This window comes from Elaeis guineensis, chromosome 5, assembly GCF_000442705.2.
Source record: "Elaeis guineensis isolate ETL-2024a chromosome 5, EG11, whole genome shotgun sequence".
In the NCBI taxonomy this organism is placed as follows: domain Eukaryota; kingdom Viridiplantae; phylum Streptophyta; class Magnoliopsida; order Arecales; family Arecaceae; genus Elaeis; species Elaeis guineensis.
The window spans coordinates 86,408,037-86,480,125 of NC_025997.2; positions in this window are offsets into that span (position 1 = coordinate 86,408,037).

The window sequence follows — 72,089 nt, forward strand, 5'->3', positions numbered from 1 at the left end:
CATCTATCCTTTAATAAAGTCCTTAAAAATTATTAGGTCCCTAAAAATGATTAAGTTATATTGATAACTAAGTCATAGCCTCCCATTAAGTGAGTGATAATGAGTCCATTAGTTTAATAATCATTGGAGGCCCAAAGGCCTGGTGCTTATTGACTAATGGAATTATCATTCATAATATGATAATTTGGTTTGAGTCTTTCTGATGGTGGTCAGGTTGGCCAGCCAAAGTCGGGCCTGATCATTTATTGATCCGATTCACCAAATCAAATCATGTTAATGGTTGGACCTAACCAGATCTTTTCAGTGGAGGCCAAAGCCTACTGATTAGGTTCTGGGGCAAAATCAATTACTAGAAGTTGTTTAGAGAAACAACTAGTTATGAACCTACCCATAGATGCACATGGGTTGACCAACCAAAGTTGGGCTCGTGTGTAGTCTGTGTGGATTCTAGTACCCACTAAGGAATTAAAGTAATTCCTCGAATTGGAGGTTGAGGCTACCAATTCGTAAAAATATTAGGAGAAACTTTAGACTAAAGTCCAAGTTTTTAGTATTTATAATTTATGTACTAATAGAGGTCTGGTTTTTCTTTATGCAGCTATGGCCACTACCCTATCCCTTCAGTCATTATTAGATAATGACAAGCTCATGGGACCTAATTTCGATAGCTGGTATCGAAAATTAAAAATCATCCTTGAGCATGAGCGGATCCTTTATGTAGTAACGGATCCAGCACCTGAGGAGCCAGCCCCGAACGTTAGAGGGATGGTCTGAGACACTTATCAGAAGTAGCTCAACGATCGTACCATCATTCGGTGCATTATGCTGGCAGCAATGAATGATGAGTTCAGCTGCAGGTTCTAGAACGCCCAGCCGTAAGAGATGCTTCAAATGTTGAACGACTCTTTTGGCACATCTGACGATATTGAAAGGCATAAAACTAGTTATGCCATTTTCAATGCTCGGATGAGAAATGGAGCCTCAGTCACTGATCATGTACTGTACATGATCGAAATGATTGAGCACCTAACTAAACTGGGCTTTCCCCTGCACGAGCAGCTCGATAAGGATGCGATCCTTAATTCATTGCCCAAGTCCTTCCTCCCCTTCCTTACTCATTTTCGGATGACAAAGCCTGCAGTGAACTACCACGGTTTGTTGGGGTTGCTACAAAACTTTGAGAAGGATCACCAGCTCCATAAGGAGTCGGTGAATGTTGTGGGAGGGTCTTCTTCTGGTCGTCGACCCTTTAAGAAAGAGAAGAAGAAGAACAAGAAGAAGAAGATAAGAAGGTGCAGCTGCATGTTGGGACGTCTACACAAGGTCAAACCAAGAAGCGCAAGCCTGACCAGAGCCAAGCGGAGTGCTTCTTTTGCAAGAAGCAGGGGCACTGGAAGAGGAACTATCCTCTATACATTGCTTTCCTGGACCCGAACAGGCCAAAGAAGAAGCAAGGTACTTATATGATAACACCTTGCAACTTTTTCAATTTTGATACTACTGCCTGGGTATTAGATACCGGAAGCCCTTATCATATTTACAATTCGATGCAGGGTCTGCAGGTCAGTAGGAGATTTGATGAAGGCGAGAGATTCCTGAACGTTGGAGATGGAAGCAAAGTTTCAGTTCTAGCATTAGGAATCATGAATCTTGTAATCAATTCTCGAAACGTAATTCTGAGTGAATGTCACTATTGTCCAAGCTTTTTATTAAATATTATTTTTGTAGGCCTTTTGGCCATGAACGGTTATCAATTTTTAATAAAAAGAAACGTTTGCAATATCATTTTGAATGGTGTTACAATGTTTGTTGGACAACTTAATAATGGAATTTACTTTCTATCACAACCTGTTAATGTGGTTCAAACCTCCGGTAAATGCCCTAAAATAGATAATGTGTCAGAAGTCTACCTTTGGCACTGTAGGCTAGGTCATATCAATAAGAACAGGATAAACAGGTTGGCTCAAGAAGGAATTCTTGAAGTAGATGATTGTGAATCACTTCCAACCTGTGAGTCCTATCTTCTTGGTAAAATGACCAAATCACCTTTTACTAGAAAAGGTGAGCGAGCCAGTGAACTCTTGGGTTTGGTACATTCTGATGTATGTGGACCCATGAGCTTAAGTGCAAGAGGTGGATATTTCTACTTCATAACCTTCATAGACAACCTATCGAGGTATGGGTATGTCTATTTAATGAAGCATAAATCGGAGTCATTTGAAATATTCAAATTATTCTGAAATGAGGTAGAAAAATAAACTGAAAAGTGTATTAAAACTCTTCGATCTGATCGACGAGGTGAATACCTTTCCAATGATTTTCTAACATATCTTGGGGAGAATGGGATTCTCTCTCAGTGGACTCCTCCTGGAACACCACAACATAATGGTGTATCTGAAAGGAGGAATCGAACCTTGTTGGACATGGTTCGATCCATGATGGGGTTTGTTGGTCTGTCGATCTTCCTCTAGGGATATGCGCTCGAATCGGCTTGTTATCTTCTAAATAGAGTTTCGAGTAAGTCAGTAACCAAAATGCCATATGAGATATGGATAGCACGTAAGCCAGTACTCTCGCACCTTAGGGTTTGGGGGTGTCCGGCTTATGTTAAACGTTTAATTACGGACAAGCTTGGACCTAGGTCTAACAAGTGTAATTTTATAGGGTACCCAAAAGAGACCAAAGGGTATTACTTCTACCTAGCTGATGAGCAAAAAGTGTTTGTCAGCCTTAAGATAATCTTTTTGGAAAAGGAGTTCCTTAGTGAAGGGACTGTTGCCTCTAAGGTCGAACTTGATGAAGTTCGACAGGTGGAAAAACCGACACAAGTTACTGAACTGGATTTGGTTAGATCAGATCCGGAGCCCATTGTTCAAGCACCCTTAAGGCGATCTGGTAGAGTACCACGTCAACCGGACAGATACTATAGTTTCTTGGTCCGGGATGGTGATCCTATCGAACATGATGAAAACGATGAGGATCCGATCACCTACATGGATGCAATGTAGAGACCTGACTCTGAGAAATGGCTGGAGGCCATGAAATCCAAAATGGAGTCCATGAAGGTCAACGATGTGTGGACATTGGTTGACCCACCCGAAGGAGTAAAACCCATAGGGTGTAAGTGGGTCTTCAAGAGGAAGAGAGGCACAGACGGAAAGGTGGAAACCTATAAAGCCCATCTGGTTGCCAAGGGATATCATCAACGTTATGGTATAGACTATGACGAGATGTTTTCTCCTATGGCAATGCTCAAATCCATTCGGATTATGCTTACGATAGCTGCCCATCTGGACTATGAAATCTGACAGATGGATGTGAAGACAGCTTTCCTAAACGGAGAGCTGGATGAAGAGATGTATATGATACAACCTGAAGGATTCACATCTACAGATGAGTCTAAGGTGTGCAGGCTACAGAGGTCCATTTATGGACTTAAGCAGGCATCACGGAGTTGAAACATATGTTTTGATAACACGATCAAGACGTATGGCTTCGTTAAGAATGAAGAAGAGCCATGCATTTATAAGTGGGCTAATGGTCCAGTAGTAGTATTTCTTGTATTGTATGTGGATGACATTCTCTTAATCGAGAATGATGTCCCTGCATTACAGTGAATAAAGATTCGACTGTCGTCACAGTTCTCCATGAAGGATCTGGGAGAAGCTTCCTACATCCTAGGGATGAGGATCTATAGGAATAGATCTAAAAGGTTGCTTGGTTTATCTCAGTCCACATACATTGATACTATGCTGAAGAGGTTCAGCATGGAGAATTCCAAGAAAGGCTATCTTCTGATAGGCCATGGAATTTCTCTCTCGAAGAGGGATTGTCCGACAACACCTCAAGAGAGAGAGCGTATGGGTAGGATTTCATATGCTTCAGCAGTGGGATCTATCATGTACGCCATGACATGTACACAACCAGATGTGGCATATTCACTAGGGGTAATGAGTAGATACAAATCTGATCCAGGGGAGAATCACTGAAAGGTTGTTAAAACCATCCTGAAGTATTTAAGAAATACTAAGGACCAGTGGCTTGTTTATGGTGAATCGGACTTGAGACTTATAGGGTTTACAAACTCTAGTTTCCAGTCTGATTATGATGACAGCAAAAGTGTGTCGGGATTTATTTTTACCCTTAATGGTGAGGCTATCTGCTGGAAAAGTTCCAAGCAGGACACAGTGGCTGATTCAGTTTGCGAGGCGGAGTATATCGCTGCATCAGATGCTGCCAAAGAAGCGGTGTGGCTGAGGAAATTCATCACGGAGCTCGGAGTAGCACCCTCTCTTATTGGTCCAGTTTTGCTCTACTGTGACAGCTCTGGAGCCATTGCTCAGGCGAAGGAACCAAAGGCACACCAGCGGACGAAGCATATTCTGTGTCGCTACCATCTCATCCAAAAAATTATGGATTGAGGTGACGTCGATCTTCAGAAGATCGACGGGAAGGAGAATCTGGCTGATCCATTCACTAAAGCCATTGCGGTGAAGAAGTTCGACAACTACAAGTTGAAGATGGGTATTAGATACTAAACTGATTGGCTTTAGGCCAAGTGGGAGATTGTTGGGAATAGTGTCCCAAAGCCAATCGTCAGCCTGTTGACGGTTGTGCTCATTTTTATATTTGTACATGAATTATGAATTAATAAAAATTATTTTGGTATTTTTCATCATAAAATATTTCATCTTCTAATGAACTCCTATGTTGTGGTGAAGTCCTTAGGACTATTTAGACTCGACAAAGGAGGATTTGTCGTTTAGTCCTTAAATCTGTTCGCGACCAAATGATACGTTGTTACCAACGATGACAACATTTATCAAGCATAGGTCGTTGTGTGCCATATAGGTTGGTTGTCCTCTTAACCAATGAGTGTGGAGACACTGGTATGGCATACAGGTGAGATGTAAGGGTACATCTGCACTGAACGTGACCGACTCTGAAGCTATTTCTGCTGTCAAAATTTGCTCTGATGGAGTATGGGTATAAATATCCCTCCGACCTGAGACCGCCACGGTGACTTGCAAGTAACTCACTGCACTTAGCCACTGGACTACCTGAATTTTTAATTCAGTGACGGAAGGCTGCTGGGTGTAGTCAAGTACTTGACTTGTTGGTGCGTGTGTCAAGATGGGATTGACCACTCCAGTTTAGGAGCTATGTACAGTCGTGTTTCAATTTAGCAAAATCTTGGCCAGGGTAGTCTTTGTGAGGAGTCACAGGACTGTTTGAGTTGAGCACGATTCGGATGATCTGATCAGGGTTGACAGTTTAACCCTGAGTCATCCTAAACACAGAGGTCAAAAGGATGAATTATACAGTAACCATATTCATGTAGGTTCTGAGTGTTGCGATTGCGACTCTTCGACCTATCCGGACGTCGGGTACCATTGCTAGATGGTCACTTCGATTAGTACAGAAATTGGTTCCTGTGCTACCGGCTTAGGTTCGAACCTGCGGGATCACACACATTAGAGGTTCCTATCTAATTTGATGGCTGATGTAGAATCCTACATGTTTCAAACTCAGTGATCGAGAATCAGGATTCTCTGATCATGAGTTCCATACATTATGGGTATCGGGGTCAAGAGTCCCACTGGTTGGGACTTTTCGATCAGGGTTACATATTGATGAATTCTGATGCCCGATTGCCCATCAAATTTAGACTCAGTATTTATGAGAGATTTAATTAGTGATTTGATCGCTAATTAACTCAATTTGATTGAGTAATTATTTTTGGATCAAGTCCAATTGAATTGGATTCAGTTGGGTTTGATCCGATTAGGTTAAGAGTTGACCTAATCGTGGAGATGGTTTGGTTCCTGATTTGAACAGTGGTTGGGCTTAGTCAATTTCTGATTTGATTAGGATTTTATTGAGCCTAATTAAGCCTAATTAAGTTGGGTTAAAATTAGTCTAATTAGACCTAACTTATTTGGTTTAATTAGGTTGGTTTAAATAATTAAACCACCTTGACCCAATCTCCATGCGCCACCTCACTTCTGTTGCACCCATTTGAATTCATGAGAAAGAACTTCTCATAAATTTTTTTCTCACGCCAAGCCCTATCCATGCCCCACTTTAATGTGCCAAATGAATGGATAAGGATGATTGGTTGGCCATTCAAATTCAAAATAAAGTTTGAATTTGAATGGGCAATCAATCTTTGCACCTTATCCTTTTTTTACGCCCTATTTATTACATGAGAAAAGGTTTCTCATGAAATCACTCCATGTATAATTTAAGCCACGCCTCATGCCTTTAGTGGATAAGGGATGAGTTGGTGTCCATTTGAATTCAAAATTTGATTTGAATTCAAATGTGCAATTACTCATCTTTATCCTTTCTTTTGGATAAGACGTTTGACGTTGTTATAAAAGGAGGAGAAGAGTGGGGCGTGCAAGAAGAAGATTTTTGAAGAAAAATTCTGGGGGTGAGAAGTCTTGTGCATGAGAAAGAAGTCCATATCCTTCCAAGAGAAAAAGAAAAAAAAGAAAGAAAAGTGGGTGCAAGATTTTCGGTGAGTTCCCTAGAGTTTTAGCCTGGGGTTCGAAAAGTGAGAAAGTGAGCTACGAGTGTCATGAGCCCATAAAATCTCAGAGAGATCTTCAACATCCTCTCAAATATGTCTGTTGATGATCCAGAGTATCCAAAAAATCGACAGACATCGATCGAAGGAGTTCGATCAACATCCACCGTCAAAAGGGCTCTACAACGAGCTAGCACTCGTGAGGAGTCGATCAGATCGGAAGCTTCATGTGGATGATCCGCAGAGGTCAGATGTGCTGTGTGGCTATGTCGTGGTGATCAGACTCTCTCGACAGTGATCAGATTGCGGCGATCTACTATCCGCACAAAGGTATTGTGTTCTAAACACATTACAGTAAAGTGTTTACTGTTCGAATTTGAATTTTAAATTTAAATGAATGTATTTTATATATCATATTTAGATCCTAGTATAGGATAAATTCATGTTAATTAATTAAATTAATAAATATTTTTCTGCTGTAAAATCATAATTTTGAAAAAAATTAAAATTACCATTTTACCCCTACACTGAATTTTTCCCACACTGTAGGTTGTCCTGCTGTAAGGTTTACCCCTTACAGTGCAAAGGTTGTCCTAGTTCATGTAGATCTATCTTTAATTAAAAATTTGTTAGATGTGATCTAGATTAAATTTATAATTTGTTGGATTTAAAAGGTATTTAAATCTAAAATAAAATCTCTTTGTTAATAATTTCCGCACAAAGAACCATCATATATTTATCTGAAAAATTTACACAGTTTAAAGTTAAAATTATTTCAATTACATAAACTTGTTTAGATTAGATCTAAAGCAGTTTCATACTTTTTTTTTACTTGTATTTTGATTATAAATCAAACATGCAACTGGGTTGGTAGAACCATATTGTAAAAATATTTTACAAACATGAAAATTATTTTTGAAAAGCCGAACCCCAACCCTCAGCCCAAAACTTAATTGAGAATTAAGAAGTTGTTTGATTAGGTTCTAGGATTGTGAATTGAAGAACCTAAGATACAAACCATAACACATTAGGTTAATGGGTTAGTGAGAATTAGATCCATTAATTGGGTTAGACCTAAGGTTAGATTAAAGATGGACTTAATTAGAGAATTGACTAAACCTAATCAATTATTGTCTTAGATTAGGTCAAGGATTCTCTAGATTAATTACAATAGTTGTAGTTGGTCAAGTCCATGTCTTTAGCGAGAACCAAATGGACTTGATTCTTGGCTAAGCAGTCTAGCATGAACTGTTAGGTTGATCTAATCGAAACTAATTAAACCAGTTGGTGTCTAAGGTAAACCAGGCTTGTAATTTTTAATTGGTAGCCTGCTTACCTAGCTATTTCTGATGGTGTCTAAGGCAAGCTTTGGCAGATCCTCTTATCGAACGAACTTACCTGGCCTCTTGGTGAAATTATATTTTGATCGGATCATTTGACTATTCGAGCTGACCCATGTCAGCTAGGTAAATTAATATGATTGATTTAGGTGCTCCTAGACCAGCCCTTTTAATGGTCTCCCTTAAGCTGACTTGGTGAAGCCAGTGGGAGGATCATGATAAGCTGGTTCATCTGACCTCATCCTCTAAATCAATTAAATCTTCTAAAATTATTAGGTCCTTAAAATAAAATAGTTATAGTGATAACTAGATCATAGCCTCCCATTAAATGGATGATAATGGGTCCATCAGTTGGATAATCATTGGAGGCCCAAAGGCCTGGTGCTCATCGGCTGATGGAATTGTCATTCATAATATGATTTTTTGACTGCATCTTTTTAAATGGTGGTTAGGTTGGCCAACCAAAGTTGGACCTAATCATTCATTGGCTAGATGGGCCAAGTATGGTCATGTTAATGGTTGGACCTAACCAAATCTTTTTAGTCGAGGCCAAAACCTACTGATTAGAGACTGGGGCAAAATTAAAATTAGTAAAAATTATTTAAAAAAATAATTGATTATGAACCAACCCTTAGATGTATATGAGTTGGCCAACCAAAGTTGGGCTTGTGTGCAGTCTAAGTAGATTCTAGTACCCACTAAGGAATTAGGGTAATTCCTCGAATTGGAGGTAGAGGCTACCAATTTGAATAAAATAATCAAAGAAACCTTTTGATTAAAGTCCAAATTTTTAGGTTTAATGAATCAATTACTAATTAGGTTATGATGTTTCTTTGTGGAGATATGGCCACTTCCCTATCGCTTTGATCATTGTTGGACAATGATAAGTTGGTGGGACCCAACTTCGGTAGTTGGTACCAAAAGTTGAAGATAGTCCTAGAGCATTAACGAATCCTATATGTGATAACAGATCCTGCACCTGAGGAGCCAGCTGCCAATGCATGTGGAACAGTCAGAGACACTTACCAGAAGTAGCTCAGTGACCGGACCATGGTGCACTGCATCATGCTGGCTGCCATAAGCAACGAGTTCAGTCGCAAATTTGAGATGGCTCAGCCAAAGGACATGCTTCAAGTGTTAGAGGATGCCTTTGGCACACTCGATGACGTGGAGAGGCACAAGACTAGTTGTGCCATCTTCAACACCAAAATATGGGATGGTGCCTCTGTCACTGATCATGTATTGTACATGATCGAGCTGACGGAGAGTTTGAGCAACCTCGGTTTTCTCTTGCATGAGCAGCTTGGGAAAGATGCAATACTAAACTCGCTGTCCAAGTCTTATCTCCCATTCCTCATTCATTATAGAATGTCAAAGCCTGAAGTAAACTATCACGGCTTACTGGGGTTGCTTCAGAACTTTGAGAAGGATCACCAACTCCACAAGGAGTCGGTGAACTTAGTGGGAGGTTCGTCTTTTGGTTTTCAACCCTTTAAGAAAGGAAAGAGGAACAAGAAGAAGAAAGTGAAGAAGGTGTAAGTTCAGGCTGGGACATCTGTGCAGGACCAGACCAGAAAGATCAAGCCCGATAAGAGTCAAGCTGAATGCTTCTTTTGCAAGAAGCGGGGGCACTGGAAGAGGAACTGCCCTCAGTACATTACTTCCCTAAATCCAAACAGGCAGAGAAAGAAGCAAGCCGTTGCTGGGCAAGGTATTTATATGATAACTCCTTGCAATTTTTTTATTTGTGATATAACTGACTAGGTATTGGATACCGGTAGCCTTTACCATATTTGCAATTCGTTGCAGGGGTTATAGGTTAGTAGGAGATTCGAGCAAGGTAAGAGGTTCCTGAATGTTGGAGATGGAAGAGCAGTTCTAGTTGTAGCATTAGGAATCTTGAAACTTATATTTGAGTCTCATACCATTGTTCTTAATGATTATCATTTCTGTCTCAGTTTCTTTTTAAACGTTATTTCTGTAGGCCTTCTGACAAAAAATGATTATAAAATTTCAATAAAGAAATAAGTTTGTAATATCATTATGAATGGTGTTACTATATTTTGTGGACATTTGAACAATGGTGTGTATATATTATCACAACCTGTTAACATAGTCTATTCTATTGGCAAGCACCCTAGATTAGATAGCGTATCAGATATCTACTTATGGCACTGTAGGCTAGGTCATATAAACAAGAACAGGATAAACAGGTTGACTCAAGAGGAAATCTTCGAAGTCAGTGATTGTGAATCACTTCCAACCTATGAGTCCTGTCTTCTTAGTAAAATGATCAAGTCACCTTTTACTGAAAAAGGTGAGAGAGCTACTGAGCTCTTGAGCCTAATACATACTGATGTATGTGGGTTCATGAGCACAAGTGCTAGAGGTGGATATTTCTACTTCATCACTTTTACAGATGATCCATCCAGATATGGATATGTCTATCTGATGAAACATAAGTCGGATTCATTTGAAATGTTCAAACGATTCCGAAGTGAAGTAGAAAAATAAATTAGAAAGAGTATTAAAACTCTTCAGTCTGACTGAGAAGGGGAATACCTTTCTGGTGCGTTTCTCACATATCTAAGAGAGAATGGGATTCTCTCCCAATGGACTCCTTCAGGAATGCTACAGCATAATGGTGTGTCTGAAAGGAGAAATCGAACTTTGTTAGACATGGTCCGATCCATGATGGGTTTTGCCAACTTGCCAATATTCTTCTGAGGATATGCACTCGAATCGACCTGTTATCTATTAAATAGGGCTCCAAGTAAGTCTGTAATTAAGACTCCATATGAGATATGGATAGGGCGTAAGCCAGTACTTTCACACCTTAGGATCTAGGGTTGCCCGACCTATGTCAAACGGTTAGTTACAGATAAACTTGGACCTAGGTTTGACAAATGCACATTCATAGGATATCCCAAAGAGACCAAAAGATATTTTTTCTACCATACTGATGAACAAAAGGTGTTCGTCAGCCTTAAGGCAACCTTTTTAGAAAAAAAATTTCTTGGTGAAGGAACCATTGCATCTAAGGTTGAACTTGATGAAGTTCAACAGGTAGAAGGACCGACACCAATAGCTGAATCTGAGTCGAATTTGATTAGATCAGATCTGGAGCCCAATATACCTGCACCATTAAGGCAATCCGATAGAGTACCACATCAGCCAGACAGATACTATAGTTTTTCAGTCCGGGACGGTGATCCCATCGAACTTGATGAGAACGATGAAGATCCGTCACCTATATGGATGCAATGCAGAGATCTGATTTTGAGAAATGGCTTGAAGCCATGAAATCCGAAATGGAGTCCATAAAGGTCAACGATGTATGGACATTGGTTGACCCACCTGAAGGGATTAAACCCATTGGATGTAAATGGATCTTCAAAAGGAAAAGGGGCGTAGATGGAAAGGTGGAGACCTATAAAGCCCGTCTGGTTGCCAAGGGGTATCATCAACATTATGGTATTGACTATGATGAGACATTCTCTTCTGTGGCAATGCTCAAATCTATTCAGATAATGCTTGCAATAGCTGCCCATCTGGATTATGAGATCTGACAGATGGATGTAAAGATAGCTTTTTGAATGGAGAGCTAACCGAAGAGGTGTATATAACACAACCTGAGGGGTTTACATCCACAGATGAGTCCAAGGTGTGCAAGCTTCAGAGATCTATTATGGATTGAAGCAAGCTTTTCGGAGTTGAAACATGCATTTTGATAAGGTGATCAAAACGTATGACTTCATTAAGAACGAAGAAGAGCCCTACATCTATAAATAGGCAAATGATCCAATTGTGGTATTCCTTGTCTTGTATGTGGATGATATTCTCTTAATTGAGAATGACATCCCCACACTACTGGGAATAAAAGTTTGATTGTTACCGTAGTTCTCTATGAAGGACTTGGGTGAAGCATCCTACATCCTAGGGATGAAGATCTATAGGGATAAATCTAAAAAGATGATTGGGTTATCCAAGTCCACGTACATAGACACTGTGCTGAAGAGGTTCAGCATGGAGAATTTCAAGAAGGGCTATCTACCGATAGGCCATAGAATTTCTCTCTCTAAGAAGGATTGTCTGACAACTCCTGAAGAGAGAGAGCATATGAGTAGACTCCCATTTACTTCGACCGTACGATCTATCATGTACGTCATGACATGTACAAGGCCAAATGTGGCATACTCACTAGAAGTAGTGAATAGATACCAATCTGATCCTAGAGAAAACCACTGAAAAGTGGTTAAAGCCATCCTTAAGTATTTGAGAAATACTAAGGACCAATGGTTGGTTTATGACAAGTCAGATCTGAAACTTGTGGGGTTCACAGACTCCAACTTTCAATCTGACCATGATGACAGCAGAAGCGTGTCGTGTTATATCTTTACTCTGAATGGTGGAGCTATCTACTGGAAGAGTTCCAAGTAGCATACAATGGCAAAATCTGTTTGTGAGGCAGAGTACATCGCAGCAACGGATGCTGTGAAGGAAGTTGTGTGGCTGAGAAAATTCACCATCGAGCTCTGAGTAGCACCCTCCCTCGATGGTCCGGTCCTGCTCTACTATGATAGCACTGGTGCCATAGCTCAGGCGAAGGAACCCAAAGCACACCAATGGACGAAGCACATTTTGCACTGCTTCCACCTAGTCCGAAAGATCGTGGATCGAGATGATGTTGACCTTCAGAAGATCGACGGAAAGGAGAACCTGACCAACCCCTTCACTAAAGCCCTGGTAATAAAGGAGTTCGACAACCACAAGTCGAAGATGGGTATTAGATATTATGCTGAGTGGCTTTAGGACAAATGGGAGTTGTTGAAAAATATGTTCCAAAAGCCAATCATCAAGCTGTTGATGGTTGAGCAACCTTGTATTGTAATTGATTTGTTAATAAATAAAATATATTTTTGATATTTTCATCATAAGTTTTCATCCTCTAATGAACTCTGTTGGTATGATGAAGTCCTTAGGACTATTTAGGTTCGATAAAGAGAGGATTTATCAATTAGTCCTTAAAACTGTTCACGACCAAATGATAGGCTGTTAATAAGGACGATGCCTCTATCGAGCATAGGTTACTGTAGGCCATATGGGTTGATTGTCCTCTTAACCAAGGAGTGTGGAGACACTGGTATGGCATACAGGTGAGATGTAAGAATACATCGTCATTGAATGTGACCAACTCCAGAGCATTCTGCTGTCGAGAATGTCTCTGATGGGATATAGGTATAAGTATCCCTTAGACCTGAGATCGTCTTAGTGACTCGCAAGCAACTCACTGTGTTTTGGTACTAGACTAACTAAATTTCTAATTCAGTGATGGAAGATTTTTGGGCATAGTCAAGTACTTGCAAAGTTAGAGTGTGATCGAGATGGGATTGACCACTCCAAGAGTTGGAGAAGAATGAGTCACTGTATTTCAATTTAGTAAAATCTTAGCCAAGATAATCCATCAGATGGATTTGATATTTTGAAATACAATGTGGATAACCTAATCATAGTTGACAGTTGAACTCTGAGGTATCCTATGAGCATTTTGGTCAAGGGGATGAATTATATGAAAACTATATCCGCATGGGTTCTAAGGATGTTATTCTATACATTCAACCTATCTGACCGTCGGGTACCATTGCTAGATGGTTACTTCGATTGGTGCAAAAATTTATTTCTATGCTACCAACTTAGGTTTAGATCAATGAGGTCACACACATTAGAGTTCATGATCCAATCGGATGGTTGATCAACGATTAAGAATCGTTCTAGGGTTAAACGATCAATATGATTGACATTTAACCTAGTGCAAGTATTGCAGGAGGATCGATTAGCAATTTGATTGCTAATTGGCTTAATTTGATTAAGCCAATGGGCTGAGATTAAGTCTAATTAAATATAATTTAATTTGATTTAGTTTGGGCTTGATTGGATCAAGTCCAATTGGTTTATTGGATAAGCCAAGTGCAAGAAAAAACTAGTCCTAGTTCAATTAGGACTTGGATCAACCTAATTTCTAATTTGATTAAAAAATTAAATTAGATTTAAATCTAATTTAATCTGATTAAATTAGATTTTTAATTGGATTAAGATCTATTTTAATTGGGTTAATTTAGTTTTGGTTTGATTTGGTTTGAGAAACCAGATTGGAACAAGACATAAATTGAATCCTAGTAAAACTAGGATTCCACCTTGCGCCAATTTAGCCCCCATGCCCACTCTCTCTTATCCCATGCCCACTCTCTCTTATTTTGTGAGATAAAACTTTTCTCCCAGGTCTTCACACACGCCCAAAACTTTCCTCTCTTTCTCTCTTACATGGAAAGTAGTTGTGGATCAAGTCAAAGTAGGAATTAGTTTGGATTTCAAATTCTATGAGATAGAGTTTTAGGAAACCAAAACTCTTTTCTTATGGCACTGATTTTATCCAGATTTTTTTTAAAATTTTCATGATTTTTATGGAACATAATATGCACTATTTTCTAGTGATCCACACACAAAAAGAAAGAGGGGGCACCCAAGAGTTGGGCGCCCCTTGTCTTTCCATGTTTGGATAATCCTTAACTAGGTATTTGACCTAGATAAAGACTCTATCATATCTCTCTATTTAAAATGAATTTCTTCATAAAAGTTTTGTGGAAAATAGAGAAAAGGGAGACCTTTGGGACATGCAAAAATCAGTAAGAAAGAAGGTTGGGGCATGGAGATACAATAGACACAAGACTAGGTGTCTAGGTGAGAGCAAAGAGAAGAAGAAGAGGGTCTTCTTCTAAAGTTGCTGTGTTCACCTCTTCCCTTCCTCCATCATGAGTTTTCTGAGAGTGTCTCAGATCCAAAACTTCTTCTCCTACTTTTTATCTTTGGAAGAGTCCTAATCAAGAAGAAGGAGGTATCTGATCAACTATCGAAGAAGGATCAGCACAGTACTAGCATACTGTGTTGATTTTCTGGACCAGGATTTTTTATCATGATTCATGGGCTCGTGTGGATGACTCCTAGAGGTCAGATATATGTGCTGCTCGCAACATCATCCTCAAGCCCGGATCAGCAAAGTTAGAACGTCTAACTTGCAAGGTAATAGATCTGATCTATTATATTTTACATATATTAGATGTAGTATAGAAACATGTTGATATGATCAACATGTAGTTCTTGCTCTTTATATTTTAATTTCTGATTTAATGCCATGTAATAATCATATAATAGGATCTTAGATCTAGGGATTCTCTAATTTTATAAGATAAATTTTGATTTATTTTAGTCTTTTGCTGCCTGATCTTGAAAAAATTTCAAGATCTAACCATGAAACCCTAGATCTGATTCCTTCATAGGCTTGGTCTGAAGCTTGAAAAAAATATTTAGGCCAAGCTTAGGTAGGGGTGTGGCCCAGCCCAGCCCGACCCATTTCCAACCCTATTTGCAATGCTGCTTAGTACTTTAGAACCTCCAGGATGGGATTTGTCTGGATGCCATGCTGGTGTGCTAGCATGGCCTAGTCATCTGGCACACCCCAAGTCTGCATGCACGGGACGTACGTCCCAGCCCTCTCCATTTGCAATGCTGCTTGGTACTTTAGAACCTCCTAATTTAAAAACTTTAAAAATATTGCATTGGATAGAACCACAGATCCATCTTTTGATTAATGTACATATTCTATGATATTTGTATATTTATATATTTTTATATGGGTGGGAGAGTTATGTACATTGGTCAATTAATTATCCAGTATGGATAGTTTGAAAAATATAATTAATTCTATAGATCATTACAGTAATCAAATGATATGATCAGGGTTTGAGAAAAATTTTATATAGTATTTTTTTTTAGTTTTTCTCACACATCTTACGCCATATAGGAGAGAACTAAAGGGAGATACTATCAAAATTTTTGTCGGCCCCTATTACATATCGTTTGATTACTGTACTTGACATATAAAATTAATATAATTCTTAAATGGGATAGGACCTTCTATACCTATTAGTTGATGGTAGGATGTAATTATTACATAAGCCATTCGAAATGATAAAATAATCATTTAGCATTTGCCTTGTATTCATATATGCAAAATCTTTAGGTAGTGTGCCATGAATCATACTTAGATGGATCGTCGAGTAGTCGATGGGGCAATTTTTACTAAATATAAGGAGAATGTAGAGTTCTTCTATGATTATACTTTTGAAAATGTGGCACTCTTACATCAAGGGTGGGCTCGTTGCCCTTATAAAAGATATGGCAATACAGATATACTTGATAGGGATACAATGACTATCCATTTATATAGGAATAAATTTATGTCCAACTGTAAGCATTGGTACCTGCATGGAGAGACGTGAGAGACAGTTGCAAGGGTGAGAAATGAGCATAATAGGGACACAGATAGAATGATAGACAAGATTATGTGTTGCCCAGCTATGCAACCCAAGAGGGGGGGTGAATTGGGTTTCTAAAAATTTTAAGCCCAACAGATAATTTATGAAGAACAAAACAATGGCTTTAAATCAATATTAATTACCTAAAGCAGTATTGTAAGGATATAATAAAGAAATAAGATAAAGCAATAAAGCACACCACAAACACAAGGATTTATAATGGTTCGGTGCTAACCTTGCACCTACATCCACTCCCCAAGATCCCACTTGGGAATTTCAATCCACTATCCTTTGTATTCAATCTGAATACAAAACGTCGGAAACTCCGACACTAGCTATCCCAAGCTAGAATACAAGACGTCGGAAACTCCGACCCTAGCTATCCCAAGCTAGAACACTTGTTTCTCGGGTACAAGCAAACCCAAAACACTCCGATTTCAGGTTCGGATCAACCTTTCCTTGTTTTGGAAATCCTCCAAAAACAAGAGCAAAAACTCACAAAGAGTAAGAATATTTAGAGCACAGATGAATACAATAACAGCTCCTTAAATGAGCAAATATAACAATAAAAGCTTTACTCAAATGAAGAACCCCTTTTTCAGATTTTCTCAAGATGAATGAACGGTTGAACGCTTGAGAAGAGGTTGATTGTTGATTGAAGATCTCTTGAAAGCTTTGAGCGATCTCTAGATCAAGGTTGAAACGATAGGCGTGAAGAATTCTCTCCTTGAAAGATCTTCCTTTTCTCTTTCACAATCTCTCTGGTATATTGTGGATCCTCTCTCTTTTTCTCTATGGATATTTCGTTGATCTCAGGCTTTTTCTTGCAAATTTCGGATCCTCTCTTCTGTTCTTCTCTTTTTCTCCTTTTTCTCTTCTAATTTGATTTCACGTTTGATCCGCTATTTAATCTGTAATTTCTTTCATCATTTAAAGTATTTTGTAGCATTAGAAGCAAGAGAAAACAATTTAGGCAGATAAAGAGCCGTTAGAGGATTTTTAGGAAGCATAAATGACAATTAAAATGGACAAAAAAATAGTCGTTGCTGACATTTCCCGTCGCAGGGGTCGACTCATGAGTCGACTCATGCTTCAGGGGTCGACTCATGAGTCGACCTCTGTTGCAAAAACCAGAGAATGCTTTTCTGGAATTTCTTGGCTCAAATTAGCAGGGGTCGACTCATGAGTCGACTCACAGGTCGTGCCAAGTCAAAAATCCAGCGTGCCATGGGAATTTTTTGCGTGCCATTCAGCTCATAGTGCCATGAGTTGACTCATGAGTCGACTCATGCACTTCAAACCTTCATAACTTCAAAAATATAAGTCCAAACACAATAAAATTTTTACCAATAGATTTTAAATCATTTGTTCTACCAAATGGTACTATCAAATCAAGATTTTAGTGAAATTACAATTTTGCCCTTGAAGAGCATAAGGACTTTTTCATTTTAAAATTTTGTATCCCTTCAATCTGCTTTGTAATCATCAAAATCAATCTAGGAGCAACAATCTCCCCCTTTTTGATGATGACAAAACATATGAACAAAAATATTTATGTTAATGCATTAATTTCAAAAGAATCCATCATAGGTGTATATGCTTGAAAAGAGTATGATTCTTTTGGCATGTAATATAAATGCAAAAATAGTTTGTCCATTTTCTTAAAGATTTGAAAAGGGTATTAGATCATTTTGAGTTCAAGATATATCAGAGCAAGAGAAGATAAATAACTTTTTCTATGTATCAGAGCAAAAATAATTTTTACAATGATATCAGAAAAGATTTTATAATGTATCAGAGCAAGAAAATTTTTAATGTATCAGAGAAAATTTCATACAGTATCAGAGCAAATGTTATAATATATTAGAGAAACCTTCACACTGTATCAGATCAAATGTTATCATGTATCAGATCAAGTTGAAAGAAATTGTAGGATGTATCAGAGTAAAACAAATTTCTTATTGATGTATCAAGGTGAGTAAAATTTCAAAAGCAAGTTTGAATATCAGAGCTTATATATATAAAAAAAATACTTATTTACATTATACTCATGATTTTGCTTTTGATGGATAACTTTTTGTTAAAGTTCTGTCTGATACCAAATTTTGATACCAACATTTCTCAAAGTTTTGTTTAATCTTTCAATCCTTGTTTTTGTCTAATTTCTCCAATATTTGTTTAATTTCTTCTCTTTCAATCCTTATTTTTGTCTAATTTCTCCAATATTTGTTTAATTTCTTCAATATTTATTTTAATTTAATTTCTCCCCCTTTTTCTCATAATTTAGGGTTTTGCTTTTTGTCTAATTTCAATTTTTGTTTAATTTTAATTTCTTCCCCTTTTTGACATCATCAAACATAGTTAACTCTTCCTTTTCTTTTTCTGAAATATTCTTTAATTTCTTCCTCTTTAGAGTTTTTCACAAATGTTTGCTCCCCCTTAATATAGCAATTATCAACAGCAAACAACAACAAGGAGAAGATAATATTTCAACAGATGTATCGGAGATTGAAATATAACCAAAATATAATCATTACAAAGATATAGGTAAAAGATGATTCCATTAATATCATAATTGTTTCAATACATAAAAGTCAACCAGCTAAATGTCAATACATGGCCCCAAGGTATAGATCCTAGAACAAGATACTAACTCCTAAGATCTAGATAAGTCAATGATCAGAGTCATCAGATATAGGGTGAGGAGATGATGGATCAGAAATGCATCCTCTACCCCGTCTGCCTCTGCCACGAGTAGGAGAACGAGATGAACTGGGAGGCTGAGAACGCTGAGATACTAGGGACTGAACAGAAAGGGTGAGTCTGATAGAATCAAGTACGTTCAGTGCTCTGGAAACAGATTGAAGTAGAGCAGTGAACTGGGTGGTAGCATGCTCACTCGATCCTCTGATCTCTTTCCTCAGTAGCTCATATCCACCTTCTAATGCTCCTCTGAGCTTTCCAGCCTCTGCAGTGAGGTCTGTGACCTCAATAGTAGACTCCTGTGGCTGGGGATGGGCCAATGCAAGAACTTGCCCCTGCAAGTCAAGAACTCTGCCAGTAAGTCTCCAGACTGTATCCTCAAGCTGCTGTATCCTGACGGACTGATCTGAAATCATTTGAAATACAGTGGAGATGTGGGGAGTAATGGTCTGATCAGAAGAAGTAGCTCCAGGTGCAAAAGAAGTACTACTCCACTGGCTAGACAACAAAGAAGCCACACACTGAGATATATGCTCGATCTGATCATCAGCCAGTCTGAACTCTGATGGAGGTGCTCTGCTCTCTGGCTGATACACTGGTGTGGGCATCCTAGTAAACTCAGAAGGGCCAGCCTTAGTATCAGGAATGAACTGGGTATCTGGTGATGCTGCCCTGAAATCATGTACAGGAGAAGATGGACCTTCTTCTTCTACTCTGCCTTCAGTTCTGTCTTCAGCTCTTTCCTCAGCTCTCTCCTTAGCTCTTTCTTCAGAGCCCTTGATCCAACCACCAACAGTCTTTGTAATTCCCATTCGGTGCAGGCTGTGTTGGTTGAAAGTGTCCACATGTGAGAGCTTGGTAGGTGTCTCCCCCTCACAGCTAACTCCAAACCTCCTAAATACTCTAGTAAGGGCCATACCATAAGGCAAGTGTGCCTTGGATCTGTTCAAAGTTTCTCTCATGGCCTCTATCATAAGTGTAGGGAGGTTTAGGGGGGTCTGAGTGATGATATAAAACATGACACATACATCTCTGCCAGATAGTAAGTCATGTCTACCACTCCTAGGAAAGAATAGTTTTGTCACAATCTGATGCAGGACCCTCATCTCAATGGACAGTAGCTTTGCTTCCAATTTGTTTAAACTTCCTGAAAAATCTTCTCCTAAGATAATTTTGATCCCTTCTTCTTTAATTGGGAGTTCCATATATGAGTATCCTTTACTAGGCAACTGAAGTATTTCTCCCAATATCCTAGAATCCAAACAGATGTCAATCCCCTTGACTGTTGAAGTCACTGACCCACTTCCATAATGTAGGTTCTAGTAGAACTCTCTGACTAGATCAACATAGGTGACTTCCTTAAGAGAGCAATAAAGTTCCCATCCTTGATTTTTGATCTTGGTAGCAAAAGTAAAGCCTTCTTTCTCAAAGAACCGAAAATCTATATTTTTCCCGGTTTCTACTTTTCTATCAGAAAGAAGATTTACACTGGGGCTTATGGAGGATTGAGAGGGACCTTGAGCAGGTACAGAAACTGGAGCGGGAACACTAGAAGACTGACCAGCTTGCCTTTTCTTTCTGACAATTTCTTCAGGCTCACGGATTGATTTCCTTCTTTGGGGAAGTTTCATCTTTGGAGCCATATCCAAGTAAGAAGATTTGAATTGAGAGTAGGAGAGATCACAGTAGAGTAAAGAAGAATTTTGGTGGAGAAAAGAAGTGGATTTTGACTGAACGGTGAAGTTCTAGGGCACGTTCCACCCGCGCCTATCACTGCGAGAAAGCACAGAAAAGTCCTTTTCAAGGAGGCGATTTTTGGTGGAGAGGAGGAGGGAGAATTGCCTCGAAATTGATCCTTGGATTTGGAGCAAAACAAAAGTTGGAGAGGACGGCTTTTGGAAGGAAGACGACGAGAAGATGAGTCGTCTCATAAACAGGGTTTCCCATTTTAAAAACAATGAACCCGATGGAAGTTGGTGGGATTTACAAGTTTGCCATTGAGTCGACTCATGGGGGTCGACTCATGAAGTTCAGAAAATCAGGAAAAATACAAATAAATTCCAAAAAAATTCAAAATTTTGGGAGAAGAAATTTTGCTTAATGATAAGTTTTTAGAGTGATAAAACTGAGCTTTTGGAACTAGGATAGTTGTTGGAAATTGAGCTCTAAGAATATTTGATAATAATTAAGAGAAGTTTAGGCAAATGGATCTAGAATTCCAAGATTTCTCCTAATTTCACAGAATCTATCCTCACTAAGGGCCTTTGTAAAGATATCAGCTAATTGATTTTTAGTGCAAACATATTCAAGAATTATATTTTTATTTTGAACATGCTCTCTTATGAAATGATGTCTTATTTCAATATGTTTAGATCTTGAGTGTTGTATTGGATTTTTAGATAGATTTATGGCACTTGTATTATCACATTTTATTGGTGTTTCATTAAGTTTGATTCCAAAATCTTCGAGTTGTTGCTTAATCCACAAGATTTGAGCACAACAACTTTCGGCTGCAATGTATTCGGCCTCAGCCGTAGATAGTGCCACCGAATTTTGTTTCTTGCTAAACCATGAGATTAGGTTAACTCCAAGAAATTGGCAAGTTCCACTTGTGCTTTTTCTATCTAATTTACATCCAGCAAAATCAGTATCAGAATATCCTAACAAATTAATTTGTGAGTCCTTAGAGTACCATAACCCTATAGTTTGTGTACCATTTAAGTATCTAAGGATTCTTTTAACAGCATTCAAATGAGATTCCTTAGGATTAGATTGATATCTTGCACATAAGCAAACACTAAACATGATATCAGGCCTACTTGCAGTTAGATATAATAATGAGCCAATCATACCTCTGTAGTATTTTAAGTCTACGCTTTTACCTTCATCATCCTTGTCAAGCTTACTTGAGGGACTCATTGGTGTGCCAATAGGTTTGCAGTTCTCCATTCCAAATCTTTTGAGTAGTTTCTTGGTGTACTTGCTTTGGGTGATGGAGATTCTCTCTTTTGATTGTTTGATTTGGAGTCCAAGAAAGAAAGTGAGTTCTCCCATCATGCTCATCTCGAACTCTCCCTGCATAAGCTTAGCAAAGTCTTGACAAAGGGATTCATTAGTAGACCCAAAAATTATGTCATCAACATAAATTTGTATAATTAGCATATCATTTTGATTTCTTCTAATAAATAGGGTTGTGTCTACATTGCCTCTTGAGAAACCATTATTTAGTAGAAATTTGCTTAGCCTTTCATACCATGCTCTAGGTGCTTGTTTTAGACCATATAAAGCTTTATTTAATCTAAAGACATGATTGGGAAAAGCATGATTTTCAAATCCAGGGGGTTGTTCTACATATACTTCTTCAGAAATATATCCATTTAAAAATGCACTTTTAACATCCATTTGAAATAGTTTGAATTTCATAAAGCAAGCATAAGCAAGTAGAAGTCTAATGGCTTCTAATCTAGCAACAGGTGCAAAGGTTTCATCAAAATCAATTCCTTCTTCTTGATTATATCCCTTAGCAACCAGTCTTGCTTTATTTCTAATTACATTTCCATGCTCATCTAACTTGTTTCTAAAGACCCATTTTGTGCCAATTATTGAATAATCTTTAGGTCTTTTCACTAAGGTTCAAACATTATTTCTTTCAAATTGACTGAGTTCTTCTTGCATAGCATTAATCCAGTTATGATCATTTTCAGCTTCTTCAAAAGTTTTAGGTTCAAGTTGAGATACAAAAGCACAATGATTAAGTACATCTCTAAGTGAAGAACATGTTTTTACCCCATGCATAGGATCACCGATAATTAATTCCTTAGGGTGGTTGTGAACATACCTCCATTCCTTGGGTAAGTCATTTGTACCTTGAGGTTGTTCTTGAATTTCTTTACCTTTCTCATTTTGTTCATCTTCTTAATCCTTGTCTTCTGGAGTTGCTGAATCTTTCAGAGTGATCTCCTTCATACCTTCTATTAGTGGATCTGCATCATCAACACCCTCATTCTTCCTTGAAGGAGGATCGTTAGATTCATCAAAGACAACATGTATGGACTCCTCAACTACTAAGGTTCTTTTGTTGAACACTCTAAATGCTTTACTAGTGGAGGAGTAACCTAGAAGGATTGCTTCATCTGATTTTGCATCAAATTTACCAAGTTTTTCTTTGCCATTATTTAATACAAAACATCGGCAACCAAAAACATGAAAATAGGCAATATTTGGTTTTCTTCCTTTCCAAAGTTCATAGGGGGTTTTCTTTAAAAATTATCTTATTAAAGCACGATTTAAAATGTAACATGCTGTGTTAATAGCTTCCGCCCAAAAATATTTTGGAAGATTGCTTTCACAGAGCATGGTACGGGCCATTTCTTCTAAGGTTCTATTTTTTCTTTCAACTACCCCATTCTGTTGGGGTGTCCTAGGAGCAGAGAAGTTGTGGCCAATTCTATTTTCATCACAAAAATTTTCAAAGTCATGATTTTCAAATTCTGTTCCATGATCACTTCTAATATTTTGAATTGAAAACCCTTTTTCATTAGTGACTTTTCAATGAAATTTTGTGAAAATTTGAAAAGTTTCATTTTTGTGAGCTAAAAAGAAAACCCAAGTAAAACGAGAGTAATCATCAATTATTACAAATCCATATTGTTTTCCTCCTAGACTAGTGGTTTTAGTTGGTCCAAATAAATCCATATGTAAGAGCTCTAAAGGTCTAGAAGTTGAAATAGTGTTTTTGGATTTAAATGATACTCTAGTTTGTTTACCTAATTGGCATGCATCACAAATTCTATCCTTTTCAAAATTCAATTTTGGCAAACCGAGAACTAAATCCTTTTTGATTAATTTTGAAAGAGAATGCATGCTAATATGTGCAAGTCTACGATGCCACAGCCAACTAGTCTCATTTATTTTAGCATTTAAGGAAACTAGGCATTGCATGTCTAATTTAGTTAAATCATTCAAGTCTACCATATAAACATTGCCATGCCTATGTCCTATAAATTTAATGCCATCGTTAATAGGACTCGTCACAATGCATACAGATGATTCAAAACTTACTTTATACCCTTTATCACAGAATTGACTAATGCTGAGTAAGTTATGTGTTGGTGCAAAAATCCGCCTGCGTCGGAGAAGCTGGAGTTGAGGAAGCCGCGGTCGCCACCGGGACCTGCAAGGGAAGTCTAAACCGGAGGTGGGGTTGCTCCGGCAAGACCCTCCGACGCTCAAGTCAGTTCTCTGCCTCAACAAGAATGGAGTGCTCGAACGGAGAATTTAGCAGAGTTTTGAGATAAGGCAAAAGGCTTAAAAAATAACGTATCTGAGTCCCCCCTTTTATAGGCGGGGGAGGCAACGGACTGATGGCGACGTGTGTAACTGCCTGGTAGTGGGCCGCCCATGGTCAAGGGAATTGATTGCGAAAGATAATGGAGCAGACACGTGGGTATCACCTCGACTTGCCACGTGGAATCCGTTATGAGGGGTGGAGCAGCGTCCGTCGTCAGGAGAATCGCATGGTATCCATCGCAGGAGGTGGAGCAGGTTCGTGGCCGTTACTGTGGCCTGCCAGGGGGATAATGGAGCTGTGCGGAGTCCACCACAGGAAGTGGAGCAGGGCGGCTATGGCTGCTGCGGCTTGTCAGGGAATGATGATACTGCGTGGAGTCCGCCACAGGAGGTGGAGCAGGGTCGCGGCCGTTTTGAGGGCCTGTCAGGGGGCGTGGATCTGTCGATTGAAGCTCGGCAATGGTCGGAGCCATCGTGAGCGGAGCCCGGCTCCCGTAGGAGTCCGGGCGGAGCTGTTCTGATGTCGGCGGTGGAGCCCGGCTCCCGTAGGAGTCCGGGCGGAGCTACACTTGCTGATGGTGGTGGAGCCCGGCTCCCGTAGGAGTCCGGGCGGAGCTGTGCTGATGTCGTCGGTGGAGCCCGGCTCCCGTAGGAGTCCGGGCGGAGCTGCTTTGATGTCGTCGGTGGAGCCCGACTCCCGTAGGAGTCCGGGCGGAGCTGCTTTGATGTCGTCGGTGGAGCCCGGCTCCCGTAGGAGTCCGGGCGGAGCTGCTTTGATGTCGTCGGTGGAGCCCGGCTCCCGTAGGAGTCCGGGCGGAGCTGCGCTGCAAACAAAGTCAAGGGTGAAGTCCGGCTCTGATAGGAGTCTGGATTGAGCTTACCAGCGATTGATATTGAGAGCGGAGCCCGACTCCCGTAGGAGTCCGGGCGGAGCTGTTTTGATGTTGGCGGCGGAGCCCGGCTCCCGTAGGAGTCTGGGCGGAGCAGCGCTTGCTGATGGCGGTGGAGCCCGGCTCCTGTAGGAGTCCGGGCGGAGCTGCACTTGCTGATGGCGGTGGAGCCCGGCTCCCGTAGGAGTCCGGGCGGAGCTGTGCTGATGGCGGTGGAGCCCGGCTCCCGTAGGAGTCCGGGCGGAGCTGTGCTGATGGCGGTGGAGCCCGGCTCCCGTAGGAGTCCGGGCGGAGCTGCACTTGCTGATGGCGGTGGAGCCCGGCTCCCGTAGGAGTCCGGGCGGAGCTGTGCTGATGTCGTCGGTGGAGCCCGACTCCCATAGGAGTCCGGGCGGAGCTGCGCTGCAAACAAAGTCAAGGGTGAAGTCCGGCTCTGATAGGAGTCCGGATTGAGCTTACCAGCGATTGATATTGAGAGCGGAGCCCGGCTCCCGTAGGAGTCCGGGCGGAGCTGTTTTGATGTTGGCGACGGAGCCCGACTCCCGTAGGAGTCCGGGCGGAGCAGTGCTTGCTGATGGCGGTGGAGCCCGGCTCCCGTAGGAGTCCGGGCGGAGCTGCACTTGCTGATGGTGGTGGAGCTCGGCTCCCGTAGGAGTCCGGGCGGAGCTGTGCTGATGTCGTCGGTGGAGCCCGGCTCCCGTAGGAGTCCGGGCGGAGCTGCGCTGCAAACAAAGTCAAGGGTGAATTTCGGCTCTGATAGGAGTCCGGATTGAGCTTACCAACGATTGATATTGAGAGCGGAGCCCGGCTCCCGTAGGAGTCCGGGCGGAGCAGCGCTTGCTGATGGCGGTGGAGCCCGGCTCCCGTAGGAGTCCGGGCGGAGCTGCACTTGCTGATGGCGGTGGAGCCCGGCTCCCGTAGGAGTCCGAGCGGAGCTGTGCTGATGGCGGTGGAGCCCGACTCCCGTAGGAGTCCGGGCGGAGCTGCACTTGCTGATGGCGGTGGAGCCCGGCTCCCGTAGGAGTCCGGGCGGAGCTGTGCTGATGGCGGTGGAGCCCGACTCCCGTAGGAGTCCGGGCGGAGTCGCGCTTGCTGATGGCGGTTCCGCCGTGGGTTCCGGCTGTGGGTATTTTATACCCAACACCAGTCCCCCTACATCCGAGTTTTGAATTTCAAATGAAGGAAGTACATAGAAGTACAGCCGGAACCGTCCCTTCGAATCCCGCGCCCTGCCGCTCCCAGATATTTTGGCATTAAATGAGCGCGTGCCGGAGTCTTTTCAAATTGGGGCAGTACGAGGGGACACTTCGAAGACCCCACAGGTACGCTGGCCTAGGTACGGTGCAATTATGGCCCTGCCAACCGCCAGCCGCCTTCAGCCGTCTGCCATGGGGAGTGGGACACGTGTCGGATGCGGACTGGCCTGGGGGGATTCGAGATCATTATGGCGCCGGATCCCAGGGTCTATTTAAACTCGTCCTCCCCCCTTTCAGGCATCCCACTCCGCTTCTGATTTCTTGCCGGCGTCTGTCATCTCCCCGAGAGTCTGCTCTAGCGAACGCCCTCTCGAGGCGTAGGCGCCTTCCGTTCCTCGCTCCCCAGGCCCCCAGAGCAGGATAGGTTAGTGCCCACCTTCTCCTTCTTACCGCTTAGGGTCCTCTCCTCCTTTCTCTTCTTTCGTGTCCTCTCCCGAGTTGACTTCCGGCGTCCCCCTCCTTTCTCGGCTTGCATTTCTAGGGCCCTTTAGGTTCTCCCCCAAAGAAAAATGTCTTCCGATTCTTCTTCCCCCGTAAGCTCTGAGAGCTCTTCTGCTTCAAACCCCCAGGCCCCTGTCTCTGCGGACGAACCCGCGTTTGGGGCAGGGTCTCGCCCGATCTTCGCACCGGGCGCTATTCCTTGTTCGTCGACTCCGGACGAACTTCTCCTGATAAGGGCTCGGTACGGGGTCCCTTCAGAGTATGATCTGGAGCTTCCTGGCCCCTCCGATCGGGCCAGCGCTCCACCTCCTGGTCGCTTCTGTTTGTACCAGGAGGCATTCCGTGCCGGACTCCGGCTTCCGCTCCCAGCTTTTGTTGCCGCCTTCTTTCGTTTCTTAGACATTTCTCTCGCTTCTGTCGCCCCGAATTCCTTTAGGTTTTTGATAGGGTTTCTCTCCCTCTGTCACATAGCCGAGGTCCAGCCTTCCCTCTCCCTGTTCAGACATTTCTACACTTTCAAACGCCATCCTTCAGCGAAGGATTGGTGGTACTTCTCCCCCCAGTTCGGTAAGAAGGGGTTGCTGAAGGGCGCCCCTTCTTCGATTCACAACTGGAAGGAGAAATTTCTCTTCATTTACTGCCCGACCCTGGAACTGGGCTTGCCCCCTTGGGGGTCTCGCTGAAGTCAACTATCCAACGGCTAAAAAAGGAGGTCCTCCACCTGATGAAGAAGTTGAAAAAGTCGGAGGGCGAGCTCTGCCAGGCGAAAAAATGCTATTCCGAGGCCGCCGCTGAGGCCGCCCACTTCAGGAGTCTCCAAGTGAAGGAAATCATGGACTACAGCCGGAGGAAGGCGAACTTTGCGAAGGAGCTCGAAGAATGCACGAAGAGCGCCAGCGACCGAACTTGGGCTCAAGAGGCCAGGATCAGCGCCCTTAAAGTGGAGCTGTCGGCTGCCAAGAGGAGGATCGGCCAGCTGGAAGGGAACTCACCCCGGCTCACAGCGCGGGATGAGCAGATATGGTCGCAAAAAGTTTTCGACCTCCAGAAGCAGCTTCAAGATGCCGAGATGAGCCACGATGTGCAGCGGGCCAGCTGGCGCCGACAGGTAGAGGAGCACAAGGGGAGATTCCGTCGAGCGGCGGACGAGGTAGTTCGTCTCCAGAGGCAGTTGGTTACTCGGGCGCAACTTGCTAACGCCCAAGATAACTAAGAGCTCCAAGCCCTGAGAGGCTCTGTCGAAGGGATTTCTGTCTCCCTTGGGGAGAAGACAGCTGAGCTTCAACAAGTAAAAATCCAACTGGGACTTGAGCGGAAGGCCGTCGCGGACGCAGAGGCGGAGTCCGAAGTTTTGCGGAAGTGGCATCGGGAAGCGGAGGCTGAGAGCCGACGACTTCATCAGGCGCTCCAGGATATGCTGCAAAAGAAGGAAGAACTAGAGGAAATGGTGGAGACCCTGAGGCAGTCCTGGTCGGGGGATGGAGGTGATCACCCTATGTTAGAGGGAGCAGGACCTCCTTAGAGTTCTTTTGTAGTCACCCCCTTTTTGTAGCTGCCCCCCTTTTCTTTTCTTGTCGTTTTGTCCCTCTTTTTCTGGCCGTCCTGGCCCTGTAGTACATATATCGGAAATGAGAAAAAGGCATTTTGTGTTACCTTGTCCGCGTGTAGCACTAATATTGTCGTTCGTTGACCCTTTCTCGTTGTTTGGCCTGTTTGGCTTAGAGGTCGTCGTGGGAAAGGGCTCTTCCCTTCCATCCGATCTCGTCATGTGGCCGAGCCTCGCCACCGTTTTTAACCCTTGCTGGCGAAGTGGCGGATGGGGCCCGGCTTTCTTAGGAGCCCGGGCGAAGTCTTTCTTGGGGGCGGAACCCGGCTCCCGTAGGAGTCCGGGTGAAGTTTACCTTGGCGGCGGAACTCGGCTCCCGTAGGAGTCCGGGTGAAGCTTTACCTGGCGGCGGAACCCGGCTCCCGTAGGAGTTCGGGTGAAGCTTTACCTGGCGGCGGAACCCGGCTCCCGTAGGAGTCCGGGTGAAGCTTTACCTAGCGGCGGAACCCGGCTCCCGTAAAAGTCTGGGTGAAGCTTTACCTTGCGGCGGAACCCGGCTCCCGTAGGAGACCGGGTGAAGCTTTACCTTGCAGCGGAACCCAGCTCCCGTAGGAGTCCGGGTGAAGCTTTACCTGGCGGTGGAACCCGGCTCCCGTAGGAGTCCGGGTGAAGCTTTACCTGGTGGTGGAACCCGGCTCCCGTAGGAGTTCGGGTGAAGCTTTACCTGGCGGCGGAACCCGGCTCCCGTAGGAGTCTGGGTGAAGCTTTACCTTGCGGCGGAACCCGGCTCCCGTAGGAGTCTGGGTGAAGCTTTACCTGGCGGCGGAACCTGGCTCCCGTAGGAGTCCGGGTGAAGCTTTACCTTGGCGGCGGAACCCGACTCCCGTAGGAGTCCGGGTGAAGCTCTACCTTGGCGGTGGAACCCGGCTCCCGTAGGAGTCCGGGTGAAGCTTACCTTTGCGGCGGAACCCGGCTCCCGTAGGAGTCCGGGTGAAGCCTACCTTTGCGGTGGAACCCGACTCCCGTAGGAGTCTGGGTCTTCCATTTTGCTTGAGTCGGTCGCGAGGTTCTCGTTATCAGCCTGGCTTGTGGGGGCGCGTTAGGGCGCTGTAAGGCCTCTCCCCCCTCCGGTCTAAAAGAACCGGGCCTTCAACTTTGCTCATGTCAGGACGAGGTTCTCCTCCTATTCCTGACATGGCTATGGGGGCACATTAGGGCGTTGCAAGGCCTCTCCCCCCATCCGGTCTAAAAGAACCGGGCCTTCGACTTTGCTCAAGTTAGGGCGAGGTTTTCCTCTTGTCCCTAACAGGGCTGTGGGGGCACATTAGGGCGTTGTAAGGCCTCTCCCCCCATCCGGTCTAAAAGAACCGGGCCTTTGACTTTGCTCAAGTTAGGGCGAGATTTTTCTCCTGTCCCTAACAGGGCTGTGGGGGCACATTAGGGCGTTGTAAGGCCTCTCCCCCCATCCAGTCTAAAAGAACCGGGCCTTTGACTTTGCTCAAGTTAGGGCGAGGTTTTCCTCCTGTCCCTAACAGGGCTGTGGGGGCACATTAGGGCATTGTAAGGCCTCTCCCCCCATCCGGTCTAAAGGAACCGGGCCTTTGACTTTGCTCATGTCAGGACGAGGTTCTCCTCCTGTTCCTGACATGGCCGTTGTTTTTTGGAGAGGTCATATCCAGTCATAGTACATCCGCGTTAAGCAGGAGGAGTGCGTTAGCTAAAAAGAAAAGTAGATTCAAAACGAAACAGTAAGCAATACATTTACAGTTCTCCCGCTCCTCCTTGAGGCCCTCCGACGATGGAGTCGATGGTCCCAATAGGAGGCCGGTCCCCAGGCTGCTCCTCCCTCTTCTGTGGTTCGGGCGGTGGGAGGGCTCTTGGCCAGTCTCCTCTACCCTCAGGCCTGCGGCGGATGAATCTGTCGAGCCGACCTCGCCGGATGAGCTCCTTGATCTCGTCCTGGAGCTGGATGCACTCTTCGGTGTCGTGGTCGTGGTCGCGGTGGTAGAGGCAGAACTTGTTGGGGTTGCACTTCCCGGGGTGCGTGCGCATCCTCTCCGGCCTAGGGATCAGCTCCCTGACCTCCATCAGTACCTGGGCCTTCGAGGCGTTGAGGGGGGCGTAGCTGCGGAACTTCCCTGGCGGGGAACCCCACCGAAACCTGTTGTCCGGACTTCTCTGCCTGCATGCCCGGGGTGGAGTATGGGCGCGCCTGTGCCCAGGAGGGGATCAGGAGCGAGGCCGGGCTTCCCTTGGCCTCTTCTCAACTGCGGGTTTGCCAGAATCTCCCGCCTGGCGCTCCCTCGCAGTCTCTTCATCCTTCATTTTGAAGGCCTCTTCCGCTCGGGCGTATCCTTCAGCCCGAGCCAGCAGATCAGCAAAATCCCTGGGGTACTTCTTCTCCAGGGAGTACAAGAGATCATTCTTCTGAAGGCCACCTTTCAGGGCGGCCATGGCAACCGACTGGTCCAAGTTCCGGACCTCCAACGCCGCGATGTTGAAGCGGTTGATGTAGGCCCGTATGGACTCCCCTTCCCTCTGCTTGATGTTGATGAGGGACTCCGAACCTTTTCGGGGACGTCGGCTGCTGACAAAATGGGCCACGAATTGGTGGCTCATTTGGTCGAAGGAGAAGATGGTACCCGGCTTCAGTGTCGAGTACCAGTTTCTTGCTGCTCCCTTCAAAGTAGACGGGAAAGCCCGGCACAAGATGGCGTCGGGGGCACCATGAAGCAACATCATCGTTTGGAAGGCCTCCAGGTGGTCCACCGGGTCCGACATCCCGTCGTAGCTTTCAAACTGGGGGAGCTTGAAATTCGGCGGGATCGGTTCCTGCATAATCATTTGAGAGAAGGGAGGGTCAGTGCAGATATCCTCACTGTAAGCGGGAGGCGCATGGCGGAGTTCTTCGATCCGCCGGTTCATCTCCTGGAGCCTCCGGTCCAGGAAATCCTCTCGACTTCGAGTCTCGAGGGTCCTTTGGCAGAACGGGGGCAGGGATCTCCCAGGGGTGGAGTCGTGGTCCGACTGAGGGCTCTCCACCCTTGGATTCGCCTTCTCGGGAAGGACGGGGCGGCTAGCCCAGGTGGCCCGCCCCACCGTCGGGTTCTGGCATTCCGGAGATGCCCCTTCCGGATGCGCTGACGCCTGCGGCGGCTGCTGCTGCATCTCCTGTACAGCCTCGACGAGGCCCTTGACCTGCTGTGCCAGCAGGTCAAACTGCTCCGCGCCGACCGCCGTCGCCGGAGGGGGAGGAGGAGCTGGCTGAGAAACGGGAGGGGAGGCCGGAGCCTGAGATCTGGCCGCGGAGGCCGTGGACCGTCGGGTGGACGCCCTGCGTGGAGGCATCGGGTGTCGATCTCGCGGGGGAGGATTAGGAGTAGATGACGGAGAGATGGTCGGAGGTGGCTCCGTTGAGCGCTCCTTCAAGAACAAGGGTGCTGCGAAGACACGGCCCCTTCCTCTAGCGCCAATCCTGTTGGTGCAAAAATCCGCCTGCGCCGGAGAAGCTGGAGTTGAGGAAGCCGCGGTCGCCACCGGGACCTGCAAGGGAAGTCTAAACCGGAGGTGGGGTTGCTCCGGCAAGACCCTCCGACGCTCAAGTCAGTTCTCTGCCTCAACAAGAATGGAGTGCTCGAACGGAGAATTTAGCAGAGTTTTGAGATAAGGCAAAAGGCTTAAAAAATAACGTATCTGAGTCCCCCCTTTTATAGGCGGGGGAGGCAACGGACTGATGGCGACGTGTGTAACTGCCTGGTAGTGGGCCGCCCATGGTCAGGGGAATTGATTGCGAAAGATAATGGAGCAGACACGTGGGTATCACCTCGACTTGCCACGTGGAATCCGTTATGAGGGGTGGAGCAGCATCCGTCGTCAGGAGAATCGCATGGTATCCGTCGCAGGAGGTGGAGCAGGTTCGTGGCCGTTACTGTGGCCTGCCAGGGGGATAATGGAGCTGTGTGGAGTCCGCCACAGGAAGTGGAGCAGGGCGGCTATGGCTGCTGCGTCTTGTCAGGGAATGATGATACTGCATGGAGTCCGCCACAAGAGGTGGAGCAGGGTCGCGGCCATTTTGAGGGCCTGTCAGGGGGCGTGGATCTGTCGATTGAAGCTCGACAATGGTCGGAGCCATCGTGAGCGGAGCCCGGCTCCCGTAGGAGTCCGGGCGGAGCAGTTCTGATGTCGGCGGTGGAGCCCGGCTCCTGTAGGAGTCCGGGCGGAGCTGCACTTGCTGATGGCGGTGGAGCCTGGCTCCCGTAGGAGTCCGGGCGGAGCTGTGCTGATGTCGTCGGTGGAGCCTGGCTCCCGTAGGAGTCCGGGCGGAGCTGCTTTGATGTCGTCGGTGGAGCCCGACTCCCGTAGGAGTCCGGGCGGAGCTGCTTTGATGTCGTCGGTGGAGCCCGGCTCCCGTAGGAGTCCGGGCGGAGCTGCGCTGCAAACAAAGTCAAGGGTGAAGTCCGGCTCTGATAGGAGTCCGGATTGAGCTTACCAGCGATTGATATTGAGAGCGGAGCCCGGCTCCCGTAGGAGTCCGGGCGGAGCTGTTTTGATGTTGGCGGCGGAGCCCGGCTCCCGTAGGAGTCCGGGCGGAGCAGCGCTTGCTGATGGCGGTGGAGCCCGACTCCCGTAGGAGTCCGGGCGGAGCTGCACTTGCTGATGGCGGTGGAGCCCGACTCCCGTAGGAGTCCGGGCGGAGCTGTGCTGATGGCGGTGGAGCCCGGCTCCCGTAGGAGTCTGGGCGGAGCTGCACTTGCTGATGGCGGTGGAGCCCGGCTCCCGTAGGAGTCCGGGCGGAGCTGTGCTGATGGCGGTGGAGCCCGGCTCCCATAGGAGTCCGGGCGGAGCTGCACTTGCTGATGGCGGTGGAGCCCGGCTCCCGTAGGAGTCCGGGCGGAGCTGTGCTGATGTCGTCGGTGGAGCCCGGCTCCCGTAGGAGTCCGGGCGGAGCTGCGCTGCAAACAAAGTCAAGGGTGAAGTCCGGCTCTGATAGGAGTCCGGATTGAGCTTACCAGCGATTGATATTGAGAGCGGAGCCCGGCTCCCGTAGGAGTCCGGGCGGAGCTGTTTTGATGTTGGCGGCGGAGCCCGGCTCCCGTAGGAGTCCGGGCGGAGCAGCGCTTGCTGATGGCGGTGGAGCCCGGCTCCCGTAGGAGTCCGGGCGGAGCTGCACTTGCTGATGGCGGTGGAGCCCGGCTCCCGTAGGAGTCCGGGCGGAGCTGTGCTGATGTCGTCGGTGGAGCCCGACTCCCATAGGAAGTTCCAACATGGGTTGCCATAGATCTTTGGCTCTTTGATTGTTAGATCAAAGAAGGGCTAGAGCACTGGCTCTGATACCACTTGTTGCCCAGCTATGCAACCCAAGAGGGGGGGGTGAATTGGGTTTCTAAAAATTTTAAGCCCAACAGATAATTTATGAAGAACAAAACAATGGCTTTAAATCAATATTAATTACCTAAAGCAGTATTGCAAGGATATAATAAAGAAATAAGATAAAGTAATAAAGCACACCACAAACACAAGGATTTATAGTGGTTCGGTGCTAACCTTGCACCTACATCCACTCCCCAAGATCCCACTTGGGAATTTCAATCCACTATCCTTTGTATTCAACCCGAATACAAAACGTCGGAAACTCCGACACTAGCTATCCCAAGCTAGAATACAAGACGTCGGAAACTCCGACCCTAGCTATCCCAAGCTAGAACACTTGTTTCTCGGGTACAAGCAAACCCAAAACACTCCGATTTCAGGTTCGGATCAACCTTTCCTTGTTTTGGAAATCCTCCAAAAACAAGAGCAAAAACTCACAAAGAGTAAGAATATTTAGAGCACAGATGAATACAATAACAGCTCCTTAAATGAGCAAATATAACAATAAAAGCTTTACTCAAATGAAGAACCCCTTTTTCAGATTTTCTCAAGATGAATGAACGGTTGAACGATTGAGAAGAGGTTGATTGTTGATTGAAGATCTCTTGAAAGCTTTGAGCGATCTCTAGATCAAGGTTGAAACGATAGGCATGAAGAATTCTCTCCTTGAAAGATCTTCCTTTTCTCTTTCACAATCTCTCTGGTATATTGTGGATCCTCTCTCTTTTTCTCTATGGATATTTCGTTGATCTCAGGCTTTTTCTTGCAAATTTTGGATCCTCTCTTCTGTTCTTCTCTTTTTCTCCTTTCTCTCTTCTAATTTGATTTCACGTTTGATCCGCTATTTAATCTGCAATTTCTTTCATCATTTAAAGTATTTTGTAGCATTAGAAGCAAGAGAAAATAATTTAGGCAGATAAAGAGCCGTTAGAGGATTTTTAGGAAGCATAAATGGCAATTAAAATGGGCAAAAAAATAGCCGTTGCTGACATTTCCCGTCGCAGGGGTCGACTCATGAGTCGACTCATGCTTCAGGGGTCGACTCATGAGTCGACCTCTGTTGCAAAAACCAGAGAATGCTTTTCTGAAATTTTTTGGCTCAAATTAGCAGGGGTCGACTCATGAGTCGACTCATGCCTTGTGGGTCGACTCATGAGTCGACTCACAGGTCGTGCCAAGTCAAAAATCCAGCATGCCATGGGAATTTTTTGCGTGCCATTCAGCTCATAGTGCCATGAGTTGACTCATGAGTCGACTCATGCACTTCAAACCTTCATAACTTCAAAAATATAAGTCCAAACACAATGAAATTTTCACCAATAGATTTCAAATCATTTGTTCTACCAAATGGTACTATCAAATCAGGATTTTAGTGAAATTATGATTTTGCCCTTGAAGAGCATAAGGACTTTTTCATTTTAAAATTTTGTATCCCTTCAATCTGCTTTGTAATCATCAAAATTAATATAGGAGCAACATTATGGATGCCACTGGTCTTGAATTTAGTTGGAATATGGAGGACAATCCAAAAGCTAATAATAGTGATTTTTATTATATGTTGAGAGATGCTGATGAACCACTATGGTCGGGATGTGAAACACATACTATATGATCGACTGTATCAGAGTTGTTAAACTTGAAGATCGAGTTTAATATGATGGTCAACTATTATGATCGGATGGTAGTAATCATAAAAAAAATACTACCAAAGGATGAGAAACTTGTTGAAAGTTTTTATGCTTCAAAGAAAATAGTGAAAGGGTTAGGTATGGGATATGAAAAGATAGATGCATGTCATAATGATTGCATACTTTTCAATAAGGAGGACTAATTGAAGAGCTCATATGTCGTATGGGGTGAAAGCCAATTTAAATCGAGATAATAGGATAGGAATCAAAAAGACATACCATACAAGGTTCTTCGATAACTTCTCCTTACTCCTAGACTTTAGAGGCTCTATTTGTCCAAGAGTACTATCGGACAGATGAGATGGCACAAAGAAGAGATTTACATGCACTCCGATATGATGACTCATCCATCAAATAGTGAGGTATGGAAGAAATTTGATGTTTGCCATCCTTTATTTGTTTAGAAATCATGCAATGTCAGACTATATCTATCTATCGATAGGTTTACACCATTCAGTCATGTAGCAGCTCTTAATTCATGTTGTCTAGTCTTTATTACTTCATACAATCTGTCGCCTAGGATGTGCATGAAAGAATATAACATCTTTCTTATATTAGTCATTTCTGAACCACAACATCCTAGTAGAAGCATTGATGTACATCTAGGGCCTCTTATTGATAAGTTAAAATTCTTATGGTTCGATGGCATATATACTTGTGATGTATCGAAGAAGCAAAATTTTATAATGAAGGCTACATTCATATGGACCATTAGTGATTTTCTTGCTTATGGGATGCTGTTAGGATGGAGCACTTATGGAAAGCTAACATGTCCCTATTGCATAGAGAATATAAAATCATTTCAACTTGAGCATGGTCTTTAGTCCTGCTGGTTCGATTGTCATTGTCAATTTTTTTCTAAGCATCATCTTTTTCAAAAGCAGCAGGATAGTTTCAGAAAGAATAAAATAGAAAAGGATGAGGCAAGCCTATGACTCAATAGTATGAAAGTGTTTCAGAGGGTGTCCTAACTGAATGAAGTCCCATTTGGCATACTATTTGACAAAGAAAAATCTCAAAGGTTCGGTAGAACTCATAACTGGATGAAGCGCAGCATCTTCTAAAAATTACTGTACTGGTCCATCAATTTGATTCATCATAACCTTGACGTCATGCACATTGAGAAGAATATATTCGATAATATTTTCTACACTGTCATGGATGTCAAGGGCAAGATGAAGGACAATCCCAAGGCCCGAGCAGATATGAAGAATATATGCAAGCATCCTCTATTAGAGCGATTGAGGTGTCTCCAGAGAAAGTTTTGAAGCCAAAAGCATCTTACACCTTAACGAGAGAGTAGTTAAAGGATGTATATGAATGGTGTAAAAATATTAAATTTCTAGATGGCTATGCAAGCAATCTAACTCGATGTATCAATATCAAAGATTATCGATTCTATGGGCTAAAGAGCCATGACTGTCATGTCTTCATACAATGATTACTCCCATTGTTTGACATGATCTCTTTTCCAACCCCATACAGAGTTCTTTGATCAAGTTTATTTTTTTCTTCAAAGTTATTTGTGCTACCGAACTATCTGCCGACCATATCTCCAGTCTTTAGGCTAGTAGTGTAGAGATATATGCAAGTTGGAGAAGATATTTTCTTCTAGTTTCTTCAATTCCATGGAGCACCTTATGATTTATCTGGCATATGAAGCTAGGATCAGAGAACTAGTGCAGTATAGGTGGGTGTATCCATTTGAAAGATACATCTATAGTCTTAAGAAGAAAGTGAAAAACAAGATCAAAGTCAAAGGTTCTATTGTAGAGGCTTACATAATTGAAAAAATTTTTAATTTCAGCTGACACTACTTTAATCCTAGTGTGAAGATAAAGCTGACTCAAGTGGATCAAAATGATAATGGTGGTGGTCAGGGATCAGAGGTGGAGATCTTAATATTTGCCTATTCTGCTCATGAATTTGGACACGAGGTTCGTCGGATATTAATTGATACTAAAATTTGATAGACAGAGATATATATTTTGCTAAACTATAAGGAGGTCAATCTATATATTGAGTAAGTATCCATCATAATCTCAACTCTTTAATCACTTACTATTCTGTACTTATCTTATGCATGTATAGGCAATATGAGGAGATGCTGAGACAAAACAACCCAAGGATAAGCAAGGAATCAGTTTCCACTCAGCGCTCATAGAACTTTGTAAATTAATTCCACCAATTGGTAAGCGACCATTATCATTTTATTTATTTTAATTTTTTTAATTTATTTTTTTTATAATATGCAGGTCATATAAAGGGGCGAATCCATATCTAACAAGTTAAGACCATTAAGTTACAAGCCATCAAAATAAGTGACATATTATAATGGCTGTAACGTAAATAGTTTTAAATTTTAGATCCAGTAATATGGATATCATAAGAGTACATTGAATAGAGATGTGTGTATAAAGGATAGCTGGTGGGTAGAGGTGAAGAGTGACCACTATGAAATCCTCGAAGAAGTGATCAAGTTGACCTACCTTGGAGGTAATAGTGTCATTCTATTTAAGTGCTGATGGTTTGATAATGACATTGTATGAAGATTGATCCATGGCACAGGCTTATTGAAATCAAACATAGATCAAAAGCATATGTCAACAACTCCTTTGTGCTAGCTTAAAAAGCTATTCAAGTGTATTATACTCCCTTTCCATCAAAAGAGAGAGAAAGAAAGATTGATGGGCTGTATGTAAAATTAAGTTTAGAGCCGTTCATTACGAGCTCGAAGAAGAAGAGCCCATTTACCAGAATACTTTCAGAAAGATAAAACATTAGGAGTTCATCAACCTTTAATAGATGCAGAGTTGGATGCTCCAAAAATTCTCCTACATGATGGCCAACATGAGGAGGTAGATCATACTGAGTTTGTTTTAAAGAAAAGTCCTATCCAAGAAGGTGAAGAAGAGGAAGAAGAGGAAGAAATGAAAGAAGAGGAGGAAGAAGAGGAATCGAAAGAAGAATCTGAAGGGTACCAAATATCTAAAATGGAAGATAAGTAGTCAACCCCAGGAAGGTAGGAGTCAACCCCAAAGACAAAGGAGTCAACTTGGCATACTGGAGAGGATTGGCACACAACAGGAGTCGATGCCTGAATAATTAGAGTCGACACCTGAATAATTGGAGTCGACCATAGGGCAGATAGAGCCATTTTTGTCTTTATGATGTGCTTGCTTTATTTTCTTTTCATACTTATCTTGTATCATTTTACTTGCCATATTTGTATAATTAATCTATGAATCTATTTATTTTTATTTTTAGAGATTATAGGATGACTACTTCTGGAGGATCGAGCCATGCTAGCTGAGGAGAGAGCTCTCATGAGGCCAGCTCATATGGTTCTATGGTTCTACGGTACCTATACCATGGGGTAAAATCTAATACTATAAAAATTCTCCATTAGATTATTTTATTTTGCTACTCTCAAGTTTGGATGATGTGGGGTAACCATTGACTCCACAATCACACAGAGCAATGGCCAGCTCTAAGCCTCAGCACCATGGTAGAAGACCAATGTAGCTCATGGCACCTCCGACTCGACCAGAGGATAGAGAGCTAGTGCACATTTAAAGCCACATGTAAATATTAGATCTTCAAGAAATTTGTTTAAAAAATTTTAACCATTTTAAAATCAATATTTATAGATCAAAATTAATTTTGCAGGATATTTAGGGAGCCTGGATGTCTCATGTGGTTACCGAGATTGTCCGATGATTGATGTCGGGGTCGATGAATGAGTTGTCTAGTTGACCATCGGGGGCTTGTGTGCTGCATGGGAGATGTTCCTTATAAGTCAAAGATGTTTAATTTTTAAGTTTGCAATATGTTTGTATTCTATTTATTGATACATGCTATCCTTTATTTGCAGTCATACTACCGATTTGAGACTCCACAGGATGAGAAGGCCGATCGTCGAACCTTCGAGGAGGTTGCCACATATTGGCTCTAGGATGGATTGTACCACCTTAGACAGTCTATCATTGAGTTCTTTAGTTTCGAATCACCATCGGATTGAAAATCTTTCATGGATCACTGGATGTGAGGGGACATATGGGAGGCCCTCTGTGATCAGTGGAGCAGTGAAGAGTACTCCAGGCCCGATAAAATTGGGCCACCCCACAGGATTCTGTAGGAACCAGATCTAGGGTTTCAGGGTTAGATCTTGAAACTTTTTCAAGATCATACAGCGGAAGACTAAAATAAATCAAAATTTATTTTCTAAAATCAAAAAATCCCTAGATCTAAGATCCTATTACATGATTATTATATAGCATTAAATCAAAAATTAAAATATATAAATATAGCATGAACTACATGTTGATCATATCAACAAGTTTCTATACTACATCTAATGTATGTATTAAACAATAGATTAGATCTATTACCTTGCAAGTTAGATGTTCTAACCTTACTGATCTGGGCTTGAGGATGATGTTGCAAGCCGCACACGCGTTCGACCTCTAGGAGTCATCCACACGAGCCCACGAATCTCGATCAGAAGTCCTGCTTCAGGAAATCAGCACAGTATGCTAGTACTGCGCTGATCTTTCTTTGATGGTTGATCAGGTGCCTCCTTCTTCTTGATTTGGACTCTTCCAAAGATAAAAAGTAGAAGAAGGAGTTTTAGATCTGAGACGCTCTCAGGAAACTCAAGATGGAGGGAGGAAAGATATGAAAACAAAAATCCTAGAAGAAGACACTCTTCTTCTTCACGTTTTTCTCTCTAGACACCCAAACTTGTATCTTTTATATCTCCATGACCCAAAGGTATTTCTCTTTAATTTTTGGATGGAACAAAGGTCTCTCAAATCTCTATCTTTTCCTAAAATTTTATAAAGAAACTCATCTTATATAGAGAGATATGATAGAGTCCTTATCTAGGTCAAACACCTAGTCAAGGCTTATCCAAACATGGCAAGTTAAGGGATGCCCAACTCTTAAGCACCTCCTTCATATTTTCATGCATGGATCACTAGAAAAGGATGCACAATGTATACCCAAAAATCCATGAAAATTTTAAAAAAAATTTGGATAAATTCGGTGCAAAATTGAAAGAGTTTTGGATTTCTAAAACTCTATCTCATAGAATTCGAAATCCAAACTTATTCTTTTTAGATTTGATCCAAACCACCTTCCATGTAAGAAAGAAGAGAGGAGACCTTTTGTGAACGTGGGAGAGATCTGGGAGAGGGCTTTTTTCGCACAAAATAAGTGGAGATTGGCGTTGAATAAGAGAGAGGGCGTGGAGAAGGCTTATGTGGCGCAAGGTGGAATCCTAGTCTTACTAGGATTCTGTCTTATGACTTGTTTTAATTTGGTTTCCCAAACCAAATCAAATCAAAATTAGATCAACCCAATTAAAATAGGTCTTAACCTAATTAAGAACTTAATTTAATCAGATTAAATTAGATTTAAATCTGATTTAATTTTCTAATCAAATTAGAAATTAGATTGACCCAAGTCCTAGTTGAACTAGGACTAGTTTTTCCTTGCACTTGGCTTATCCAATAAACCAATTGGACTTGATCCAATTAAGCCCAAACCAAATCTAATTAAATTATATTTAATTATACTTAATCTCAGCCCATTGGCTTAATCAAATTAAGCCAATCAGCAATCGAATTGCTAATAGATCCTCCTGCAACACTTGCACTAGGTTAAATGTCAATCGTATTGATCATTTAACCCTAGAATGATTCTTAATCGTTGATCAACTATCTGATCGGATCATGAACTCTAATGTGTGTGACCTCATAGGCCCGAACCTAAGCCAGTAGCATAGGAACAAATTCTTATACCAATCGAAGTGACCATCTAGCAATGGTACCCGACGACCGGATAGGTCGAATGTGTAGAACAACATCCTTAGAACCCATGCGGATATAGTTTTCATATAATTCATCCCCTTGACCAAAATGATCATAGGATACCCCAGAGCTCAACTGTTAACTCTGATCAGGTTGTCCACATTGTATTTCAAAATATCAAATCCATCTGATGGATTACCCTGGCCAAGGTTTTGCTAAATTGAAATACAGCGACTCATTCTTCTCCAACTCTTGGAGTGGTCAATCCCATCTCGATCACACTCTGACTTCGCAAGTACTTGACTATGCCCAGAAGCCTTCCGTCCCTGAATTAAAAATTCAATTAGTCCAGTACCAAAGCATAGTGAGTTGCTTGCAAGTCACTGAGGCGATCTCAGGTCTAAGGGACACTTATACCTATATCCCATCAGAGATATTCTCGACAGTAGAATACTCTGGAGTTGGTCACGTTTAATGATGATGTACCCTTACATCTCACCTGTATGCCATACCAGTATCTCCACACTCTTTGGTTAAGAGGACAACCAACCCATATGGCCTACAGCGACCTATGCTCGATAGAAGCTGTCGTCATTATTAACAGCCTATCATTTGGTCGTGAACAGTTTTAAGGACTAATCGATAAATCCTCTCTTTATCGAACTTAAATAGTCCTAAGGACTTCATCATAACAACGGAGTTCATTTGAAGATGAAAGCTTATGATGAAGATGCCAAATATATTTTATTTATTAACAAATCAATTACAATACTTGGTTGCTCAATCGTCAACAGCTTGACGATTGGCTTTTTGGGACACATTTCCCAACAACTCCCACTTGTCCTAAAGCCACTCGGCACAGTATCTAATACCCATCTTCGACTTGTGGTTGTCGAACTCCTTTATTGCCAGGGCTTTAGTGAAGGGGTCAGCCAGGTTCTCCTTTCCGTCGATCTTCTGAAGGTCGACGTCACCTCGATCCACGATCTCTCAGACTAGGTGGAAGCGGTGCAAGATGTGCTTCGTCTGCTGATGTGCTTTGGATTCCTTCACCTGAGCTATGGCACCAGTGCTGTCGCAGTAGAGCAGGACTGGACCATCAAGGGAGGGTGCTACTCCGAGCTCGTTGATGAATTTCCTCAGCCACACAGCTTCCTTCTCGACATCCGATGCTGCGATGTACTCCGCTTCACAAACAGAGTCTGCCACAGTATGCTGCTTGGAACTCTTCCAGCAGATGGCTCCACCATTTAGAGTAAAGATATAACCCGACACGCTCCTGCTATCATCATGGTCGGATTGGAAGCTGGAGTCTGTGAACCCCACAAGTTTCAGATCTGACTCGCCATAAACCAACCATTGGTCCTTAGTATTTCTTAAATACTTAAGGATGGCTTTAACCACTTTCCAGTGATTTTCTCCAGGATCAGATTGGTATCTACTTACTACTCCTAGTGAGTATGCCACATCTGGTCTTGTACATGTCATGGCGTACATGATAGATTTCACGGCTGAAGCATATGGGACTCTACTCATACGCTCTCTCTCTTCAGGAGTTGTCGGACAATCCTTCTTAGAGAGAGAAATTCCATGGCCTATCGGTAGATAGCCCTTCTTGGAATTCTCCATGCTGAACCTCTTCAGCACAGTGTCTATGTACATGGACTGGGATAACCTAAGTATCCTTTTAGATCTATCCCTATAGATCTTCATCCCTAGGATGTAGGATGCTTCACCCAAGTCCTTCATGGAGAACTGTGATGACAACCAAACTTTTATTCCTTGTAGTGCGGGGATGTCATTCCCGATTAAGAGAATATCATCCACGTACAAGACAAAGAATACCACAACTGGACCATTTGCCCATTTATAGATGCAGGGCTCTTCTCCATTCTTAATGAAGCCATACGTTTTGATCACCTTATCAAAATGCATGTTCCAACTCCGAGAAGCTTGCTTCAATCCATAAATGGATCTCTGAAACTTGTACACTTTGGACTCATCTGTGGATGTAAACCCCTCAGGTTGTATCATATACACCTCTTCAGTCAGCTCTCCATTCAGGAAAGCTGTCTTTACATCCATCTGCCAGATCTCATAATCTAGATGGGCAGCTATTGCAAGCATTATTCGAATGGATTTGAGCATTGCCACAGGAGAAAACATCTCATCATAGTCAATACCATAACGTTGATGATACCCCTTGGCAACTAGACGGGCTTTATAGGTCTTCACCTTTCTGTCTGCGCCCCTCTTCCTTTTGAAGACCAATTTACACCCAATGGGTTTAACCCCTTCAGGTGGGTCAACCAATGTCCATACATTGTTGACCTTCATGGACTCCATTTCGGATTTCATGGCTTCAAGATATTTTTCGGAATCAGATCTCTGCATTGCATCCATATAGGTGATCAGATCCTCATTATTCTCATCAAGTTCGATGGGATCACCATCCCGAACCAAGAAACCGTAGTATCTGTCCGGCTGACGCGGTACTCTACCGGATCGCCTTAATGGTGCAAGTACATTGGGCTTCGAATCTGATCTAATCATATCCGACTCAGGTTCAGCTATTGGTGTCGGTCCTTCTACCTGTTGAACTTCATCAAGTTCAACCTTAGAGGCAACGGTTCCTTCACCAAGAAACTCCTTTTCTAAAAAGATTGCCTTAAGGCTGACGAACACCTTTTGTTCATCAGCATGGTAGAAAAAATATATTTTTGTCTCTTTGGGGTACCCTATGAATGAGCATTTGTCAGACCTAGGTCCAAGTTTGTCTGTGACTAATCGTTTGACATAGGTCGGGCACCCCCAGACCCTAAGGTGTGAAAGTGTTGGCTTACGTCCTGTCCATATCTCATATGGAGTCTTAATTACAGACTTACTTGAAACCCTATTTAATAGATAACAGACCGATTCGAGTGCATATCCCCAGAAGGATATCGGCAAGCTAGCAAAACCCATCATGGATCGGACCATGTCTAACAGAGTCCGATTCCTCCTTTCAGACACACCATTATGCTATGGTATTTCTGGAGGAGTCCATTGGGAGAGAATCCCATTCTCTCTTAGATATGTGAGAAACTCACTAGAAAGGTATTCTCCTCCTCGATCAGATCGAAGAGTTTTAATACTCTTCCCAGTTTATTTTTCTACTTCACTTCAGAATCGTTTGAACATTTCAAATGAATCTGACTTATGTTTCATCAGATAGACATATCCATATCGGGATAGGTCATCCGTGAAAGTTATGAAGTAGAAATATCCACCTCTAGCACTGGTGCTCATGGGCCCGCATACATCAGTATGTACTAGGCCCAAGAGCTCAGTAGCTCTCTCTCACCTTTTTCAGTAAAAGGTGACTTGGTCATTTTATCAAGAAGACAGGACTCACAGGTTGGAAGTGATTCACAATCACTGACTTCGAGGATTCCCTCTTGAGTCAACCTGTTTATTCTGTTCTTGTTTATATGACCTAGCCTACAGTGCCATAAGTAGATATCTGACACACTATCTAATCTAGGGTGCTTGCCAGTAGAATAGACTCTTATCAAGCTTGATCTTTTTGGTCTAGCTCTGCACAGATGTCCCAGCCTGAACTTGCACCTTCTTGACTTTCTTCTTCTTGTTCTTCTTCCCTTTCTTAAAAGGTCGAGAACCAAAAGACGAACCTCCCACTAAGTTCACCGACTCCTTGTGAAGTTGGTGATCCTTCTCAAAGTTCTGAAGCAACCCCAGTAACCAGTGGTAGTTTACTTCAGGCTTTGTCATTCTATAATGAGTGAGGAATGGGAGATAAGACTTGGGCAGCGAGTTCAGTATTGCATCTTTTCCAAGCTGCTCATGCAAGGGAAAGCCGAGCTTGCTCAATCATTCCATCAGCTCGATCATGTACAATACATGATTAGTGACAGAGGCACCATCTCGCATTTTGGCATTGAAGATGACACAACTAGTCTTGTGCCTCTCTACGTCATCGGGTGTGCCAAAGGTATCCTCCAACACTTGAAGAAAGTCCTTTGGCTGAGCCATCTCGAATCTGCGACTGAACTCATCGCTCATAGCAGCCAGCATGATACAGCGCACCATGGTTCGTCACTGAGCTACTTCTGGTAAGTGTCTCTGACTGTTTCACGTGCATTGGCAGTTGGCTCCTCAGGTGCAGGATCCATTATCACATATAGGATCCGTTCATGCTCCAGGACTATCTTCAACTTTTGGTACCAGCTACCGAAGTTGGGTCCCACCAACTTATCATTGTCCAACAATGATCGGAGCGATAGAGAAGTGGCCATATTTGCACAAAGAAGAATCATAACCTAATTAGTAATTGATTCATTAAACCTAAAGATTTGGACTTTAATCAAAAGGTTTCTCCCACTATTTTATTCGAATTGGTAGCCTCTACCTCCAACTCGAGGAATTACCCTAATTCCTTAGCGGGTACTAGAATCCACTTAGACTGCACACAAGCCCAACTTTGGTTGGCCAACCCATGTACATCTAGGGGTAGGTTCATAACCAATTGTTTCTCTAAACAATTTCTAGTAATTTTAATTTTGCCCCAGAAACCTAATCAGTAGGCTTTGGCCTCCACTGTAAGGATCCAGTTAGGTCCAACCATTAACATGATCATACATGGTGTATCTAACCAATGAATGATTAAGCCCAACTTTGGTTGGCTCACCTAACCACCATTAGAGAGACACTTCCAAGTCGTCATATGACGAGTGATAATTCCATTAGTCAACAAGCACCAGGCCTTTGGGTCTGCAATGATTATTGAGTTAATGGACTCATTATCAAATACCTTAATGGGAGGCTATGACTTAGTTATCTCCATAACTTTGTCATTTTAAGGACCTAATAATTTTAGAAGATTTAAATAATTTAGAGGATGAGGTCAGATGAACCAGCTTATCACGATCCTCCCACTGGCTTCACCAAGTCAGCTTAAGGGAGACCATTAAAAGGGCTGGTCTAGGAGCACCTAAATCAGTCACACTGATTTACCCAGCTGACGTGGGTTAGCTCGAATAGTCAAGTGATCCGATCAAAACATAATTTCACCAAGAGGCCAGATAAGTTCGATCAGTGGGAGGGTCTGCCAAAGCTTGCCTTAGACACCATCAGAAATGGCTAGGTAAGCGGGCTCCCAATTAAAAACCACCGGTCTGGTTTACCTTAGACACCAACTGGTTTAATTAGTTTTAATTAGATCAATCTAACAGTTCGTGCTAGACCGCTTAGCCAAGAATCAAGTCCATTTGGTTCTCGTTAAAGACATGGACTTGACCAACTACAACTATTGTAATTGATCTAGAGAATCTTTGACCTAATCTAAGACAATAATTGATTAGATTTAGTCAATTCTCTAATTAAGTCCATCTTTAATCTAACCATAGGTCTAACCCATTTAATGGACCTAATTCCCACTAACCCATTAACCCAATGTGTTATGATTTGTGTCTTAGGTTCTTCAATTCATAATCCTAGAACCTAATCAATCAACTTCTTAATTCTTAATTAAGTTCTGGGCTAAGGGTTGGGTTTGGCTTTTCAAAAAATAATTTTTATATTTATAAAATAATTTTACAATATGATTCTACCAACCATATTGCATGTTTGATTCATAATCAAGATACAAGTGAAATAAACATGAAACTACTTTAGATCTAATCTAAACAGGTTCATGTAATTGAAATAATTTCAACTTTAAACAATTTCTTTGCACAAAAATTATTAACAAAGAGATTTTATTTCAGATTTAAATATTTTTTAAATCTAATAAATCATAAATTTAATCTAGATCATATCTAACAAATTTATGATTAAAGATAGATCTACACAAACTATGACTACTTTTGCACTGTAAGGGGTAAACCTTACAGCAGGACAACCTTACAGTTTGTGATTGATCTAAAATTTTAATTTTAGATTTAATAATCAGATTATAAATTAGATATAATCTAAGAAATAATCTAAGCATGTATAAATAATCATGTAATAAAGAACCTAGGCTCTGATACCAATTGTAGGAACCAGATCTAGGGTTTCAGGGTTAGATCTTGAAACTTTTTCAAGATCATACAGCGGAAGACTAAAATAAATCAAAATTTATTTTTTAAAATAAAAAAATCCCTAGATCTAAGATCCTATTACATGATTATTACATAGCATTAAATCAAAAATTAAAATATATAAATATAGCATGAACTACATGTTGATCATATCAACATGTTTCTATACTACATCTAATGTATGTATTAAACAATAGATTAGATCTATTACCTTGCAAGTTAGACGTTCTAACCTTGTTGATCTGGGATTGAGGATGATGTTGCAAGCCGCACACGCGTCTGGCCTCTAGGAGTCATCCACACGAGCCCACGAATCTCGATCAGAAGTCCTGCTTCAGGAAATCAGCACAGTATGCTAGTACTGCGTTGATCCTTCTTTGATGGTTGATCAGGTGCCTCCTTCTACTTGATTTGGACTCTTCCAAAGATGGAAAGTAGAAGGAGGAGTTTCAGATCTGAGACGCTCTCAGAAAACTCAAGATGGAGGGAGGAAAGATATGAAAACAAAAACCATAGAAGAAGACCCTCTTCTTCTTCACGTTTTTCTCTCTAGACACCCAAACTTGCATCTTTTATATCTCCACGACCCAAAGGTATTTCTCTCTAATGTTTGGATGGAACAAAGGTCTCTTAAATCTCTATCTTTTCCTAAAATTTTACAAAGAAACTCATCCTATATAGAGAGATATGATAGAGTCCTTGTCTAGGTCAAACACCTAGTCAAGGCTTATCGAAACATGGCAAGTTAAGGGATGCCCAACTCTTGAGCACCTCCTTCATATTTTTATGTATGGATTACCAAAAAAGGGTGCATAATATATATCCTAAAATCCATGAAAATTCTAAAAAAAATTTGGATAATTCGGTGCAAAATTGAAAGAGTTTTGGATTTCTAAAACTCTATCTCATAGAATTCGAAATCCAAACTTATTCCTTTTAGATTTGATCCAAACCACCTTCCATGTAAGAAAGAAGAGAGGAGACCTTTTGTGAACGTGGGAGAGATCTGGGAGAGGGCTTTTGTTGCACAAAATAAGTGGAGATTGGCATTGAATAAGAGAGAGGGCATGGAGAAGGCTTATGTGGTGCAAGGTGGAATCCTAGTCTTACTAGGATTCTGTCTTATGACTTGTTTTAATTTGGTTTCCCAAACCAAATCAAATAAAAATTAGATCAACCCAATTAAAATAGGTTTTAATCCAATTAAGAACCTAATTTAATCAGATTAAATTAGATTTAAATCTGATTTAATTTTCTAATCAAATTAGAAATTAGATTGACCCAAGTCCTAGTTGAACTAGGACTAGTTTTTCTTTGCACTTGGCTTATCCAATAAACCAATTGAACTTGATCCAATCAAGCTTAAACTAAATTTAATTAAATCATATTTAATTAGACTTAATCTCAGCCCATTGGCTTAATCAAATTAAGCCAATCAGCAATCGAATTGCTAATAGATCCTCCTGCAACACTTGCACTGGGTTAAATGTCATTCGTATTGATCATTTAATCCTAGAATGATTCTTAATCGTTGATCAACCATCTGATCGGATCATGAACTCTAATGTGTGTGACCTCATAGGTCCGAACCTAAGCCGGTAGCATAGGAACAAATTTCTATACCAATCGAAGTGACCATCTAGCAATGGTACCCAACGACCGGATAGGTCGAATGTGTAGAACAACATCCTTAGAACCCATGCAGATATAGTTTTCATATAATTCATCCCCTTGACCAAAATGATCATAGGACACCCCAGAGCTCAACTGTCAACTCTGATCAGGTTGTCCATATTGTATTTCAAAATATCAAATCCATCTGATGGATTACCCTGGCCAAGGTTTTGCTAAATTGAAATACAGCGACTCATTCTTCTCCAACTCTTGGAGTGGTCAATCCCATCTCGATCACACTCTGACTTTGCAAGTACTTAACTATGCCCAGAAGCCTTCCATCTCTGAATTAAAAATTCAGTTAGTCCAGTACCAAAGCACAGTGAGTTGCTTGCAAGTCACTGAGGCGATCTCAGGTCTAAGGGACACTTATACCTATATCCCATCAGAGACATTCTCGACAGCAGAATACTCTGGAGTTGGTCACGTTCAATGATGATGTACCCTTACATCTCACCTGTATGCCATACCAGTGTCTCCACACTCTTTGGTTAAGAGGACAACCAACCCATATGGCCTACAGTGACCTATGCTCGATAGAAGCTGTCATCCTTATTAACAGCCTATCATTTGATCGTGAACAGTTTTAAGGACTAATCGATAAATCCTTTCTTTATCGAACTTAAATAGTCCTAAGGACTTCATCATAACAACGGAGTTTATTAGAAGATGAAAGCTTATGATGAAGATGCCAAATATATTTTATTTATTAACAAATCAATTACAATACTTGGTTGCTCAACCGTCAACAGCTTGACGATTGGCTTTTTGGGATATATTTTCCAACAGATTCAATCAAGTACACCGACAGCTCCATTGGCACACATGTCATAGTAGATAGATTGGTAAAAATTATATACTTATATTAATATCATATTTAGTTAATCATATATTTATTTTTATTAATTTAATTTTATTATTTATTATAGATATGGTAGTTAGATCATGTACCATGCCAGCTACAATTGTGAGAGACTACACACCAGTCTAGGAGGATCGATAATTACTTAGATTCTAGAACCAAATGGATTGCAGTAACTTGAAAGATTATTTATTAAGTTTTTATATGTATTGATATGTATAATAGTATTAATAAATTTTTAAACTATATACATGGATTATGTAGAGTACGTCATAGCATGGCACAGTGAGGACCCATCCTCTCAGCCCCTCCATGATCTCGGAGGATGGCTCAGGGTCATCGGAGGGGTTAGTAGGAGCCCGATCATAGGGTTCGGGCATAGCTTCGACCCTCCAACAACTCACTGATCTTCAATGTCATCCTCTCAGGCCTCGACAATCAAGATGTGGGGTGATGCACATATCGAGGTGGTCGTGCAGAGGCTTTTTTACCAATGATCTCAGAGCTTTCGGGATGCCGTCCGTGACACGATTGTTGAGATTTTTTGAGACCCACATCTTCAGGATCAGCTAAGCTCATTATCACAACCATCACAGTAGGTAAGTCAAATAGTATTAATAAATTTTTTTACTTGTTTTAAATTTTTATAGTTAGAAACTTCACATAGTTAGGCTTGAGTCAGAGGAAGGGGACCTAGAGGTCAAAAGTCAATCTACCCCTTTGATAGACGGGATGGAGGTGTAGATACATCCGTATCATTGAATGGGATGTGTAAGAATAATCCATTTAAGAATCAAAAGAGTATATCGAAATATATCCTTCTTGTGTCGGTTTAGGCTTGAGATGGGGGAAGGGGTATCCAGGGGGTTAAAATTCAATCAAACCATTTGATGAATAGGTTGGGGGTGTCTATAGCTCTGTATCATCGAATAAAATATGTAAGAATAATCTGTTCAAGAATTAAAGTAGTATATCAAAATATATCCTTTCGTGTCGGTTTAGGCTTCAAGCAGGCGAGAGGGAGTACTCAGGAGGTCAAAATTTAATTTAACCATCTGATGGAGTACTGACTGGGGGTGTCTATAGCTCTTTATCATCGAATGAAATATGTAGGAATAATTCATTCTAGAATCATATCATATATATAAATATATCCCTTCGTCAAGGTTTTGGCTTGAGACGCATCAATTATTTTAGTTTTATAATTCCAATTAATTTAGTTCTAAAATTATTAATAATATTTTATTTTTCTTCATTGTAGGATACTGGGATATTCGACTCTCATTCACCTACTACTGTAGAGGATGTATAGGAGCAAGAGGAGGAGGATCTCCATTGATTTTTTTTAGTTTTGATGTAATGTATTTGATATTTGAGTATGTTATTTATATAATTTAATTTTAATATAATATATAATATTAGTTTTTTATTTATGATGATGATAGTTAATTGTTAGTTGTTATAATGTCCATAAATATATGTTGCTTGTTAATTTAAGTATAATAAATTTTAATAAATATAATTATTTGTTAATTAAATTATAATATATTTTAATATATATAATTATTAAAAATTATTTTTTTAAAAAAAATTATTATTAGCAACAGCTGTTGCGACGGCAACTCCATTGCTAAAAGAGTATTAGCGATGGCTTATTAAAGATAGAGAAGCTATCGCTAATAGTTTTTTAAATTTTTAAATTTAAGTTTGAAAAAATATTATAAGTGATGGAAAACCATCACTAACGACTATTGCTACTACTTGTTATTAGCAATGGTATTTTTGCCATCACTAATATTCACCTTCAACATCACACTTTTCTCGATGGCTTTTTAGCAATGGCTTGTGTTGTCAATACCATTAGCGATGGTATTTTTATTATTAACGACAGCATTTAACCATCACTAATAGTCAATTTTCTTATTGTACTACTTATCTATGTTTGTGGATTTTGTCCTTAGGGTATAATCATCTTTATGATATGTATTTCGGATGTTGCTATCATCTGTTGTGGTTCTTGGTTGATATAAAGTGGAATAGTTCATTGGTTATGATTTTTGGATATTGTTTGGGGTTGAACAGTACTTTCGGGTGTGGTAAAAAATGGTGATCCTTCATATTGATGAAGATGTTTTGATAGCTAAGATTCAATTTTTCCAATAAGATGAACTAGAATTAGCCGATGCTTGGAGATATTTCTTTTAGAATTTTGCGAGGCATTTTTAGTGTCCATTTGGTTCCTGGAATGTGAAAAGAAAATAATTTTTTTCTAATGTAAAAAAAAAAGAAATGGGAATTGTTGTTATTGTTTTGTTGCATTAAGAAAATCAAAGAGAATTGTTGTTTTCTACATTATACTGCACTAGCCAAATATGACCTGATATACCTTAAATTGATGGATTTATTTATGTCCTACAGATGGTTCACCAAAAAAAGAAAAAAACATCTTACTATATATCATAAGATGACAACTAGACTAGCTGGAATCTTTGGTTTATCCCATAAATATAACACTTTAAAATGAGCCCACAAATGAAATTCTTAAACATGAGAAGGATCTAATTCTTAGACACTTGATTGTGCTTGACACTCACACCCAAGTCCATCTAAATATCTGGACCTAAGTTACTAGATAAGCCACATATTGAACTTATTTGTGAAGATAGATCAACCCAAGTGGTATTGCAATTCTTTCTATTATGGGAGAAATCAACCACCCGACCTTGACCTTCCTTACCTCGGGTTGCGGTTGAGCACTCACCTTGGACCCATCACCGACAATCCATATGGAAGCTACATCAACATTAGAGGACCTTCTCAAAAGGAATGAAAGTTCGGATGACTAGATTGTCTCATCAAGATGATTCTCCAACATTGGCTATAATTCGATCCCAAACTCGGATGCACACTAACCCTAGGATCGGGCTTATGCTAATGACATAAGACGTGTTAGGACCGTAGCCCCTAACCAACTTTCCAAAAGACAAATGCCCATTGGGAGGTGGGGTTTATTAGCCTTTATCTACTAGGCACAGGAGCTTCACACCTGAGTTGACCCACATCAAGCTAGATCACTCTCAGAAGGCTGGGCGATTAGACCCATTTAATCTTACCAACGATCCTCCATGTCGACTCCCATAATTGTTGCCAATACATCAGCCACATTCGGCTATCAACCCCAGTCTAAGTCTCACCGAATCTCCTCGGCTACCATCCTCTTTCAAAGTCTCACCAAGTTCTTTTTGGCTACCTCACCAAACCCCCTCAGCTACTATCCTCTCCTAGAGTCTCACCGAATTCTTTTCAGCTACCAACTTCTCTCTGAGACTCACCAAATGTGTCCTAGAACCTTGCACAACAATTTCTCTCCCCAGTGATTTTTTTTTAACACTCTGGGGCCTGTCGGGTTTTGAATGTGCAACCTTGCTATGATACCACATGTTAGAACCGTGGCCCCTAACCAACTTCTCAAAAGATAAATACCCCTTGGGAGGTGGGGTTTATTTGCCTTTATCCACTAGGCACAGGGGCTTCACACCTGAGTTGATCCACATCAAGCTAGATCACCCTCAGTAAGCTGGGTGGTTAGACCCATTTAATCTTACCAACCAAATACCAGTCGACCCTCTATGTCGACTCTCATAATTGTTGCCAATACATCAGCCACATTCGACTACCAACCTCAGTCTGAGTCTCATCGAACCTCCTCGGCTACCATCCTCTTCTAGAGTCTCATCGAGTCTTTTTCAGCTACCTCACCGAACCCCCTCGGCTACCATCCTCTCCTAGAGTTTCTCTTCCAGATCTCTCCCCCATGGCCAAGCCCTCCTGGGGAGCACCTTCCTTGGTCAACTTCTCTTGCTGTTCATTGGACCGCAACACCGAGACCATGTCTTCATACTCCAAGGTCTCCTTGTCGTAGAGCAGCGTCGTCACCAATGGATCATAGGAAGGGGACAGCGAGCATAGAAGTAGCAATGACTTATCATCCTCTTCCATCTTCACCCCGATGTTCAGCAAATCATGGCACATCTGATCGAATTTCTGGATGTGACCCAAGACATCTCCACCTTCCTACATCTGAAGGTTGTATAATCTCTTCTTCAATATCAACTTGTTGCACATATTTTTCTCCATATACATGGTGTGCAACTTCGACCACAAACCTTTCGAGGTCCTCTCCTCTAACACTGAATAGAGTGCTGCATCCGTCAAACATCTTCTAATCATAGAACAAGCCTTCTTCTCCAGGGACCTCCATTGATGATCCATCATCTCTTCAGGCTTCTCCTCCAATGCCTGATCTAGATCTGCTTGAATCAAAAAATTTTCTACCCAAACTTTTCACATAAAAAAGTTTCCTTTCTCATCAAACTTCTCAAAATCAACCTTCATGTTGCTTTGCATAGCTGGATCCAAACCAAAAACACAACAAAACTCTAAGGGATTTGAGAAATATCTTGACAGGGTCTTTACTGAAATTTCAGCTTTTAAAGATCTTCAACTTCTGGAGTCTTCTTCTTTCTCCACACAACCCGTGCTCTAATACCACATGTTAGGACCACCATCAGGCTGTTAAAAAGGAAAGATTGGCCCAATCAAATCTCCCAAAATCTAAGGCAATTCCCTTCAATCTTAAGCATGTGAGCTAAAGTTGCGTATTAACACCTATAACTAATAACCTGCGATCCTTGAGCTCGTGAGGATTGATTCTCCACTTGCATTACCAAATTTGGATGTAACACATGACTACTCTCCTCTATAAAGGAGAACAAAGGGGACTCTTAGGTAAGTTCTTTTTCAAGAGAAATAAGAGCACACACTCTCTCCAATTTCCTTTCTTCTACTATTCTCAAGCTTTGGCTAACTTAAGCATCGGAGTGTCCCTCACCGAAGATTCTTTGATAAGTGTGGGCTTCTTTTTTAGGTTTTTCAAGGAGAGCCAATCCTCAAAATGCCATTGAACTCTAGGTCAGTAGTAGATTGACCCCATCCATACTAGCTTAGAGACTTGCAGCAATAGATTGACACCGGAGAAAGGGCTATGCCCCATATTGAGAGAAAAGAGATAAAATGATGACAATGAGGGTGTAGAATAACTCCACCACTTCACACTATCGGTTATCCCGACAAAGCCAACAGGATGCATGTCCTCCAGTAGTAGCAAGGCCCACACAACCCATGGTGATGGTGGATCTATAATAATTTTATGCCCTAGTCCAACAAGTCTAGGTGTTGACCACTACTATATAGCAACTTCAGCAAGCGATGAAGAGGCAACAATAATAAAAGCCTATGCATTGGGCAGCTCCATCTAGGCATAGCCATCAATCTCACATTAGAAGGGCAAAACCAGCCCCGTCGATGCTCACACCCCTTTGCACCCATCGCTCGGCAATCTTCCTCCCGACGTTAGAGCCCCAAAGGAGAGGATCAGCACAGGCGACCCTAGAATTTTTTGGTACAGACTTAACTCTAGGCTACTCATCGAATTTTGAAAGATCTCATTGAGAGGATGATCTTGAACAAAAGGTTCAAGAAATAGAGTATTAGTTGGGAGAAGTCCAAAATGAGAACTAGAAGTAGGATGATGGCCTCAGTTTCCACATGCATCCCCCCTTCTCTGGAAAGATACTAGAAGAATCGGTCTTGAGTCAATTCAAGATGTCATAGATGGAGCTATACGACAACTCCTCAGATCCACTTGACCATTTGGAGGGCTACAAGGCCCTCATGATGCTCCAAGGTGCTTCGGATACCCTCCTCCTCTTTGCTTTTTGGGTCATGCTCCAGAACTCAGTGCGGATATGGTACTTTGGTCTACAATCAGAGTCTATTTATTCATATGAGCAGCTTAGGATGCAGTTCATTGCATACTTTGGTAATGATTGAGCATCATCAAAGAACTCTGACAACCTCTTCTCGATCCAATAAGGAGAGAGGGAGCTGTTGCATGGATGATTATTGCCCAGATGTGGAGCCTAAGAGGGAGGGTGAATTGGATCTTTTAAAATTTTTAATGATTAGTGCTCACAAGCCAGGTGCTCAACTTGATGAGTGAGGTGAGTTAATTAACAAAGAAAAGAAGATCAAACACAATTAACAAATGAACAAATATAGAGCACAATGAAGAAAAAAATATGCAAGCACATCAAATACAAGGGATTTGTAGTGGTTCGGTGCTAACCTTGCACCTACATCCACTCTCCAAGTCCCAACTTAGAAATTCAATCCACTAAAAGGATTTTCAATTTACAACATGTCGGATTACACTGACTTTTGTTGTCCAAGCAAGAATACTTATTTTTCGGATACAAGCCAACCCACAAACCCTCCAATTATAGGTTCGAATCAACATATCCAAATTTTGGAACCTCTCAAAACTCAAAACTCTAAGAACAATAGCAAAAGAAAAGAGTACAAAAATTTTAGCATAAAGAGCTCCTAAAATGAGCACAATAAAATAATAAAAGTACAATACTCAAGGAGTAGAAGCCTTTGTTGGACCCCCTCAGATGATTTGGATACTTGAATGCAGTTGGAGAGTGGTTGGTGAGCTGATTGAATGCTTCTTTCTCTCTTTCTAGGATTTTCTTTTCTCTTTCTCGGATTTGAGCATGAATACTTCTTAGTTCCTTTGATTTTCTACCTCTAGAGAGTATTTACAGTCTTCATTTAGTCTTGAGAGTATCTTAGAGTTGGTTAAGAGTCGTTGGAGTATGTTTAATACGCATTAAATACATCAAAAATGGGCTGAAAACTAACAGTTACGAGTGTCAGCTCCACATGGGTCGACCCATGGGATGCCTTACTGGGAATGGGTAGATCCATGAGTCACCTCATTTGGCCAAACAAAAAATCATGCTCTCTGTTTTGGTCTCAGGATCTCAAAGGTCGATCCATGGGTCGTTTCACTATGTGCCACAAGCCAAAACAAGTGCGTGCCAGCTCCCCAATACAAGGGGATGGCCCAATTGGGTCGTCCTATTTTGTTCCAACCTAGTTTTTTTAATATTTAAAGTTTAAAACTTACCAAAATACTATAAAATACTTTTAAATAGATTTGAATGAGCTAGATACTTTCAAAAGACTTCAAAAATTTCTCTAACTTACAAAATCTTAAACTTTGGCACCCTTGAAGGAGCTTTTCAAACTCAACATTTTTAGACTACTTGAAACAATACCAAAGTATTCTCCAAGGATAAGAGACTCATTCGTAGTCCTCTCAAATAATTTGTGACCATCAAAATTAATTCTTAGGGCAATAATCTCTCTCTTTTTGATGATGACAAAATATTTGAGTGTTCATAAAGAGAGATCAATAAAGCACAAAAGGTTGAGTTTTTAAAGTACTTGAAAGTTAAGAGAACATGCCAAAGGTTGAACACAAGTTATAGAGATTCATGAGTTCTATATTTCAGCAAGTTATGATGTTTTAAACCATATATTCTCATTTTTACTGAAAATTGCTTGTGAAATATCAAAGTTTTGCCAAAAATTGATTCTAACAGCAAAATTGCAAAATTCTCCCCCTTTCTTATATGAAAAGACAAAAAAAATTATTTTGAAAAAAATTCTCCTCCTTTCTTATATAAAAAGACAAAATAACTATTTAAAAAAAATTCTCCCCCTTTCTAATAAAAAAATAGCCATATTGAAAAAATTGTAAAAACTCCCTCTTTCTCTCTTTCTTATTTCTCCCATTTTTTGACATCATCAAAAATGGATTAAGAAGAGTTTATAAATAGAAAAATTGTTAATGAGTGAGAGAAGTAGGTTATGGACTATGGTCCTGTAGTAGGTATCAGAGTAACTTTTAATTGAATAGAAATTCATTCACAAATATCTAAGAAGTTATAGTCATAAGTTAACAACACAAAAAATGATAATAGATAACCTCATTTAAATACAACAAAATAAGAGGTTACAAAAGTCAAGTACATGATAAAGTCATTGCCATACATATCTATAACCATAAGGTTCTCATACAACCAAGTACAAAATACAATAACCAAGTAGTATAAGACCTAAAGCAGCTAATACAAAATAGTAAAATCATGATCAGGGCGACTAGGCATCAGGCTCGTGAACAGAAGGAACAAAATTAGGAAATGACTCCTAAGTAGAATCATGACCACATCTGCCTCAACCTCGATTGGATGAACTGGTCTGAGTAGAAGAGGTTGGGGGATGGAAGGTGATAGGCTGAACAAAGGTAGAATCAATGGATACAGAGGGTCTGGCCTGGAGCTGAGTCTTAATGGCATCTAGCTGAGATAATGCAGCTCTCACTGAAACTTTGAGCCCCTCAAGATCAGATGAAACATAATCTCTTGAGTTTCTAATATCAGCTCGGATCAGCTCAAGTGTCGATCTGAGTAGGCCATGAAGTCTCTCTACCTCCTGAGCAAGATCAGCTAACTGAGATGATGAACTGGTCGAGGTGTCTGCTCCAGCTATCAGTGAAGTCAAGACTAGTCTAATCTCCCTCTCTATGTCAAAAAGTTTGCCACTAAATTTGAGCATAGAACTCTCCACACTCTCCAATCAGGAGCTCAGGTCAGTCAATAATTACACTAAAGAGAAAATATGTGGCACAACTGATAGGTCTGATGAGGAAACAGAGAATGAGCTCGACTGAGGAGGCTGATACTACTGCTGCTACATCTGCTGAAGGATCTACTACTGAAACTGCTGAAATTACTAAAGGAGTTACTCTTGGAACTACTGCTGCTAGATGAAAAGAATGCCTGCTACCTGCTCAGTTAGCAGTCCCATCTCATCCCCCAATTTGGATGATGATGGCACGACATGGCTCGTAGATGGGGGTGCACTAACTAAAGGATCTACCTCAGGCTCCGACACAAAATGAATATTAGGGCTCGACCTAGGCTCAGGTGGTGATGAGGGACCCTCCCCCTTATCATGCACCTCCTCCTCCTCCTCTACAACTGCAGCACCTCGACCTTTGGTCCAACGACCATCCACTCTGATGAAACCCATACGTCAAAGGGAGTGATCGTTGTAAGTGTCAGTATTCAGCAATCTACAAACAGCCTCCTCCTCAAAACTCACACCACTATATCTAAAAATAATTATCAGGGCCATTCCATAAGGTAAGGGAGCCTTGGATCTATTCAAGGCCTCCCTCATAGCATCAATCATCAAAAATGGGAGATTCAGAGGAGTCTCAAATATAACATGGTGCATCAAACATATATCCCATCCAGTCATCAGGTCATATCTTCCCCCTTTGGGGAAGAAAATCCTAGAGATTATGTGGTGGAGTAGTCTCATCTCCACACTCAAGTCTTTTGCTTTAATTTTCATAAAACCTGCAACATCATCTCTCCCTAATATGGTCCTGAGTCCATCCTCTTTCCTAGGAAGCCCATCAAGATAGCTTCCCTCATAAGGCATTTGAAGAAATCTACCCAACCTAGCAACATTTAGGATAATTTCAATACCCTTTACAACTGATCTTAGAATTCCATCAGTAAACACTAGGTTTAAGTAAAATTTCTTAATCAGGTCTATGTATATCGGCTCAAACAAGCTACAGAAGAACCTCCACCCTTGATTAATTATCTTTTCACCAATTGAAAAACTATCTCTTCTCAAGAACTGAAAATCTACATTCCTTCCTAAAGCAACTTTTTTGACAGAGAGAGGAACCTTACTTGGAGACCTGGGAGGAGAGACTTGAGCAGGGATCTGAGCCACCCTCTTTCTTCTTTCTTCAGCTTCCAGTAGCCTCACTGATTTTCTTCTTTGAGACAGCCGCATCTTGGGAGCCATCATTGCACTGAGGGCCAAGGAAAGGGTCAAGAGAGGAATAGAGGGTGAAAGGTTAATGGGATAAAGAGAAATGAGGGATCTAGAGGTGTTTGTTTAGGATTTTTGAAATAAGGGTTTCAAGGGTTTGGTAAAGATCATGAAAGAGTGAGTTTTGATCATGGATAGGCCAAGAGAAGGTGTCTTCCCAAGTTTTTAAGGTAGAAACTAGGAATTTTTGGGCCTATGGAGGGTTGGATTTAAGAATTTGTGGCCGGTGGAAAGCTTGGAGAGGGGTTTTAGTTTGGGACGAAAGGAGGAGCAAGATGAATACTGAATGAGTTGGTCCTTTTGGGTTTTAAACAAAAAATTTAATGGATCGACCCACTTTGAAACCCATTTACCCGACACTTTGGGACATCCCATAGGTCGTCCCATCCAGGATTGATTCAGGCGATGAGAAAAGAAATTCAAAAATGAGGGAAAAATTGAAAGAAAAAATTTAGAAAGATTTGAATCGACTTGGGATGATCATGTAGAGCTCAGATAAATTTTGGTATGATTTTTTATGAAGAATTTCAATGAAAAAAAATCTGAGATCATATCTGAATAACTCTGATGATTTTTAATTTAAACAGACCTCAAATAAAAACAGATTGCCATTTAAATTTAAGATGATGAAGTAAAAGATTTTTGAAAGGATTTTGAGAGAAGAATCATGATGAGAGATCAAGCAAAAGGATCTAAGATGCCTAATTCCCTCCTAATTGCACAAAATCTATCTTCATTTAATGCTTTAGTGAATATGTCTGCTAATTATTTTTTAGTATTTATATATTTAAGCATTACATCATTGTTTTGAACATATTTTTTTATAAAGTGATGTCTAATTTCAATATATTTTGATCTAGAGTGTTGGATTGGGTTCTTAGTCAAACTAATGGTACTAATATTATCACATCTTATGGGAATGTCTTTAAGTTCAATCTCAAAATCTATGAGCTGTTGCTTAATCCACAAGATTTAAATACAACAACCTCTGATTGCAATGTACTCGACCTCGATCGTAGACAATGCCACCAAATTTTGCTTCTTGCTAAACCAAGAGATTAAGTTGACTCTTAGAAATTAGCAAGTTTCACTAGTACTTTTTTTGTCTAATCTATACCCAACAAAATCAGCATCTGAGTAACCTATTAAATCGATAGAAGATTACTTAGAAAACCAAAGTCCTAGGTTTTATGTTTCTTTTAGGTATTTGAATATTCTTTTAACAGCATTCAAGTGTGACTCCTTAGGGTTAGACTGAAATCTAACACACATACATACGCTGAATATTATATCAGGTCTACTGATAGTAAGATATAACAAAGAACCTATCATGCCTCTATAAAGCTTTGAATCAACAGACTTACCATGTTCATCCTTATCTAATTTACAGGAAGGGTTCATAGGAGTACTTACACTCTTAGAGCTCTCAATCCCAAATTTTTTTAATAATTCTCTTGTGTACTTGCTTTGGATGATGGAGATCTTTTCCTTCATTTGCTTAATCTGAAGTCAGAGGAAGAAGGTGAGTTCTCCCATCATGCTCATCTCAAACTCCCCATGCATAAGCTTGACAAATTTTTGACATAAAGCTTCATTAGTAGATCCAAATATAATATCATCAATATATATTTGTATAACTAGTATCTCTTCATCTTTTCTTTTTATAAAAAGAGTTGTATCTATTTTTCTTCTTGAAAAACTATTTTCTAATAAAAACTTACTTAGTCTTTCATACCAAGCCCTAGGAGCTTGTTTCAAACCATACAAGGCTTTGTTTAATTTAAATACATGGTTTGAATATTTATGATTTTCAAAGTCTGGGGGTTGCTCTACATATACCTCTTCAGTAATATAACCATTTAGAAAGATACTTTTAACATCCATTTAAAATAGTTTAAAATTCATGAAACATGCATAAGCAAGCAACATTCTTATAACTTCTAATCTAGCAACAGGTGCAAATATTTCATCAAAATCAATTTCTTTCAGTTGGTTATATCCTTTAGCAACTAGTCTTGCCTTATTACCATCTTCATCAAGTTTATTCCTATATACCCATTTTGTTTCAATTATTGGATTATTTTTAGGTCTAGCAACAACAGTCTATACATTATTTCTTTCAAACTGGTTTAACTCTTCTTGCATAGCATTTATCCAGTTATGATCTTATTCAGCTTCTTTTATTGTCTTAGGTTCTAAGTGAGAAACAAAAGCTACATAATTACATACATCTCTAACAGAAGATCAAGTTCTTACCCCTTGTGCCGAATCATCAATGATTAATTTCTTGAGGTGATTATGGACATACCTCCATTCTTTTGGAAGATCACTTGTACCTTGAGATTATTCTTAAATATTTTGATCATTAATGCTCTCATCCTCATGCTTTTCTTCCAGCTGGTCTTTATTTTACTCATTTGAGTCATTGATGGTGAGCTCTTTTATTCCTTCTTCTATGATACCTGCATCATCAGCACCCTCTCTCTTCCTTGATGGAAGATCATAAATCTCATCAAAAAATACATGGATTGACTCTTTCACTAATAGAGTTTTTTTATTGAAAACTCTAAAAGCTTTACTAGAAGTGGAATAGCCAAAAAAGATAGATTCATCAGATTTAGCATCAAAATTTTCTAAGCTATCTTTACCATTATTTAAAATAAAGTAATGGCAACCAAAAATATGAAAATACCTATGTTAGTTTTTCTATATTTTTGTAATTCATAAGATATATATTTTTTTAAATTGATTTTATTAAAGTATGGTTTAAGATGTAACATGCTGTATTGATAGCCTCTGCCCAGAAATATTTTGGGAGATTGCTCTCACATAGCATGGTATGGGCCATTTCTTTAAGAGTTCTATTTTTTCTTTCTACTACTCTATTTTATTGGGATATTCTGGGTGTAAAAAAATTATGATCTATGACTTTCTCATCACAAAATTTTTCAAAATCTTTGTTTTCAAATTCGATACCGTGGTCACTATGAATTGAAACAATTGGTAAACCTTTTTCATTTGAGACTTTTTGTCAAAACTAAGAAAAAGCTAAAAATGCTTCATCTTTAGATGCTAAAAATAAAATCCAAGTAAAATGTGAGAAATCATCGATAATCATAAAATTATATCTTTTATCTCCTAGGCTAGTTGTCCTTGTAGGACCAAATAAATACATATATAAAAGTTTTAAAGGTTTAGAAGTTGAAACAATATTCTTAAGTTTAAAAGAAACTCTTGTTTGCTTGCCTAATTAAAATGTATCACAGATTTTATCTTTTTCAAAATTTATCATTGGCAAATCAAAAACCAATTTTTTTTTAATAATTCTAAATAGTATGTGTGTATTAATATGTACAAGCCTACGGTGCCAAAGCCAACTAGTCTCATTGATTTTAGTATTTATGGCCACAAGACATTGCATATTTTGCATGAAAATATTATCCAAATCTACTATGTAAATATTGTCATGCCTATGTCCAATGAACCTAGTGCTATCATCAAAAAGATTAGTTACAATATATATGGATGATTCAAAAATTACTTTATAAATCTTATCACATAATTGACTAATGCTTAATAAATTATTCTTAAGACCATCTACAAGCAAAATATTTTCAATACAAGTAGAGAGAGTGATACCAATGTTACCTATGCCGATGATCTTTCTTTTGCCATTATCTCTAAAGATGACCATCCCTCCATTCTTAACTTCTAAGGTGATGAATTGAGAGTCATCACCGATCATATGTCTTGAGCATTCGCTATCAAGATACTACTTTTGCTTCATTGCTTGGGATGCAATACACACCTACACATATAAGATCAAGTTTTAACTCTAGGTACTCGAGCTAACTTGGTCCTTTGGGGTTAGTCACAATGGTTCCTTTTGAAATCCATATTTTCTTAACATTTGTACTAACAAATTTATTTGACAAGCATGCATGAGCTTTATGTCCTACTTTGCCACATTTGAAACATGTTATGTTTGATAATTTATTCACGGATGTATTTACAAAAATATTTTTCAAAAATTTTTATTTTCTAAGAGTATTATACCCAAGGCCGGCTTTATCATACACAGCTCTTTGATTGTCAATAATTATTTGAAGTTTATTTGAGCTCATGGTAAATCTATCAACTGTTGATTTCAATTTGGTTACTTCATCCTTTAGGTTCTGATTTTTCTTTATAAGAGTTTTATTTATACTTGAAATTTCTTCTTTTTCCTTTGATAGAGTTTGATATTCCATTTATAATTATTTAATTTTTATTGGAGATCTCTTCTTTTCTTTTAAATAAAATTTGATTTTTTAATTTTAGATTTTTATTATTCAGTCCTATTTTTTTAAATCATCCAAAAGCTCATGAAATACTTCTTGCAATTCATCATAAGAAAATTCACTTTGAGTTTCAGTGATTACCTCACTTTTATTGGGCAATGTGTCCTAAAGCCAATCATCGAGGTTATAGATGATTGTGCTCCATATAAGTATATGAGTTATAAAATGATAAATATTATCTGACAGATTCATCATAAGAAATATATTTTCTAAAATAGAACTCATATGTTATGATGAAGTCCTTAGAACTACTTTCAAAATGATAAAGAATGATTTATCATGTGGTTCTTAAATCCTTCTCACGATCAAATGATATAATTGTTACAAGGACAATAACTGTATCAAGTGTAGGTCGTTGTGTGCCATATTAGTTGGTTGTCCTCTTAACCAAGACATGTGGTGACATTGGTATGGCATACGAGTGATATATAGGAGTATATTTCACTGAGTGTGATCACTTTCAGAGTATTCTGTTGTCAAGGGTTGCTCTGATGGGATATGGGTATATGTGTCCCTCAGACCTGAGGCTGTCTCGATGACTTGCAAGCAACTCACTGTGCTTTAGTGTCGAACTATCTGAATTTTTAATTCGATGATAGAAGGTTTTTGGGTACAGTCAAATACTTGTGAAGTCTGAGTGCGAGTCAAGATGGGATTGACCGCTCCAAGTAAAATTAGAGATGATGCATCATTGTGTTTCAATTCAGCAAAACTTTGGCCAAAGTAATCCTAGTGAAGAGTCACAAAATTTTTTAGGTTGAGAAACAATGTGGACCACTCATCTTGGGTTGACAGTTTAACCCAAAGTCATTTTTGAGCATCGAGTGTCAAAGGGATGAATTATACAGTAACTATATCCACATGGGTTCTAGAGTATTGCTAGGCATACATTCGGCCTATCCGGATATTAGATCCCATTGCTAGATGGTTACATCGATTAGTACAAGAATTATTCTTGTGCTATCAGTTTAGGTTCGAACCTGTGGGGTCACACACATAGAAGTACCTATCTGATCAGATGGCTGATCGATGATTATGAATCATTGAAAGATTTAATTATCAATTTAATTGATGATTAATCCTATATAAATATTATAATAAATTATTTACTAATGGTTAGTAAATTAGAAGAATAATTAATTGATAATATAATTATTAATTGACTTAATTTGATTGAACAATGAGGATTGGATTAGATCTAATTGAATTGGATTCAATTAGATTGGATTTGGATTAATTGGATGCAGTCCTATTGAATAATAGAGCTTATTCCAATTGATCTCAGAGATGCATGAATATGAAATTATTTTATATATGTTTTGATTGGATCAAATCTTATTGGATAATAGGTTTTGATTTGATCAAATGCCATTTGATATAAGCCTAATTGGATCAAGTCCTATTATCAAATAGCTTTCCTGAATCCATCAAGAATCAATCCCTAGATGAATAGAATTTTTCATCTAAGAAATTATGATTCAATTGGAGCCTAATAATTGAGCTAAGATCTAATTAGTTAATTTGTTATAACTAATTTCTAAATTAGTTAGGATTGGATCCAAGAGTTAGTTAGAGTTGGAATAGGATCTTGAATCCTATTTGGAGTAGGACGCAACCCAACCAACCCATGTGATATAAGATCTCCATGCCACACCTCCCTTTTACCATGAAAAATCTTTCATGCTCTTTTGTGTGCACCTTCTCCTCTCTTCCATGAAGAACAAGGTGTGTCCTCCCATCTTTCCTGTCACCCAAAAGGAAAAAAAAAGAGAGGGGGCGTCCAACTCTAGAAGCAGGCGTCCAAGAGTTGGACGCCCCACATCTCAATCATCTTGTCTCTCCTCTTCTCCTCCCTTCTTGAAAGGTTTTTGAAATCTTTTTTTATTGATTTTTAAGCATCAAAAAGAGGCTTCTCTGCTGGTTATACAGCAAAAAATTGGAGAAGAAAAGTTCTTCTCAAGGAGAGAAAGATCAAGGAAGAAGAAGAGTCTTCTTTCTTGCATGCAGCCTTGAAGAAGAAGAAGTTCTTCTTCCAATTTTTTTTTATTTTTTTTTCAAGATGAAAATTAGATTAGATCTAAATTTTAACATATGAATTTACAAGAGAAATATCAAAAAAAATCTGGTTTGGGTTTGGGGATTCTTGAAGTTTTAGATCAAGGAAGAAGATGGATCTTCTTTCTTGTGTGTAGCCTTGAAGAAGGAGTTTTTCTTCTAGATTTTTTTTTAATTTTTTCTAAATAAAAATTAGATTAAATTTAATTTTTAATATAAAAATTTAGAGAAAAAATATCAAAAAATCTGATTGGGCATTTGGGGCTTCCTGGAGTTTTAAATCAAGAAGAAAAAGGGAGAAGAAAAGAGAACAACGATTCTTCTCTTGGATCCCTCTTTTGAATTTTTCTAGATCTTAAGATTTCATATAATTTTTTATATGAGAAATTAGATTAGATCTAATTTTTATCATAAAAAATCAAAGAAGAAAAGTTTTTCTTAAGGGTGTGAAAGAAAGAGAGAAAGGTTCTCTCTTATGCATGGAAAATTGAGAAGAAAGGGTTCTTCACTTAATCTCTAGTGTAAAGATCAGATGCATGAATCTAGGAAGAAAAGGGGTCTCTTTATTCTTCATATCCATCATATTTCTCTTAGATCAGTCAAAGAATGGTGTCCTTGCGAGCTAGCACTCTCAGGGAGATTAATCAGCACAAGAGCTTCGTGTGGATACCTGTAAAAGCCATGTGGATACCTGTAAAAGCCGAATGCATGTGCGGCTGCCAAGCATCATCAAAAATCATCTATCATAGATTTCAGATGTGGTGATCTACTACCCATGCTCAGATATAAGATTTTGATCTCAATTAGTTTTTAGATGTAATCTAAATATGAATTAGATATAATCTAATTACACTTAGATATGTTCTGTACTTGCTGAATTTTAGATTTTAGATGTGTATACATGCATATTAGTTTATGTCACAGATCCTATATGGTGATTTAGATTTGATCTATGCATACATTATAGATTAAATTATTTAATCTATATATATTCTACTGTAAAAATTTTAAAAATATATGCACATCATCCATCGTACTTCCCTTCAATTTTCATGTGCCATAAGGCATATGTTGGCTTCTTCATGAGATTCATCTTCTGAGGTGGAGTCATCACTGTCGCTCTACGTAGCCATCATTATCTTTTTCTTTTTGAACTTCTTCTGACCCTTCTTGAGCTGGAGACAATCCGATCTAAAGTGGCCTGGCTTCTTACATTCATAACAAATGATGGGCTATTCTTTCTCTTTTTCTTTACTCAGCTCCTCCTTAACTGGTGGTCTTCTCTTGGTCTCTTGTCTTCTTTTCTTCATAAACCATCTAAATTTTCTTATGATCAATGCTAAATCCTCATCATCTTCACTATTTTTTGATTTTTTTGAATCTTCTTCTTCTTGACCCATTGATTTCAGGGCAATTGTCTTCTTTCTTCTAGTCTCTTCTTCAGAATATTACTTCATGGTCAGCTCATGGGTCATGAGAGATCCAAGCAGCTCCTCTGAAGCTAGGATGTTTAAGTCCTTGGCTTCTTGAATCACCATGACCTTTGCCTCCCACGATCTTGATAGAGATCTAAGAACTTTTCTTACAAGGTTACTATTAGAATAACACTTTTCAAGATTTTTTAGACCATTTATGATATCAATGAAATGAGTAAACATTTATGTGATAGACTCATCAGGTTCTATTTTAAACAATTCATAGTTGTGCACAAGCATATTGATTTTTGACTCTTTTACTTGGTTTGTGCCCTTATGTGTAACTTCTAACATATCCCAAATTTTTTTAGCTGAATTATATATGAAAATATGATTGAATTCATTTGCATCTAGGGTGCAATACAAGATATTCATGGCTTTAGCATTGAGCTAAGCTATTTTTTTTATCAAACTCATCCCATTCACCTTCCGACTTAGGGAGGGACACACCATCAATCAACTTAATAGATGTGTGAGGTTCATTCACTATGATACTCCACATATCATAGTCAAGTGCTTGGATAAATATTCTTATCTGAGCTTTTCAATAGGTATAATTGGATCCATTGAAAAGTGAAGGTCAGTTGGTGGATTGCCCCTCAGCTAGAGATGTGCCAAATTGGGCTGTCATTGATCTTTAGCTCTTGATAGTTAAATCAAGCAAGGGCTAGAGCATCGAGCTCTGATACCACTTGTTGCTCAGATGTGAATCCCAAGAGGGAGGGTGAATTGGGTCTTTTAAAATTTTTAGTGATTAGTGCTCACAAGCAATGTGCTCAACTTGATGAGTGAAATGAGTTAATTAACAAAGAAAAGAAGATCAAATACAATTAACAAATAAACAAGTATAGAGCACAATGAAAAAAAAATGCAAGCATATCAAATACAAAGAATTTATAGTGGTTTGGTGCTAACCTTGCACCTACATTCACTTCTCAAGTCCCAACTTGAGAATTCAATCCACTAAAAAGATTTTTAATTTACAACATGTCAGAGTACACTGACCCTTGCTATCCAAGCAAGAACACTTATTTCTCGAGTACAAGCCAATCCACAAACCCTTCAATTACAGGTTTGGATCAATCTATCTAAGTTTTAAAACCCCCCAAAACTCAAAACTCTAAGAATAATAGCAAAAGAAAAGAGTACAAAAATTTTAACACAAAGAGCTCCTTAAATGAGCATAATAAAATAATAAAAGCATCATACTCAAGGAGTAGAAGCCTTTATTGGATCCCCTCAGATGATTTGGATACTTGAATGCAGCTGGAGAGTGGTTGGTGAGCTGATTTAATGCTTCTCTCTCTTTCTAGGTTTTCTTTTCTCTTTCTTGAATTTGAGCTTGAATACTTCTTAGTTTCTTTGATTTTCTACCTCTAGAGAGTATTTATAGTCTTTATTTAGTCTTGAAAGTATCTTAGAGTCGGTTAAGAGCCATTGGAGTATGTTTAATGTGCATTAAATATATCAAAAATGAATTGAAAACTAACCGTTATGAGTGTCAGCTCTACATGGGTCGACCCATGGGACACCTCATTGGGAATGGGTAGACCCATGAGTCATCTCATTTGGCTAGATAGAAAACTAAGCTCTCTGTTTTGGTCTCAGGGTCTCATGGGTCATCCCACTACGTGCCACAAGTCAAAACAGGTGCGTACCTGCTCTCCAATACAAGGGGATGACCCAGTTGGATCGCTTCATTTTGTTTCAACCTAATTTTTCATACATTTAAAGTTCGAAACTTACCAAAATACTATCAAACACTCTTAAATGGATTTGAATGAGCTTGATACTTTCAAAAGACTTCAAAAATATCTCCAACTTACAAAATCTTCAACTTTGACACCCTTGAAGGAGCTTTTCAAACTCAATATTTTTGGACTATCTAAAATAACACCAAAGTATTCTTCAAAGATAAGAGACTCATTAGTAGTCTCCTCAAATAGTTTATAACCATCAAAATCAATTCTTGGGGCAACAACGATTTAGTACGACCATGCTCGAAGTGTGCAAATTCGATGAGTCAGTTAATTGCCATGTTGGCTCTCAAATAGGGACTTCAAAATGAGTGCCTCATATTGTCCCTTGATAAAACTTTCCCTAAGGAATATGCTGACCTCCTCACTCGAGCTTGGAAGTACATGCTGGCAGAAGAGGCTTCGTCGCATGTCGGTAGGCTGAGGAAGAGCCACTAGTAAGAAATGAGTTTGCTAGGTGCCCCAAAGAGCTCAGAATGAAGGTGAGTCTTCCTGACTATCAAAAAACTCTAAGCTGAAGAGCCCACCTCAATGATTTAACAACCACACCTCTTTATTCACTCCTCAAGCCCATATTGCTGATGGAAATTGAGGGGAAGAGGTATCTATATTGACCTCAATCAATGAAGGCCCCATCAATAAGGGGAGCAAAAGAAAGTGTTGCTACTTTCACTGCAATCATGGCCATGACACTGAAGACTACCTCCAACTAAAGGATGAGATTGAAACACTAATCTGGAGGGGCTACCTTGGTAAGTATGTTCAGAAGTGGAAAAATCGAACAACTGAAGAGCCACCTTGGCATCAGCCTAGTGTAGAGAATGGTGGTGATCGACCAATGGTTGGTGCTATAAATATGATCTTAGGATTTGCCAATGCCAAGGGGGTAAAAGATCAAAGAGGTGGCACACAGAGGATATTGTATCTTTTTCTGATGATGAACTCTGATGAGTTCAATTTACTCCTCATGATGGCGCTGTACCAATGATGATAGCAAACTATAATGTAAAATAAATTTTGATTGATAATGGAAGCTCGGTTAACATTTTGTGTTATAATGAATTCCAAAGAATGAAGTTACCCACTAATTGATTACAGAAGGTGAACACAACCCTAGTTGGATTTTTCGAAGACTATTTCAATCAAAGGGGAGATTACTTTATCAATAATCATTGGATGAGAACCCTGATAAGCAATCATCCAACTTACATTCCTTGTAGTTTGGGTGCCCTCCACCTATCGTGCAATCCCAGACCGATCCAGTTTGAATGTGCTAAGAGCAATCATCTCTATGTACCACATACTAATGAGATTCTCGACTTGCAATAGGGTTGGAGAAGTCCAAGGCGATCAAGTGCTAGCCTAACAGTATTTCCTAGCAATAATAAAAGGGAAGAAACTTATGGAGACACTATTGATTGAAGGATTATACTATAGAGAATAGTCAAAAGAGGTCCAAGGTGAACCAACCAAGCAACTAGTATTAATCCTATTCAAAGATGACTTGAGCAAGACTATTTAGATCAGGAACAGCTTGACCTTTAGAATGGACTAATGACCTTTCTACGAGCCAATGAGGATATTTTTATCTAATTGATGTCTGCATGCTAGGTATACCATCAAACGTCATTGTTCATAGGTTGAATGTTAACCTGGAGCGCCACCTAGTTCGATAGAAGAAAAGGAGCTTCACTCTAAAGCAATAGTAGGCGATTGAGGGGAAGTGGACAAACTCTTAGTGATAAGAATTATCTAAGAAGCCCACTATCTCGAGTGGCTCACTGACATTGTCATGGTCAAAAATGTCAATGGCAAGTGAAGGATTTGCATTAACTATACCAACCTCAATAATGCATGCCCAAGGGATAGCTTTCCACTCCCAAGGATTGACTAGCCCATAGATGCCACCTCGGGACATGAGCATTGAGCTTCATGGATGCATTCTCGAGATACAATTAGATCCGAATGGTGCCTAAAAATGAGGAGAAAATTACATTCATCACCTATGATGGCCTAATCCATTGGACTAGCTCATCATTAAATAAACCCAAAACCCCACACAAATGGAAAAAGAAAAGAAGAAGGAAAGAATTGGAAGAAAACTAATGGGAGTCTTCTTCTGTATTGATTCCAAGTAGGAATTGATGACCTAGAGCCACCAAAATCCTAGGTCTCTTCTATATATTGAAAACCCCTCTCCACTGTGACCCTCCATCACGAGCATGCCTCCCCTTTCTCTCACCTTCTCCTTGATTTTGCCATTTCCCTATACTTGTGGCCATCAGAAATCTTGAAGATGCCATTAGAGACCAAGGTAAGCCTCAATCCCACCTCCTCCCTCTATTTTTCTTCTTCCCATGACCCTGTGTACCATCACCAGCCATCAATTTCACTAAAAAATCATGAAGAAAGAAATCACTATTTTTTAGTACTTCTCACCCCTTTTTTGGCCATCGATGTCACCGTCTCTTGAAGCCGAGCCCTAGGCTGAGTACCCAACCTCCCATGGCCCTCCACGATGAGACCATGATTGCTAATGGCCTACCAATGACTAAAAATGAAGAAACATGTCTGGATCCCCTATTTTCAGAGATTATTTTTTACTAGCCGGTCCTCTCCTTCTACTATCACCTGCCCCATTGCTTCAGCCACCTGTTGGCACCACCTATTGCCGGTCCTCCAGTGACTAACCCCCCTTCCTCCCCTGTTCGGCCAAATAAAGGAAGAATAAAAGAAAAGAAGAAGAAGAAAGGAAGAATAAAAGAAAAGAAGAAGAAGAAA